General features: G+C 33.1%; 2 protein-coding genes across 2 annotated transcripts; one reads left to right on the top strand and one right to left on the bottom strand.

Moving 5' to 3' along the window:
* The first annotated feature begins 20609 nt into the window (after positions 1-20609).
* Positions 20610-44388, top strand: LOC133182498 (uncharacterized). The gene is made up of 6 exons (XM_061317374.1): positions 20610-20766; positions 26941-27133; positions 38357-38459; positions 38826-38971; positions 40876-41295; positions 43638-44388. The coding sequence occupies exons 2-6, from the start codon at positions 27016-27018 to the stop codon at positions 44072-44074; spliced, it is 1224 nt and encodes a 407-aa protein (XP_061173358.1). The 5' UTR covers positions 20610-20766; positions 26941-27015; the 3' UTR covers positions 44075-44388.
* A 6218-nt stretch (positions 44389-50606) lies between these two features.
* Positions 50607-61715, bottom strand: LOC133182406 (myosin light chain kinase, smooth muscle-like). Its single transcript, XM_061317280.1, has 11 exons — positions 61447-61715; positions 57474-57547; positions 54897-54990; positions 54214-54417; positions 53709-53850; positions 53237-53436; positions 52451-52603; positions 51928-51973; positions 51730-51816; positions 51432-51508; positions 50607-50756 (listed from the first exon to the last, which is right to left on the bottom strand). Exons 1-10 carry the CDS (start codon positions 61488-61490, stop codon positions 51455-51457), a joined length of 1098 nt encoding a protein of 365 aa, XP_061173264.1. The 5' UTR covers positions 61491-61715; the 3' UTR covers positions 50607-50756; positions 51432-51454.
* Between the last annotated feature and the right edge of the window lie 10374 nt (positions 61716-72089).

The raw sequence follows: 72089 nt of genomic DNA, 5'->3' as shown, positions 1-72089 counted from the left end.
TTTACATAAGTTTGGTATGTATCAGCACCGAAGGTCTGATTGCGACTGACTATAATTTTTAACAACAAAACATACATACTGAACAAAGATAAGACAAAATAAAAGGATTAACAAGAAAGTATAAAGAAATCAATTATCAAATAATTATTGAGCAAATGCTGATATTTTAGCGGCATGTATATAATAGAATTAAAGAAGATGAAAGATTAAGTGTCAAATAATATAAACAGAAGTCAATTAGGAGATTAGCTGAGGTTTTATGAAACTGGGTTCAACAATAAGAGGAAAACTCAGGGTTGTCACAGAATTAGAATTTGACAAACAAATTCATTCCGTAAAACAAGCAATAAACTCAGTATGCAATTTAAATTCATATTTTCTCTTTTCTAAAGAAATAAAGTGCCACTTACATTACTGCTTCCAGTAATCTGTAATTAATTTTTTTTCATAAAAATAATACATATGAACAAAATCACTATATAATCATTACAGCCCCGCCCTAATACCAGAACCCCTGACCCAGGGGCCATGAAATTCACAATTTTAGAAGAAGCACCCTCCTCATCATAACTATGTACTTAGTTTATCAGCTCATTACCCAGGAGCAGAAGAGAAGATTTTTCAAAGAATAAATGCATTTTCACTATATAATCATTAGAGCCCCGCCCTAACAACTGAACCCCTGATCCAGGGGCCATGAAATCCACAATTTTGGAAGAGGTACCTTTCCTCATCATAACAATGCATTTAATTTGTTTGCTTAATACCCAGGAGCAGAAGAGAAGATTTTGAAAGAAATAATGTATTTTCACAAAATATTCAACAGAGCCCCGCCCTAGCACCAGAACCCCTGACCCTTGGGCCATGAATTTCACAAATTTGGTAGAGGGCTCGATGCTTATTACAATCATGCCAACAGTTTGACTGCTTGATGTCCAGGAGTAGAGAAAAAGATTTTTAAAGATTACATTAATTTTAGTGGTTTTGGCCCAACCCCTCAGCCCCCCCCCGGGGGGGGCAGGGACCATGAAATTGACAATTTGTTCCCCTTCACCCATAGATGCTATATGCGAAAATTGGTTGAAATTTCAGAGAAGAAGCTGAAAATGTTCAAATGTTAACGCACAATGCACGACGACGGACGAAAACAGGTAGCAATAGGTCACATGAGTTTACTCAGGTGACCTAAAAATAGGAATCAAATGAACACAAAAATATTAAGTTAAATTCCCCTTCTCAATCCAGTTATAAATAAAATGACAATGCAGGGAGTGAGTTCACTGTGTGTTTAATTAAATACACGTCTTGTGAAATATCGATTTGACACTATGAATAGTGAAATACAACTCGTCTGCCTTTCTTTACTTTGAATTGTTTTGACCTCATTGTCAATGTAATCTAAGATCTAGAAGTTAAATCAAAATGACATTTAACTGAAACTAATCATGCTTATTTCATATAGAAAACCAGGGTTCTCCATCATTTGAAATTTTACTGTGTTGCACACTTAACATGAACCACTAATATTCGCGGCATTTTTGCGATCAAATTCACAACGGAACCACTATTCATTATAATTACAAAAGCATATACACAATTATATTTTGAATCACTTATTCCTTACACAAATAGTATGGACGTGAATATTAATAAAAAAATATAAAAATTAATGGATATTTAAAACAATCAGAATGTATTCATACAATAATGTACATACGATGTACTACATGTATAAGACAAACCAACTGTAAATCCCCCCTCCACTCACACACACACAAACTTAAAAAAAAGTAAGATTAAAAAAACTTATATAATATACTTGTATCACTATGTACAAGTTGTACATGTACGTACTAGTATATATTAAACCTTAATTTTTTTGTATATATAACTTCATGTTTTACACATGCTCTGAAGAGCGGAGGAAATCTATCTACAGTAAATGTGTCGTGATATTTTTCAGTTGATCGAATTACAGAATTTAAAAAAAGAAACTTTTATAATAGTAAAATACTTTTGTGGGGTGCCTTTAACAAATTCTTCAACAATACATTTACTTAAATGAAATGATTACGGTACGATGTTTGACTGACAGTGCCAGCATGATTCTAGAGACGTCGTTCTGAAGTATAAAGACATATATTTATAATAAATTTTTAAATAATGCACCTAGCAATTATGCGGTTTCATGGAAGAGTGAAAACAAATCATTTGTCTTTGTTCCTTCATGCGTAAAGTCCAGCGAGGATCTAGGAGATAATTCATTATGCAAGGAGAAGCAAGACAAAGTGCTCCAATTAAGTGATAATTAAGTGCTCTGCCTTAAAAATTGAAGGAGGGTAGATTTGTCTGATTAAAGTTTCAGTTAGAGAGCATTTATGTTCTGATTTTCTGATTATCACAGATCTTACTGTGTCGCAAAATTTTTACTGTGTGGCACACATAAAATTTTAATTGTTACCGTGTCGGGGGAAATTTTACTGTGTCGGGGCCGACACAGTAAAACAGCTCATGGGAAACCCTGGTGAACTTAAGATTTAATTTCAGATTTTCACGCAAAAAATTATAAATGTTGACACAAAAAAATCAAACATATTTTTCTTTTATTTATTAATCTTTTTTCCTTTGAAATAAATGCGTAGACTTTGCTTCAGCTCTACAGCTGTTTTTGTTTTTAATATAGATCGTATTTTGAAATAATTAAAAGAAAAACCTTGGCCAGTATGATGGACAAGGTGGATGTCTCCATTACTTTAACAAAATGTAATTAAAAGCAATATTCTTGCGTTTTGCGTGAAGATTAATGATCTAATGATCATGATGTTGAAAAAAAAGAATATACAAGAATGTACATCTATTCTACTTATATTATTAATTTTATTAGTGAAGGGACAAAGAACATTTAAAAAAACAACTCATTTTCTTCTGGTCAAATACCAACAGAACTTACCATGTTTAATTTTTGTTCATAATTATTTTCCTTCCTCCACGACTATCTAATGATAATTGGCAGAAAAATTAAGAAATCCCCTGACGTTTTTCAGAAGTACTGCAGAACAGTTTTTGAAAAGACTATATATAGCTTTGAGCTTGAACTGGTTTGTAGTTTCATTTTTTCGTAACGGCGGGAAGGGGGTAAAAAGATAGAGAAGACAAAAGCAATTTTATGCAACGCAAACACTTTAAATCTTTCTTGCTTTTAAAAAAAACTTATCAGTTTAAATCTATGCTATTTAATTCTACCGAATGTTTGATTAAAATGTAACTTTTGTTTCCATTTCATGCTCGAATATTCCTCTTTCTTTAAATGGGAAACTAAAAGACTTTTAAAGCCTCCAAAATTATTTGCTTATGACTCATTTGGATAAACATGTATCTTTGAAAAGTCCTTCAAAAAGTAAAAAAAAAAAACGCTGTTAAGACAAAAGATATCCCAGCCCAAACTATTTCTTGTATATGAGATATGGTTTTACGATTTCATATTTTTCAATGAGAGCACAGCTAAGGCTACAAAAAGGAGGCGGGGCCTAATTTATACGGGAAATGTTAACTTACTAGCATATAACACCACACAAATCTAACAATTCTTAAAATGTTTTTAGTTAGTTAAATCCCACATAGCAAGGTTTAACATTTTAATATTTTCACAACGAAAAAAATAACTTATAATAAATAAATATATATTATTATAACAGTAACTTGATCCGAAGAGCCAAATCACGTCAAGTTGACAGGCGCGGATCATCAGATCAAACGAGACGCGAAGCGTCGAGTTTGATCTTATGATCCGCGCCTGTCAACGAGACGTGATATGGCTCTTCGGATCAAGTTACTGTTATAATAATATATATTTATTATATACCCCTTTACAACTAGCAAAATGTAATAAAAAGAAAATTTTTGGTCAATTACATAACTTTTACACATTAAACAAACCATTTTGTCAAGGAACTTTTTGATGCGCGAGAATAAAAACGTCATTTATCTGTGTACTACGTCATCAGTTTCAGAGAGGGGTGATATGGATTCAGAAAACCACACTGTGGTGATCCGGAACGTCGGATCACACCGTCACGTGATTGCATAAATTCAACAGTAAAACTGAGTGACAAACAGTTGGGTATATGATAATGTCATATATTTGCATGCAGGTACATCGGAGGTTAATGTTAGGGTCCTATAATAAATCGTTCTAGTGCAAGGGCATACAATAAATAGATCATAGTAAGCCGACCTCGTAGGGAAACAGCTAAGTACATGCCTTTCCCAGAGGTCGACTAACCATTCAATTCAGCACATACATCAAAATGAGATTTAAAGTCTAGCCATGAGGTAGTGCCGTCAAACTTGTCTGGCTTTACATGATTACCCTTGTGTTGATCAATATTTGCCCTTACATTTGGTCGGCGTGTTGTGATGGTTGTAAACAGAGGGTCATCTTGCCTATTTCTAACATAAGATGTACTTGTAAAGAAAAAACCTATCTGGAGCCTTGTCATCTGACCTACCTATGTTAATGCTGCTATCAGGCCGTCTATTTTCAGATATAATAGTAGGTTGAGTGGTCGTCCTAACAGATTTAGTTCGCGCACCCATTGCCTCATAATATTTATCACCTAAGGTTGTCCGTCTACTTTCAGGTGAACCTGAATCTCTTGCGTTCTTTGTTTTACCTTCATCTAAGCTAGCCTGAATCTTACTTAACTCTCTTTCAATTTTAGTAAGGTCATCCATGCTATCCATACTAACAAACAATGGTTATTGGTAGCTACGAAATTTACCAAGCAAATTATAAAGAAAAAAAAATCAAGTACCTCGAATCCCGACGCTGCCACCAAATTTTATAACGTGTCGAGCTGAATATCAACTCCTATCGGGGGTCGTACCTTGTCGATTCAAGGTTAGGTTTTGGGGGATGATTTCAATACAACTTTCCTTAATTAATGATTCGGAAATGATTGAAAACAAAGGCCTGCAAATATATATATACAAATAATATGGCCTAACATTATCTAGGTTAATAATCACGACAATATGAAATAGTGAAATAATCAAACAGTTACAAATGATTGGGTCAATTGCAGTGGGTAGATTATCAGGCTAACACTAGCCAACCTCAGACTGACGCTTGTACTGCAGCCTTATTCAGGACACAGTCAGTACAAGTGACAACCCTTCTACTGCTGTGCACACTGCTAGCCTTACTCAGACAGACACACTGCATACAACAGCCTGGTCGCCAGACAGGTCAACAAGACGAATTACAGGTGGCTAACCTCCGCTGCTGGTTAGCCTCTGAGTGGCTTGCCACTCCACAACACGACAACCGTTTAATTATTTTCCTTGTAGACCTTACTTATTTCATAAGGTCAATCTCTTCCGTAAGCTGACTTTATTTCTTTATCGTCTCACTATGACTGTCTATACCGGGATTCCGCCTTTATATACCTCCTTTTTAACACGGAAGTTTACATTTGCAACATTATAGCTAAACCCGAATGGCCACAATATAAATTTCCGGAATATTACTGGCGTCGGAATTTCATAAATATTATGAATTCTGTAGAGGATTACGCCAGGCGATGGGCAAGACATGAAAAAGAAGACCTTGACACTTTGTCAGAATGGATTAAATGTATCAGATCTATGTTAAAATCGCGCATTAAAAGATTGAGGGGCAATATGAGAACCATCTATCCTTCTGTATTCAATAATCCAGAAGTGAAAAAAGAATTAGATAGATTACATGATCAGTACGTACTGGTCCCTGCTGACAAAGCAGGTAACAACATTGTCTTTGTTTGTAAGGCTCATTATATTAAATGTATTTTAGAGGAACTTGGATTTAATTCTACAAGTATTAATCCAACTGATACTCATAGTTCCCTTTCTAAAGAAGACATTCTTCAAAATAATGTCAGTTTTGAATATTTTTAATATTCCAAACAACCAAAATGAATTTGAATTACCATATCTATATTGGATTCCGAAACTTCATAAAAATCCTTACAAACAAAGATACATAGCGGGTTCCAGTAAATGTTCAACCAAGCCTCTTTCTTTACTCCTCACTAAGATATTAACAGTAGTGAAGGGGAAACTTCAAGAGTAATGTGCAACAATATATTCGAGAAGTGGTGTAATTCAGATGTGGATACTTAAAAATTCCAAGGAACTTTTGGAAAATTTGAAATCACAAGATTTTACCAAAATCAACAGCTTAAAATTTACGACTTTTCAACTTTATAAACAACCATTCCTCACGATAAATTAAACTCCAGGCTTTCTGATATCATTGACAGCTGCTTTTTCAATAAAAATGGAACTCGTAGATTTACTTACCTTGTCATTTGTCATTTGCAAAATTATTTTGTTAAAAAACATTCTGATTGTACACACAAGTACTCTGAAGTTGACATTAAAAAATATGCTTGAGTTTGTGATTGACAATATCTATGTGGTTTTTGGAGACCAGGTCTTCCAACAATCTAATGGAATTCCCATGGGTACCAATTGCGCCCCGTTATTAGCAGACCTTATTTTGTATTCATATGAAGCAGAATTTGTCCAAATCTTATACGTGATAAGAAGAAAACACTTTTCAATCGTCAACTTCCCTTACTTATGCAGCAATTTACCTTCATCACCTGCATAAAGTGTTTATATCTCTCAGTTGATTCGATACGCAAGAGCATGCTCTACGTATGTACAGTTTCTAAAACGAGGTAAATTATTGACAAACAAGTTGATGAAACAAGAATATCAGCAGTCTCGTTTAAAGTCATCACTTCGTAAGTTCTATGGTCGATACAATGACCTTGTCAGCAAATACAATTTATCATTGAGTCAAATGCTGACTGACGTTTTTCATACTAATTGTTAGGCCATTATTTACACATTGAATTGTCGACGGATTTTTCCATTATTTCCCGATCATGACAAGGAGCACACGACGGGTGTGACCCGTCAGCAGGGGATGCTCACTCCTCCATGGCACCTGATCCCACCTCTGATGATTTGGAGGTCCGTGTTTGCTCTGCAACTATTTTGTAATGTTTAATTGACTTTTGAGCTTGAATACTGTTCGTTATCTCCATATATTTCATTAGCAGTTCACTGTCCATCCTGAATAAGGTATTAATACAGTAACTGCTGCTTCTTGAGTTGGACTTCCTTTATTAGGCTAGGGTTTGCCTCTAAGATAGATGTTACTGCCTGATTAGGACAAGTTTCCATCTAGTGTAATATTGATTCATAAGTTAGTAAGAAAGGCCGACTAAGTGTGATTTTCCCCTAAGTAAGGGAATGGTCTTATATATATATATATATATATATATATATATATATATATATATATATATATATATATATATAATTGCAGACTAGTAGTTATAAAGTCGAATCATTTAAGAGAGGAAAACTGTATTTATACAATCATTTTGTTCTATCATTAAAAAGAGGAAAGTTGTCAATTTCTTGAATTAATTCAAATCCCTAGATCTTGGAATCAATTGGATACGAACCCCCTTAACATGTTACAATGGCCTTTCTTCTTTAGGGGGATGAATAACTTGACTGGATTAATATTAATACATGAAAATATGTCATACTTCTTCATATAATTGTCTAGTGACTGCAAAGTCTGTGTGATTTTCAAGGATTTTTGAGCCTTGAAGGTCCTAGTTTATGCTCCCGTAATCGAAGATTCGGGTGTATATAATTTTTGGTCTTTCCGTCCGTCTGTCTGTCTATTTGAGCAATTGGAGTTAGGGTTTTTGTATTTCACATATATATTTCATATAACCACACATTTCTTTGTTTATCTTTTCTTTCTTTTTTTACCTTTGGACATTTACCTAGGAGTTTGAACTTCTTTTGAAAAACTTTACCCTTGGCCATAAATTTTGAACGGTTGGTGCCGGGGTTTTATATATCACATGTATATTTCTTGTGATAAGACCTTCCTTTGAGTACCAACATTTTTGACCTCCTGACCTTGACCTTTGAGTTTGAAACCCATATGTAGAAACTTAAGCTTTGCTTATAACTTAAGAACGGTTAGTGCTGGGGATTTTTCGTAAGTATTTCTTGTGACAAGATCTTCTCTTTGGTACCAAAATTTTTTTTAACCTCTTGGCCTTGACCTTAGAGTACGACATACTTTTGAGAAACTTAATTTTTGAATGGGTGGTGATGTCGTATTACAGCTGATTTGGTGGTAATTAGTTTAGGCTCTCGGGGTTGAAAGATTAAGTTTAAAATTGTTGAAGTAATTGGTCAGTTTGTGAAGTGCTAGTTGCTGTTTAAACTCCAGGTCATGAACCAGTCTGTCCCGTATTTCTTTAATGATATTAAATCATTGTTAAGTATTGTTAACTGATAACAATGTATATCTTACCGCCTCTGTCCTTTGCAGTTATTTGACAAATTATATTTTTAAACAAACATTGAAAATTAAGTGATAATTCAGAATCAGTCTGTTTATGGTGACAATGCTGAATTACCTTGTGTAACATCTCATTTGAAAAGGAGAACAGTCAGAGCACATTTCAGGGACGTAGCAACGTTTTTGAAAGTGGAGGGGGGGGGGGTAGCCAGACGTTCAATGTATATTTATTTATATGAAAAAGGTGAAGATAACAAACAGTGATCTTACTCAAAAAATCTATAAACAATACAAATCTATAAACAATACAAATCTATAAACAATACAAATCTATAAACAATACAAATCTATAAACAATACAAATCTATAAACAATACAAATCTATAAACAATACAAATCTATAAACAATACAAATCTATAAACAATACAAATCTATAAACAATACAAATCTATAAACAATACAAATCTATAAACAATACAAATCTATAAACAATACAAATCTATAAACAATACAAATCTATAAACAATACAAATCTATAAACAATACAAATCTATAAACAATACAAATCTGTATACAGGGCATAAAACACAGACAACTGGAAATTCCAGATCTGAGACCAGGTGCCAAAAGGAGTAAGCACTCCCTGTTGGCAAGTCACACCCGCCGTGTGCCTTATGTATTGATCAGGTAGCTAGCTGTGGGCCACTGGGCCGCCAGAGAGACCCATAACCTATCACAAAGCGGTCATAAGAAATAAATTTCAACGCTGAAATATGGCTGAAATATTGCTGAATCAGCGTTAAGCAATATACATGTACAATCAATTTAAGAAAGACAACTCTTCCAGTAGGAAATTAGATGGTTTAACTTGCACATTGCTATTCAATTTCCTTTATACCTTTACCTTTTTTTCAAATACTTCAATAATTTGGGAAGGAGTTAAGTGTTTTTACATGTTCAAAGACAATTAAATGGAAGTTTCATATTTGTGTCTATTGTGTCAATCAAAAACATTTTTAAGTTTTAGATTAGTTTGTCTAGTAAGTGCACCTTTGAAGGAAATTGCAAATATTTTATGAATGTAATCAAGTATTTTTCCCCTTCTAAGATTGCTAAAAAGTGAAGATCCTGTATAATTTTAAAATCGGTATAAGAGTTTTAGTTGTCAGCATACCAAATCAATTAACTTTCAGCATTATAAATGAAATACGGGGAAAGAAATTTTGAGATTATGAAGGGTGCTTGTTTTTTCTCGATTATGTAAAATTAAAATGTAACTTGAAAAATTATCAGTAAAGATGCTGAAAACAAGATGTGCCAAAATAATATAGACAAAGAGATCAAAAAGTTTTACACCGTCACGGAAGCTCAGTCGGTAGAGCGCTCGCTCCGTGATCGGAAGGTCGTGTGTTCGAATCACGACCGCGACTGACCTAAGTCGATAAGAAATAGGTAGCAATTCTTCCTTCGCCAAGCGCTCGGCACTTTGAAGTGAAAGTTGCGAATCCTTCGGATGAGACCTTAAAAATCGAGGCCCCGTGTCACGGCGGGCGTTGACACGATAAAGAACCCTCACTGCTCAATGGCCCTAAGTGCTGAGTATAGGTCTAAATTTGAAGCCCTTCACCGGTATATGGTGATGTTTCTATACGGGTGGAAAATTCACGAATTGGACGTAAAACAGCACACATTTAATCAAGCGATCAAAAGGTTTTACAATGATCCCTCATTCAGTAGAGTGTACCTGTATTAACGCATTGAAGACATTAATCTTAAAATTAGTTGCTTCTTATTTTTGTTATTTATAAAATCTCCAGCCGGACAATAGTAACATTTATGTTATTTCTCTGGAAAACTTTAGCGTATGCTTGAACTGTAACTGGATTTTAAAAAAGTTGCTTTTAATGCATATACTTACTATACTACTATGAGATATATCCACACAACTACCAGAAAAATGATAAATCTTTTCATAAAGTGTTAGTATTCAAGTAACTCACATGTTAAAAATCCACAGCATTTGGGGGGGGGGGGGGGGCATTATCCATTGATCAGACATGATTCGCTATCGATACGATATCGTGACAAAAGGAAAAGGATAGTATTCTTATATGCACATAAGTCTAAAGAAATAATGTAGGAAACTATGAAAAAGTAATCTGTCGATATTGTAACTACATCGTGTTTTAAATATAACTCCATAATTTGGATATTTTACTAAAAAAAAGACGTTAATGGTAACCTATCAACAAAACTATATGATAAAAGTGATGACTTCACTTTTCTATCGTCAAATTCTCTTCCCGTATAATCTTATCACCTGCATATGGAGTTTATGTCTCCCAGTTGATTTGATATGCAAAAGCAGGCGAACAATTTCAAAAACGAGGTAAATTATTGATAAACAAGTTGATGAAACAAGAATATCAACAATCTCGTTAAAAGTCATCATTTAGCAAGTTCTTTGGTCGATACAATGACCTTGTCAGCAAATACAATCTATCAAGTCGAATGCTGACTAACTTTTTTCATACTAATTGTTAGGTCATTATTTACACATTGAATTGTCTTCGAACTTTTTCGTTTTCCTGATACTGACAAGGAGCACACCGCGGGTGTGACCGGTCGGCAGGAGATGTCTACTCATATTACTAATATTTCAACATTGATTTAAATATAGGCAATATTCAAAATATGTATCAAGCCTTAAGAAAAGAAAATATCATTGAAAAGTTAATCTTTGCTTCGTTTTTTGTAAAAAATAATTCGCCTTATACTAGTATTAAAACAAGATTTGTTTGTTAAACACTGATGCCCCCGTATGGCAACTTATAGCGAAGGTTAAACTTTCTCAAATGCAAATCAAATATGTTGGTACCCAAAGTAAGGTCTTGTACCGAGGAATATACTTGTAAAATATGAAAGCCCTAGCAGCAACCATTGGAAAGATATGGAAAAGGTAAAAAAAAATTTCAAAAGTAAGTCAAACATCAAGGTCAAGGTCAAAATTAATGGTGCCCAAGGAAAGGCCTCCTCACAAGAAATACACATGTGAAATGTGAAAGCCCTAGCACCCACCATTTAAAAGATATGGCCAATGTTAAAGTTTTTCAAAAGAAGGTCAAACTCCAAGGTCAAAGTCAAAGGGTCAAAGTTGTTGGTATCCAAAGGAAGGTCTTTTCACAAGGATTACATATGTGAAATATGTGAGCCCTAGCGTCAACCGTTCAAAAGATATGGCCAATGTTTTAAAGTTTTTTAAAAGTAGGTCAAACTCCAAGGTCAAGGTCAAAGGGTCAAAGCTGTTGATATCCACAGGAAGGTCTTGTCACAAGGATTACACATGTGAAGTTTTAAAGCCCTAGCATCAACCGTTCAAAAGTTATGGCCAATGTTAAAGTTGGGAAAAATTTTGTAAAACTGGGTCAAACTCCAAGGTCAAGGTCAAAAGGTCAAATATGATGGTGCCCAAGGAAAGGTCTTGTCACAAGGAATACACATGTAAAATATGAAAGCCATAGCTTCAACCAATCAAAAGTTATGAGCAATGTTAAAGTTTTTGCGGACAAACAGACAGACAGGCGGACGGACAGGGCAAAAACTATATACCCCTGAATCTTCGATACGGGGGCATAAAAATTAGTAAAGATTACTATCTGTGCTTGGGACTTGAATTGTATAATAACTAAAATAAAGACCGAAAAAATGATGAATTGACGTCTTTCGGAGAATGGGAGAAAGTACCTCCCTTGAGTGGGTGTGATTTGGATGAGCAATAGGTTGAAAGCTAATGTGTTCTGATTCTTACATTATCGGAGAACCAATATAGCATAATTCCTACTGGTTATCCTCGATTTAATATATATATCTTCCTTCTCAAAATTTCAACATGTTTAAGCAAGTCCATTTTTTTAAAATTTGAACTTTTAAAGAAAGACTATAATAGTTAGACTTTTCGGAATTAAAAATGTTAGCATTTTTGCCATTTCAGCATTTTATATTTTAATGTTATGTCTGTTTCATTTCATTAATTTAAGGAATAATCAAGCTACTGTGAGTGTCAATAGTTCTGTTCTGTAAAATGATACTTATCGAAAAACATTTTTTTATATTCCATTATAAGTTTCTAAATTTTTAAATGCTGGAAAAAGAGAAAGTCTATGATGTGAAAAAAACAATGGGTGTAAATGAAACAAAGAATCGAATACCATATTGTGGCTTTTGTTTTCTTGAATCAGTTATCGTTACTACAACATTCTTTAGCTGCGTAAAAATGGCAATCACCTACAAGCACAACAAAAAGAAAAATCCAGAAAACTGTGAATGTTTAAAAAAATTTCAAGGTTAAGGAGCAATAACTTAGGTCAAATATTGTCAATCAACATGAAATTCGAACTTGAAAATGACCTGTATTTCATCAATGTAAGAGGCATACCAAAAAAAATTTCATCATCAAGAAGCACAGCAGGAAAAAGGCCAGAAGGAAAACTGTTATAACAGAATGAAATTTCTGACGTTTATAACGGCAAAAATTCTCTTGAAATGGTTCATACAAAACAAAACTCAAACTAGATGTGTATAGCATCAATTTCAAAGACATACGAAAAATCAGCTTATTATCGGAAAAAATAGACCAGGAAAACAGGAATCATTAGAAATATCCAAAGTCGAAGGGCAAAAGTTTACGAAAATAGGTAAATCAACTTGAAACTTGATCTGTAATTTCATATTCGTCAATATAAGGAGACATAGCTGATATCAGCTCCCTATTTAGAAGCACAGCAAGAAAAAAATCAGGAAAACTAACTTTGACGGAAAAACGGAATGACAGAATGAAATCTGATGAAGTCCAGGGGCAATGCCTTTCGTGAGAAAGGGTCAAACAAAATGAAACACAGACTTGATATGTATGTACCATCAATTCATTTATCTACAAGCACAGCAAAATAGGTCACGCAACAGTGAGTTTATTAGAAATTTATATTCTATGGGCAATAACGTTACATAAAATTGGTAAATCGGTGTGACACTTGAACTTCATCTGCATTTGACAAATATACAGAGACATACCAAAGACCACCTCATTATCTACAAGGTCATACAACAAAGAAAAAAAATTAGGGAAAAAAACTCAAAAGTCAAAGTCTAACGGCAGAGTTTTTGTGAAAACGATTCAATCAACGTGAAACTCAGTCTTGATATATATTTCATCAATATAATAATAATGAATAACAAATTCAGTTTCTATCTATAAATAAAGCTAAACGAAGTCTGGAAAACAATGGGAAATTTTCAAAGTCCAAGAGCAATAACTTTCGTTAAAATTTGGTCAGTCTACACGAAACAATTAGATCTGTAAGTCTTAAATGTAAAGTTGCATACCAAAAATCAGATAATTATCGAAATGCATAGTAAACTAGTAAATAGAATTGTAAATTATTAGGATTTACTATTATTTGGACAATAACATTTGGTAAAATGTGTAAATCGATGTGAACCTAGAATTTGATAAATATGTCATCGATATAAAAAGAACTTAATAGTAATCAGCTCATTAACTACAATCACAGCAAAAAAGTCAGGAAAACTACGACAGAAAAATGGAATGTCAGTCGGAAAAGGATTATATTTTATGCCTCCGGCCATTTCATTGTGGGAGCATGAAATCACCTGAATATATTTTCTGTTCTTCACATTCGAAAAATAATGTTGAGTGTTCAAAAGCCCAAAAGCCATGAGCATTGGAACAAAACGTAAGGAATTAACTTCATCTTCTCTATTTGATAGTCTTTGCTAATAGATTATGGTAAAAAAAAAAACATAAAGCATCTAACCACAAAAACTCAAATCTGCAAATATATGCAGCATTTGCTGGTGTATGTTTTTTATACTTGCAATAAAATCCTTTTCATCAAAATGAGACATTAATCTAACCATTCTAAAAGTCATTCTTTTTAAGACATTCTTTTTTGAGTATGAAGATGTTTTCTATTTTCGGTATATCTTTTTATAGAGATGTATTTTTTAGAAAAGGTATCTTGATTCTCGATTGAAAACAGAGATATAAATTAGATATGAGATTTTTTCTTTAAAAGATTATAATGTATTTCACGTGTTTAAGTCGTTTTCTATTTAGATATCTCTTTTCGTTATAGAGATAGTTCTCCAAAGTATTGTTCAAAAAGTTTTAAAAAGAGATATCACAACTTCAACAATATAACAATAAAACAGGATCAAGAGATGCATTGCTATCATACAAACATTTTATTCACAATTCTTTTTATTCATGGCACCTGATCCCACCTCTGATGTTTTAGAGGTCCGTGTTTGCTCTGCTCCTGATCTGTATTGTTTGAAGGACTTTTGAGCTTGAATACATATATCTCCATATCTTTCATTCTTATATATAAAATCAATATCCTTTTCATCAAAATGAGACATTAAATCAGCTGAATATGTTCAGGCCAAAATAAAAAATACCTTTGTTTCCCCTAACGCGACCGACCCAATTAAAACGCGCCGACTGGAAAGTTTTTTTCGTAAGATTATTCCAAAATTTTTTTTTTTATGTTTATCGATTTTTATAAAATAGAATTTCATCAAAATCCGTTTTTATCAGAACGACTGATTTTGTTCTGTGATTTTCAAGCGTTTGTTGGAAACAAAATGGCACCCACGACATGTCTCGGTCACGGTTGGTTAGTTCATGTTTTAAAAGAAAGACAACCTTATGCCTTTAGCATATAAGAATCCTACACTCTTGAAACAATTTGTTGATAAATTAAAATAAACAATGACCCATTAAGCATGTTTCGGTTGTATTTACCAACCTGTCTTAAAATTAAGTACGTAGAGAGCATCCTTAGGCCCGTAGACCCTCCTCATGATACCCCTCATGAGCAGACAAAGGGCCCACTTTGTGAACAAAGCAATCAATTTTATTTCATTTTATTTAATTTGAGTTTTGTTCTTATAAACAGTTCATCAATATTCCTTTTTACTACATATATGGGACCATAAGAGTAAATAAGTCTGTATATTTCATCCTAATGAATAGAATTCAAACGTCCTTTCTTCATGCTTTTTATTCATGGGTATTCATGGGTTGTATGGTATTCTAGATGTTTACAAATCGCTTTGTTTTGTACTTAACTTATTTATAAAGGTATTATTCCATTTAATTTTACCTACCTACCCAACTTGAGATTTTTGGGTAGGGTTAGGGGAAAGAAAGATATTTTTAATGATGGCCTCATAGACTGTTTTTATCATGAACCCTTTTAATTACTTCTGCTGGTGATTCTGAGACTGTAGAAAAGATTTTTACACATGTCATGATGACCATTGGTCGACTTTTTGTCCGCACAACAGTTACATATCGATCCTATCACAGGGTTGCCGCCGCATGAAGCGACTTTTGGTATTGCTTTATGACGAACGGTCAACTATGAGGTGTAAAATGTTGCATTATTATACAAATCTTGTGCTACATTTAATAAATCTTGTGATTCATATTCAAAATTTTGCTATCGATATTCGTAAACTTGTGATTTGTATTCTATATCTTGTGATTTATATTCAATAATCGTTATTCATATTTGTAAGCTTGTGATTTATATGCGAAAGCTTAAGATTTAAATTTTCATAATTTATATGCTTAAAGAGGATATTCATATTAAGAAACGTGAATTATATGCAAAAAATTGTGATTTGTTTTCCATGATCTTGTGATATACTGTTTATTTGTTTGTTTGTTGTTTAACGACCCTCTCGAGAATTTTTCACTCATGTGAAGGGCTGCAAATTTTGACCTATACTCAGGGCCATTGAGCCATGAGGGATCTTTTTCGAGCCAGCACCTACTGCGATACGGGACTTTGGTTTATACGGTCTCATCTGAAGGACCTGACTCCACGTCCCGAAGTGCATGGATTTGAACTCGCGACGTAAGGATCAACTCCTTACACCGCGACTCTTGAGCAATTGATATATACTTGCTAATTAATACAGTGTATATGCCAAGTGGATATTCTTATTCGAAAACTTGTAATGAGTACATGTATATGCAAAACTTGTGATTCGTATTTGATAATCTTGTGATTTATATGCGATAATCTTGATTTATATCCGAAAAGTTGATATTCATATTTGAAAACTTGTAATATACATACTAGATGAAATCCCGCGCAAGCGCGGGAATTGAATTTATACCACTACCGACAGAAAATATATTGTAGATCTCTATCGACAGCCTACAGGCTTATAGCAGGAACAAATACTTTGTTCAAAATCCCACATGAAGTAGATTTACCTATCCAACCCCCCAACCCCCGTTTTTTTGTGTTTGTTTGTTTGTTTTTGTTTTTGTGTTGTTTTTTTTTGTTGTTTTTTTTGTTTAAACTTGAAAAATAGCAATTTCATTAATTGACGTTTATTGTGAAACCTGTTATATTATGTTATGGATATTGTACTTCAAATGCTCTTATTTTATTTCCGTCAAGGATAAAAGCAACGTATATGCACATTTTACTAATAAATTGATTGGGAGGGGGTAAAAATTCTCAGATACTTGGGTCTTGGTTTATAAATATGTTTGTACCTTATTGATATGTAAAAATGTACTTTACATTTTTACCTATCAATAAGGTACATACATATTTATAAACCAAGAACCAAGTACCTGTGTAAAAATTAGCTTTTAACGCTCTATGAATAGGCTGAGTATTTGATACAAAAGACTAAGCTGCAATAATGTAGCTCTCTCCGATTTTTTTTTTTTTTTTTTTTTTTTTTTTGTTTTTTTGTTTTTTTTTTTTTTTTTTTTTTTTTTTTTTTTTTTTTTTTGATCTGATATGTTCTGGCTTGTTTCTCTCTGCGCCCCCCCCCCCCCCTCAAAAAGGAGAGGGCTACATTATTGCAGCTATTAGAGATTGTATTCAGAAATTAACTGTGCATTGATTAATTGATTTGATTAAAGCGCAAAATTTTACATCTTTAACTGTATTTGAACAATACCTTATTCATTAATTTTCTCTTTTCATGTAAGCAAGTTTATTACGAAGTACAAATTGTACTTCGGGTTCGTTGCCACGATGCTCTCAGTAAGGAATATATACAAATTTCATCGATAAATTTATTAGGAAAACCTACTACATACATGTATATGTAATAGTCTTTCGATATATAATTATATTCACAACTTATAGTGTTATCAGTGATTTACCATTATTTCAATTATGACCATTTACTCAAAAGTTTTTTTATGGTCATGTAGCTATAATCGCCTCGTTTTTTCTTAACATCGGGCTCGATGCTATATGATGTTCAGAAGCTTCCGTCAATATAAAGATCGGTGAATGACGAAAATATTTTGCACATTTCCCTTTTTAATCGGTCATCTCGACTTTTTTTCTTTTATATCATTTAAATCGAGCTTTGATTGAATAATTCAGTGATGACGTTTTATGTAATAAATAAACGATTGCTTGTTGTCAGTTTCATTAAAAATTGTCTGTAACTTAGATCCGCCAACCGGAAACGCCACCGTACTCACGGTTTAGCTATTTCATGGCTGTTTATAGAAACTGAAAGTAGACTTTTAATTTAATGTACGATACTTACTATGCGAGTGAAATCTAAATATAGTTTACGGACATCAGCTTGTATCTAGTGTATTGTTAGAGGAGTAAGTAAGAATTCTGGTGCACCCGTTTCGGAGTTTATTTGCAAAATTTGTTAATTTATAAGTATAGATATATATATATATGCAAGAATTTATGATTTTGATAATCTTACGATTTATAACGCATATAAATAGCTAGATTTCGCAAACAAATGTTAAGCTCAATATTATTGCAAATAAATTACAAGATTATACGTTAATGGTAACCTAACAACCAAGTTTTATAATAATTGTGACTTCAACTTTTCAATTGTCAATTTCCCTTACTTATGTAACAATATACCCTTATCACCTGCATATGGGGTTTATGTCTACCAGTTGATGCGATATGCAAGAGCATGCTCTACGTATGAACAATTTTTAGAAAGAGGCAAGCTACTAACAACAAGTTGATGAAACAAGGATATCAACAGTATCGTTTGAAGTCATCATTTTGCAAGTCTTATGGTCGATACAATGACCATGTCAGCAAATACAACCTTAATTAAGTCAAATGCTGACTGAAGTTTTTCATACTAATTGTTAGGCAATTATTCACACACTGAATTGTCTACGGATTTTTCCGTTTTTCCCGATCATGACAAGGATCAAACGGCGGGTATGACTGGTCGGCAGGGGATGCTAACTCCTCCATGGCACCTGACCCCAACTCTGATGTTTTCTCGAGGTCCGTGTTTGCTCTGCTCTCGATTTGTTTTGTTTAAATGGACTTTGAGCTTGAATACTGTTCGTTAACTCCATATTTCATCATCGAAATGTGAAGTTTTGCATATAAATAACGAGATTCAAATATGAATTACATTTTTTAATAAAATATAAATAAGAAGATTGCGCATATAAATCATAACATGATGAACATTAGTAATAGGTTTTCGAATATAAATATCCACTTTTTTGCATATAAATCACAAGACTATCGAATATAAATTACAAGATTATCGCATATACCAGGTACTTCACAAGATTATTGAAAATGAATCGCAATGCAAGAGTTTGCATATAAATTAGAAATTTTTGGATATGCATATGAATATGACCTTTTTGCATATAAAATCACAAGATTTCGCCTAAAAATCACAAGTTTGCGAGTACGATTAACAATTTTATAAATTTGAGTAAATAAGATTTTGAAAAGAAGTCAAGTTTTATTAAATATACAACAAGATTTGCATAAGAATACAATGTTTTACACGCCATAGTCAACCGATGTACATTAACTCTTGTCTGATACAGCGGTAGCACTGTTACATGTAATATAATTGCAGAGAAATGAACGTGAAAGGCCGATTGAAAACACATTGACACGCTATATCTTTACCAAAAATAAATTGTTTGATTTTGCTTTCAATGAACATTTGCAGATATTCTTGCAACTATGAGGGCAAGTCGAGTCAATCTATGCTGACAAAACAGGTGTTTTAAACAGTAATAGATTTTTAACAAAGTGTCAAGAATTTTGTACAATGCATTGCACATTGTGTAGGATAAAAAGTGGCTTTTTAGAACATGTAGAAGTTATCAAGGTTCATGATGAATTGCATTCGTAACAATGCTGTGTTCTTAAAGACCTCAGTATATAATAGTAAAAGTATTTGACTTTTTGTATGTCTGTGGAAATGTCGTCATATGAAGGGAACCCAAGGCTAGAATCCACGTGACACTTTATAGAGCTAGACATAATTTATACTGAAGAGTTCTAGGCACGTTTTTCTTCTGCCGAACTCGACTTTAAAATTATTGCATGCACATAAAAATATTCATCGAAAAATAAAGATTAAACTTGGAGACCGCAGGAGATAGCAATGGTGAGCATCTCAATCTCCTTTACTAAAGCTCTGTGAAACCTAATCCTCTATAATTGGAAACTTGTGAAGACGTATAGGAGATAGCTATAGGCCTAACAACGAGATGTATTTCCTCTTGCATAATTAGTGTTCACTTCTTTATCAGCTGGGGTAACATATATGTAAAGAATATCTTACAGCCCATATTTTTCATCCTAAGCTTCTTAGAATTAAATCTTTCTTTTTTTCAATTCTAAGCTGGGATTTCGGTGTGAACAATGCGATTGCCTTATTTCACTCCTTCTTTGTGAACTGTTTCTTCAGTTTATGAAATATTTTCATCTTTTTTCAGCACTTTTGAATATGTATTTAAATACATCATTTCATAATGATCCTGCCCTATGCATGAAGTTAGCATATGAAGTTAACCGCCAGGAAAAAAGAACATTTAGATATATATAGTATTTGAACTTTTGGTACAAATTCTAAAAATAAGTATGTAATAAATCAACTTGAAATGAATGTACCAGAGAAAAAATTGTCTTCCAATATAAATACAATTTGAGCGAACTAAATAGCGGTATAAACGAGAAGACGATTGGTCAAATCCCTGGAGTAGTTTTTCGACGTTTCATCCTTCTACTTGTAAACCCGATGTATATTACATTCTGGGGAAACCTAATTCAACTTCCTGCGACGGACGGAGGGAAAGTCCAATATAATCGATAAATTATATCATACCATTCCTCCACATCATCACTAAATCCATTCAACGGAGCCAGGCGTGAGAGTCATGGTCATTGGATTAAATTATTTCTCGCTTTGCGTTCATTTGCGATAACATGAAGGTGTTTTCCCACTATATGAAGTGAAAAATCAATTCATTTTCAGGATGAAGGAACTGACTAATAAGGTAAGGATTTCATGAAATTTTCATTTCAAATGATATTAATAACATCGTTTGGAAATTATTTTATGCTCTTTCTCTTTCTCTCTTTCTTGTTAATTAAATGCGGTTAAGGTAATGTACTCCAAAAACCATTAAGAATTATTAGGTTTTATAATAAAATATATCACCATTTTTCAATAATTTGATACGCATAGTACCATTATCACCCGAAATTTCAATGTATACTTAAGCTTAAATAAAATATCAGTAAAATTGAGTTACATGATGTGCTTTTCGCATACATAAAGCAAAATGAAATTCGAAAAATAAACACTTCCCATCCAGAGGCTAAACAAAGAATGAAAAATATGACTGTTGCCTATAAGTACTCAAATAAATGGCGTTTTACTTTTAGTGCTGAAAAATCAAAAAAAAAAAAGTATTTAGTAACTATGCATGGCATGTTGGTGACAAGGTCATACCAATTTCGACAAATTACGTTCATGTTGGGGTACAACAGATATTAAACCTTCAATCTTTAGCGAACACTACCCATTCCTGCGAAAAAGGAAGGAAATCCTACTTAGGAATAAAAGCAAATATATTTAAAAAAAAAAGCAAATATGTTCAAAAAGCCTACCCCAAAACTTTACTTAATATTTATAAGAAAGTTGTATCACCTTCAGTGTTATTCGGTTGTGAGTTATGGAACAATTTGAAAACAAAAGACTGGAACATTTTGAATAGGTTTCAACATTTTATTGTAAAAGACATAGAAAATTTCAGATCAGCTATTTGTGAAAGGATGTTAGGATTACAACCAATACAAGCCGAAATTGACAAAAAAAAACATAATTCTTTGGAAAGCTTTGCTGCATGGGTAGTAATCTCCTTCCGAAACAAGTTTTTACAATACGAATGTTTGAGTCTCTCAACCACAACTAAACATCAAAATTCGGTTTTGTTATAGATCATGTCTTTATTATCCAGATATATTCTCTAGAAGGATTCCTTCAGACATATGCACAGGCAATACCTGTTTTCCACCCAAAAATATTTGGAAGAACGTTGTAAAACAGGCCATTAATTCTTTCAATTTTTCATGGAGAGATATAATTCACTCCGATCCAGATTTTGCTGACTTCAAGTTTCTTCATACAACTGTACATTCGGCTTCACTTTGGACATATTCACTTTCAACAAAAGAAATTCAAGTAGTTAGGTACATTGCAAATTTGTGGACTCTTGTACCGAAGAAGGATGCATATCAATGCATTATCTGCTCGAAACCCTTTACAAACAGTTTTCAACATGCCGTAGCTTCTTGTTCTATAATATCTAATGAAAGAACTTAATTTATGTTTGAATTATCAACTGAATACAATGATGTTTACAAAGATTTTGTCACTTTAAACGAATACAATTTTTATTTATCCGTTCTCAGAGGTACCCATGACCAAGTTTCAGACAAAAAGAAATTCATGTTAAAATGTTTTTCATTTTTCTAGTTTAGCTTCTAGTATAGCCACTTACCGCAATAAAGTGTATGATAAACACACATGAGATGTTTTTATTTTTTCATACAGAGCATATAAGCAAATTGTACATACCGCAAATTTTCACTGATATAGATATGTTGTAATTATTAATCTCCAAATGGGGGGGGGGGGGTGTTAGATTGAATGTACTCCACAAACCACCAAGATATATTAGGTTATATAATAAAATATATCACCATATTTTATTAATTTGATACGCATAGTACCATTATCACCCGAAATTTTAGTGTATACTTAAGAATTAATGAAATATCAGTAAAATTGAGTTACATAATGTGCCTTTCGCACAAATAAATCAAAATGAAATTCGAAAAAATGAACACTCTTCCCATCCAGAAATTAAACAAAGTAAGAAAAATATGACGAAAATGATCAGTTAAAAAAAATAAATACTGTTATTATTTCTCAAAGAAAATGGTGAAAATGACGAATAGTGACCAACCTCATAAATTAAGTTTTCTATATAATCTTACTAAATATATTGATTGTTTATTAATACGTTAAAATATGCGTGGGTTCTACTGAAGAATTTCTGTTTCTTTGTTTGTGGTGAGACCTAGTACAAGACTACTAGCACATGGAATTTTTCAATATTGAGAATCTTTATCAGTCGTGAAAAAAGCTGTGGGGCCTCATTAATTTTATATCACGCTCATTCTATAAAAAGAAACCCAAATAATGAGAATACTTTTATGATTTTAGACCTTCATTAAGGGGAACAAAATATGTTTGCCAGGTAGTAGAGTCCCACTGAACTACACGCTGAAAAAATCTCTCAAGCATACGACACAAAAACCATAACATGAATTTATTCCTAATTTAAGAAAGTCTTGAACACTCGAAGACTAGAGAGTTCTAATTGTAAGGCTGTTCTATGCAGAAAGATTGATCTGCCCTTATGAGATGTAAGATATACACTGGAATGATACAAATTGTAACTCTGACTGTTACTCTACTAATACATTAAAACATTAATATGACATCATGTTTTGTTCTTTTAATACGTTCTATTTCTTGAAAGGCCCAAGACAGTCCAATAAGTTACCTGTAACCGTCAAATAAGTTTAAAAATAATCTGTCCATAATTTTAAAAAATGGACAGTATTTAATAACTTATTGGACGGCTACAAGTAAGTTATTGGATTAAGAAAACACAACAAAGACACAAATAAATATTTAAAGTAATGAATCCAACATGTATTACAATGTAATGAAATATATATTCCAAATCACGGAAACGAAACCTGAGACTTTGTAATTGTTCCAATAAAGATGAAATGTTTATTCCAAATCACAATGAATGTCAAAACTTAACTTGGAAGGAAATATCTCCGAATTCTATTGGAACGTAACTTACACCAACAACCCGCTTGGGGATATCACTTCTCCTTTTTAATGTCTTCCTAACAAGAATCAATCGCTCCTTCTTTCTCACTAGAACTCTGAATAATTTTGCTCAATTTCTGCAAGAGCACATCGTTTCTTCTATTATAGGAATGCAAGGGTGTTTGGTCAAAATTCTTTGCCCGATTTGTTTCTGACTTCAGAACAAGAGGCCCCTGGGCCACAACGCTCTCCAGAGTAACTTTGGCCCTGCTGTTCTTCACCAGATTTCCCCTTTGTAATACTCATTGTGCCCCCACACTACACCAGGGGGTTGATTTGAACAATTTAGAATCTACACTACCCAAGGAAACTTGTGCATAAGTTTCAGTTTTTCTGTCCCAGTCGTTCTTGAGAAGAAGATTTACCAAAAAAATTCCTGTATATTTCAATGTAAAACTTGGATTCCCTATTGTGGCCCCATCCTACCCGGGGGCCATGGTTTGAACAATTTAAAATTTACACTACCCCAGAATGCTTCCACATACTGTAAACCAACATTAATTCGCGTGCGATAGATATTCGCGAGTTTTGCGACCTACTTTAACTTGCGAATATTAATCGCCCAAGGATGTTTGTACCTTCTTTGGTTAAAACTGGCCCAGTGGTTTTTGAGAAGAAGATGGAAATGTGAAAAGTTTACAGACCGACGGACGGACAGACGGATGGACGGACGGACGACGGACAACAGGTGATCAAAAAGCTCACTTGAGCTTTCAGCTCAGGTGAGCTAAAAAGCTAATAATTTTATTGATTTCTTTTACACCCAACATCGCGATGTCCTTAATTAAGCATGAAAACATCTACGTTGGGCACTGTGTAGCATTCTCTCAGTTCAAGAATACATTCACTGTCCATTCAATTTCTCTAATTTTAAAAAGCTTCTTTTAAATCATCTCAATATTGTTGATTTAATTATGGAAATCTTTCTACGTTTCCTCTGTTTTTCTGCATCCTTGAATAGCTAGCCTTGGCTAAAAGTTGAAAAATATTTGAAAAAACGTCAACTTTGCGTTCAAAGTTCATTATCCTACGTCCGTCCAATAGTTCTTTTTTCTCATAGAATGGACAGTTTTCGACCTACTATCTTTACTTAGACCACAAAAGTAACTGAATACATTATTCACATGTATTTTCCCCATGTCAGTCAACAACAATGATTTCTGCTCACTAATACTTTCTGCATTATTGTCTTTAAAGATTTTTCTTGGGGAAATATGGCGGATACCCTATATTGAAAAAATAACTAGATAAACTCAAAATGATATAATTTCTCAAACAAGATGGGCGAAATAGGTGTGCTAGATGCCTATAGCTTCAAATGTTTCAAAATTAAATTCAATCTGTGATCTTTTAGCATTTAGAGCAAGAGTGCAAAGTTTTAATTAATAAAAGGTATAAAATGAAGTAAAAATAAATTTCTGCGGAAAAATTCTCTCGCCAAAAACTATTTTATGTTATAAAAAAAAATTAAGAACTTCCTGTGATTTGAACCCAAGCGATAAAAATCCTGAATATCATTTTTCTTTCTCAGACACTGACATGCTTATCACTACACCATTTTACTCATGACAAGAAGCGGCATTTAAATCTTGTTTGTGATATGACTCTTGAACAACGGTTCGGACTTAAAATTTCTTGGAAAGATTCGAATTTTGTGTCGTAAAAGTGTATTTTAAGGTAGAGTGAGTCCTTGCCCCATGTTTTGTGAAGCAAAAATACATATTTTTTAAACATACTTTGAAGATATACTGTGGAATCATCATTGTTAGTGGATACCAGAGTTCGTGGAATTTATTGGTTACCCTTACCCATGAATCTACATCCGACGAACTTTTATTTTGTAAACATATTGATTCATGAAATCTACGGTATAAACGAGTAACCCACTAAATAACGTCAGCACGAACAAGTAAAATTTTCCTTGCTCCCGAACATTGACTCCCACGAATTAATTAAAATGATTTCACAATACTTTCAAATAACATTGAGCGAAGACCCAAATATATAGAACAATTGTGTTATTGACTTCAATAGTCTCGTTTGAAATCATCATTTCGCAAGTTTTATGGTCGATACAATGATATCATGAAGTCAAATGTTAGTTGTTAGGCCATTATTTACACACTGAATTGTCCATGGATTTTTCCCTTTTCCCCGATCATGACAAGGGGTACACGGCGAGTGTAACAGATCAGCAGGGGATGCTCACTCCTCCATGGCACCTGATCCCACCTTGATATTTTTGTAGGTCCGTGTTTGCTCTGCACCCGATTTGTATCGTTTCAATGGACTTTCAACATGAATAGTGTTTTTTATCTCCATATTTCATGTTATAGCAGTCGTCCGCGTGGCTCAGTGGTTAGAGCGTTCGCTCTAGAATCGCGGAGTAAGGAGTTGATCCTTAGGTCGCGGGTTCGAATCCCACTGTGGGACGTGGAGACCTGTTCTTCGCAGGAAACCGGATAAACCGAGGTCCCGTGTCGCAGTAGGTGCTGGCACGAAAAAAATCCCTCACTGCTCAATGGCCCTGAGTGCCGAGTATAGGTCAGAATTTGCAGCTCTCCACCGGCAAGTGTTGGCATCTCCATATGAGTGAAAGATTCTCGACAGGGACGTGAAACAAAAAAACAAACAAAAAAAAATGTTATAGCATAAAAAATAATCATTTTTTCCTCTTTGGTGTGTACATGCTATTTCATAGACGAATGATTTTAACACTTGTGAGATCGTTACAAACACACATACATCATTGTTAACTGAAATACCAACGAATGTTGTGTTATAATTGAGATTCAATTTTTATTTTTTTATTTGTCGATGCATATATAGGCATTTTTCTCGGCTTGTTTGTCCATCTTAATTTTTCAATAAAGAACATTTTCATTAGGTTTAGAGCTTCCTTCACTAATGACTTTCCCGTGACCAATATCTGATTCAGTATTATGACACCATGCGTGTTTGATTGGTGGAAACAGAAACCTTTCATCAGGGAATTGCTTTCTTTAAGATGCCATTTCGAATTATTTGATTAGGAAAGCAAGAATCTTAATAGAACTCTCAAAGAGATGAACGATTTATCAATCAACGAATATTAAAGTGTTTGTTTAATATACAAGTGTATTAAAAAAAGTTCTTTTGACGTCAAATCATCAATAACCTAAAAGTGTCTGTCTACCTGTGATAAATAACGAATTGCGTGTAGCAAAAATTGTGTGTAACAAATATCTTGTTATTTATAACTCATTTGTTTCAGATACCAGTTATGAGGCACGACATTTTCTTCCATGAAGATCTTTTTAAATTACCTTGAAGGACTCCTTTGCCAGAAATGACGAGGAGGAGAAAAAGGACTAAAGCTATTTTTCAGATTATGAATTTCGTCATACTGACGTCAATTCTCACTTTCGCCATGAACAATGTCGTCCTCGGAATGTCCGCTTATCGAGGTAAGTATATTTACATTTCCAAATATTTTTCCTTAAGATTCTTTGCACATTAGAAAAAATTCATGTTCTCATGAACTATCGGGATGAGTAAGAATATTTCCATTGTCATGTGATTAAAGTCAAAAATAGTGCAAACTTTGTTTTTCAAAAATGATCAAAAATATGTGGCAAGTCATCAGAAAAATAATGTAAATATAAGATATGAATTTAATTTTTGAGAATTCATGAGGTACATGAACTACAACGCTTCACGCCTGCATATTTATCATGAAGCGCTAACGAGCTTCATGAAATATGCCGGTGTGAAGCGTCGTAGTTCATGTCCTCATGAATTCTCAAAAATTAAATTCATCTCTTAAATATTTATATATATTTGAGTGAAAAGAAGAAAGTACACTAGGTTCACATATAGCTTGCATAAATAATTGATCTCCATATTTTCTACAATTCTTAATATTGCATCAGCCAAACTTTCAAAATTTCAAATAAGACAGCGAAATTGATAGATGTTTGGGAAAATAGATTTCCAAATAAAAATAATATCAGCAGATTGAAATAGATGCAAATAATAAAAATATGGCATATTAACCTAAGTAAACCAGAAACTTTGCTATTGCTCGCAATAGCAATGTCAATATGAGCTGATCCTTGCAGTGCGTTATGGGATTTGAAGACAGAGTAAGCAATTCCTTTTAAATAGTATGCAAGCTTTCAAAATTTACCAATTTTTGTTTCCCGGGCAGTTTTTGAAAACAATTTTGTACAGTCGATACCAATTTTTTCTTTCCCGTTTTTTGATATCAGTTTGACTTGATGCTAGCAATATTTCTTTGAAGTTTGAAGAACATTTTGTAGACAGTTTTTGAGATACATATATATGAAATTAAATTTTTTCACGTCTGTTTACATATCCACAATCAATATTTTGAACATTTTAAACGTTGAATGCAAAACTGAACTGTAGAAATTATCAAGAGGGAATGTGTTTGTCACTTTACAGGGAAACAATATTAAAACTAAAAAATAAAATTGTAAGCCCAATCACTATCTTCTCCTCAATTAGTGCAAGTATAAACCAGTAGAGCTTAAGACTCATCAGAGACGTTTGGTTTCTTCTTTGACGATTTATCTATTTTTCATTATATGAGAATGAAATGAAAATAACATTTGCCTAATGCATTTATTTCAATAAACATCTCACTAATATTCTTGACAGCTGCTGGTTTATCAAGCCCATCATTACGAGGTTTACATTTGATACGCCAACAATAAACTTTATCTGCTTTTATTTTATCTTGTTTTCAAGAAACGTTTCTTTCAGTAGTGTTTAAACATGCGTCAGACTGAAACCAAAGGAATAAGAACTGTGTTGAAAATTGGGTGATTTACAATCAATGTCTGGATCAAATTGCCAAAATAATTCAGATGCGGCTCAATTTTTTTTTTATCGGTTTGTAATACAGGAGTAAAATAAATAAATTTGCAGCTTAAGAACGAAAAAAGCTGATTTTATGAAACATGGTGTTTCCAGAAATTATTGAGAATTTTTTGTGGTAAAAATATTTTTAAAATAAAATATTTATAGTTTGAAATCAATTTTTATCTAAGGACAATACTCGATACTTTTTCATGTTATGCGCAGTTTTTAAGCATAAAACACCATTTACTTTGTATATTTCCTTTCGGTTACTTATGTTCAAAATGATTACTTTTGATAACAGGAAGTTTATTTGTAGATGTGTTTTATCAAAGAATGGCAAAGCTAATGATACTTCTGAAACACTGAGTATTCCAATGTTTAGTTTTGTTTCTCTTGACAAAAATATTGAAATATGGACAAGAATTTAGCATAGAGAAAGAGCTGGTAGGGTTAGGAAAGTAACCCCATTTTTCTACACTTAATATGTTATTCTAAGTAAGCCTTCTTTGATCTGTAAATGTTAGTTTACTAGGCCTACCGACTCTTTTCCTTAACTGAAATTCTCTACTTTGTCAATATTTTGTAACACGCAATACAAAGTGGACAATAAAATGTTCAGTGTTTCAGAAATATTACTAGGCTTAACAATCATCAACAAATAAATATCTAAAATAGGATATTTTATTTTCAAGAGCAGTAATTTTTAACAACAGCAGAAAACAAGAAGAACATAAATAGGTAGGGGAGTTTTCCATGCAAACTGCATGCATCATAAGAAAGTAGAGGTTATTATCATTTGTGACCGGTCAACAGGGAATGCTTACTCCTCCATGGCACCTGATCCCACCTATGTATTTAGAGGTCTGTGTTTGTTCTGTTCCCTATTTGTATTGTTTCAATGGACTTTTGATTACTGTTCGTTATCTCTCTCCATATTTCATCATTAAATAAAATAGTGACATTAAATTATATTAAATGTTATTAATCCAATATTTTAAGATTAATGTTTTACAAAAATTCTCAGTAATTTATGGGAACACCATTTATCAATTTTTTTAATTTTCGAATATAATAATAAAAGATCTGATTCTTCAAGCTTGGTAAAGCATTGAGATAATCATGAAATAATGTTAAGAACCATTTATGTATAACAGCAATTATGGTCAGTGAGTTTTCCCTCAATGATAGGAATGTCAATTGTATTTCTAATCAAAGATAATGTCACGCTCACTGATGTCCTTTTATTATTTGTAGTTGGACTGGAAACCCCTAAAGAAAACAAAAAATCAATAATACTTATAAGGCATTTATTAGTAAAGAGGGATAATGAAACAAAAATTTTCATAAAAATTGTGGTCAACAAGATTTTCTATAAAAAATGTAATTATGAAAAAAAAAATGGAGATTAGGTACCTTTTTTGACGGCATTTAGTTTCATCAACAGTCTACAAAATCTTGTCTATACAATAAGGCAAGTCTTTTTATAGCTTGTTTATCAAATATGGAGATAACAAACAGTAATAAAGCTCAAACTCCAAAGACAAAATACAAATCGGAATCAGACCAAACACAGACCTCTAAAAACATCAATGATGGGATCAGGTGTCATGGAGGAATACGCATCCCCTGCAGACCGGTCACACCCGCCATGTGCTCCTTGTCATGGTCGGGAAAACGGAAAAATTCGTAGACAATTCAATGTGTAAATAATGGCCTAAAAATTAGTATGGAAAACATCAGTCAACATAAGTAAGAAAAGTCTACTTATAGCTTGTCTTTAAAATAAGGCATACAACCTGCAAATAGTTTTTATTGTATAAAAATTCAGTACTTAGTATAAAGGGCATACATGTATAAAGAAAGTCTTACCACATTGAAAAAATACTAGAGTACTCTGTGGTAAAAAATGAAGGCATAAGCAGTGTCAGTGGGGATTGGAAAACCTTGCCATCAGTCTTGTCAGTGAGTTCTAGGCTAACACATTAACAGAAAGCACAGCAACTCAAAATATTTTTCAGATTTAAAACTTCTTTGTGATATGGCACTTGAATAAATTGTAGCAATCAGAAGATACTTAAAGAATCAGGTAGTGCTATTAAAGTGCATTTTTTAAAGTATATAGTTGGTCCTTGCTTCATGTTTAAAAATTTTTATAATACTTTGAAGTCGTACTTTAATATTATGGAGCAAGATCCAATCATAGGGAAAAATGTCTTAATACACAAAAGAGGCCAATATTGGTCTTTTTGGTGTGAGCTTTACAGATGAAGATGAATTATTTCAATACTTATAAGATTGTTGCAATTTGTACAGAGTTTGCAGCAAGCTGATGTTTACTGAGGGTTTTTTAATGCATATATATTCCATTTTATTTGTACAATCATGGGAATTTTAGCTCTCTATCTTTGTTTCCTCGGAAAAAAGTGTATTAGTTTTCGGTATTTAAAGGGAAATTACATTCTTTTATTAGGCAAACCAACTTTAACATATCGATTTGTTTATCGACATGAATGCACAGAAGGGCATTCGTTAAATGAACCCACGCAAATTAAGTCGAGCTTTTCTTTAATTTGCTGCCAACAAGTCTTAAATTGTTAACTTTTGCTTCCCTCTTCAAGCCACATTCTAGGCATTCATGATTCTTATTATTAACACATTATTTTATACTGCCAATAAAATATTTGCTTCCTTTAATTTTTTTCTTTAATATTCACATCATATAACAACCACGATAAAGTTGAATTATTTGATCAGTTGAGTCATCGACCTTTTATAGACTATATATGTTCTTTTCTGACATGTGCTGTCTATTAACATTTGTAAATTTTTCTAAAACCGAGAACATCTTGGACGAGAAAAACTTTCGAATTATTTGGCTTTGCAATTTTGTAAATATCTCTACATAATACAATTGTTCCTTTTAAAAAAAATGAAGAACTCTAGCTGCAGAACTGTAGATCTCCGAAAAAATATATTGACAGAACGGAGAGCTACAGTGCCACCCATTGAAAAAAAATGTATATTTATTGCTCACAAAAAAGTGCGCTGTTTCTCGATTTATTTCTCCATGCTTTTAAAACTGCCATCTCAAAATATTAATAACCGTGTGTTCCTAACATGTTCTTTTACCGTTTCCACAACAAAACATTCCTTATAATTCTCCTGGCCCTGAAATTGAAGCCATCGAAAATTTCGCCTATTTATACTTCGATTTTGGTTTGCAAGATAATTCGGTCCAACGACCTTCGTGCAGATGTCAACTACGAGAGGATTTGATAGAGGAGTAAGGATTTTTTTTTTTTTTTTTTTTTTTTTTTTTTTTTTTTTGAATCTAGCCTTATTGTAATTGAGGTAAGAATTTGGATAAATTAAACTCCTGTACCGAGCGCAACTTTTTGTGCGCAATAAATATACATTTTTTTCTATGGGTGGCACTGTAGATCTCTGGTCGTCCATCCCAATTTTTTTCAGACCAGCAAGCTACAGATCTGCAGCTAGAAGAACTCTTGTATGTGAAATTGAAAGTTTGATTAACGAGGTTCGCTCCTGAGCTTTTGAGCAGATTTTTATTTTAACCTATATTTAAAAAAATCTGCGTAATGTTTTAATTCTTAAAATAAATTTGGATTCTACAATGCCAAATAAACTTTATTTAGTTAAAACTCCATGATGAAATTCCATACCAAAAGCATTAAGTGAGGAACTATATTTTGTGGCGGAAGGTTTTTTAGAAGAAAATGATCATTTTTCTATTTCGAAGTACTTAAAGTATGTTAAGTTTGGATTCCTATTTTTACAAGCAGTCTGCACACAGAATTATTTTGTGCTGTGAACTGTTTTATACTGGTCCTAAATTATATATTTAATAAACTGTCATGAATTCAATCATCATATTTGATAAATAAATCAAATATATTGTGAAAATCAAGAAAAAAATAGCCCTAATTTAAGCTCAAAATTAGCACTATTTTAGTAATATCTAAAAATTAACACCACAGACCCCCACTTTTAACTTTCTTTTCTGAATATACAAGATACTTTTAACAATTCTTCTTAAATTCAGTAAAATGTCATTACTTTTAAATGAGCTTTTTGCTCGTTAAATTTGTAATGCTAGCAAAATGAATTTTTTTTAGTGCAAAAAGGTCAAATAATTGAACGTGCGGAGTAATTAAAAAAAAATTTTTCGTTGTCAAAAATTTTAATGGGTCTATTCAAGATGACATAACACTGTGTTTGTTCCCATAAGTTATTTGAATAAAAAATATCGGGGGAAAAACTTTAAAAAATTGATTTATGTAAAGACGTTTTTACAGTGCAAAAAGGTCAAACTAAATGCTCTGTAGCGCCAAAAGAAGCGCATTGATCCCAGTTTTTTGTTTTGATTTTTAATTACGCTATGTGTATAAATTCTAAAAATATACTTGATAAAAACATCTCATTACTTTTGATGTCAGGATCCAACCTCCTTAAATGGGCTTCATATCTTTAAAGATCTTCTAGGTTAGTCTTCTTGCAGAAAAGTTGAAATCATGATTAAAGTAAATAATGGCTGTTGTGCAGATTTCGAAAAAAGTAAAGGTCATGTTAAGAAGATATAAGATTTATCTTCCAAAGTTATTTGTTATAAATCTAAGATTTAATTCTACGTGGTATCATTGAAAAGTAAATCAATGAACCCTAGTTATATTTTCAATTTGACCTACGCATGGCGTATATATATATATAGAAAGAGAGAGTCATTGGTTCAATTCCCGTTCTCAAGCCGAGTCAATACTAAGAAACGCCTGGCATGAAATGTAAAAGTCACGGTTCTTTCGGATGAGACCTTGAAAACCGAGCTCCCGTATCACGGTAGGCGTTGGTCGTTAAAGATCCTTCACTGCTACGGTCATATGCGCCATGCGAAGGTCAAAATTTGTGCAACTTCACCTAAAGCAGTAGATGTCTCTGTATGAGTGAAAATTCTCGAATGGGACGTTAAACAACATATAAAAGAGAGAGGGGGAGGGGGTCTTTTACAAAAATTATGTAAAATTGAAAATTACTATTGCAAGAAGAGAAAAAATTTAGGTTTCTGCCATTCATTGGAAATTTTTTTAGAAGACTTGATTGAAGCCAAATTATATTTCTGTTGTCTTGTACAAAAACGATTTCTCATATACGGAGGTTGTCCATATATTTCGTGGACAATAATGTTCTTGTCGAAGTAAATGGTCCTATAGATATACTTATTGCATACCAAATATTTATTATGAAAATCCAAGTCAGAATAGTTTGGTTTTGGTTATTTGAACTCTTTTTTTTTTGGTAAAAATCGCGGTCTGTAAAGGTCGCAGATAGTGCGCACGGTCCAGGGTTAAAATGTTATAAGCTTTGAATTTAAGTTTTCTTGTTAAAATGATTATTTTCTTTTAAAAAAAACAAAACGTAGTAAAAATTAAATGCGTTTTAAATAAAGCGGTTATAGTCATTTTTTTTCATATCTTTAGTATAGCTTATTGGAAAGTTAGTTAAAAATTTAGAAAATAAAACGCAAAAAAATGACAGAAAAAGCGATTTCGGCCATCCGAATTGAACAACGGCCAATTTTAAAATCATGTTTTATTATTGTTGAAACGACTTCATAGAAAAACTAATTATTCAAACAACTGGAAATTATTGGAAACATTTTGGTTTATTTTTCACATGTGTATTTCTTGTGAGAAGGCCTTTCCTTTGGCACCATTAAAATTGACCTTTTGACCTTGACCTTGATGTTTGACTTACTTTTGAAAAACTTTAACCTTTTCCATATCTATTCAATGGTTGCTGCTGGGGCTTTCATATTTCACAGGTATATTCCTCGAGACAAGACCTTACTTTGGGTTCCAACATATTTGATTTGCATTTGAGAAAGTTTAACCTTTGCTATAAGTTGCCATACGGGGGCATCAGTGTTTCACAAACACATCTTGTGGGTTTTTTATTAAATTTAAACGCTTAGTTTGAGTCTTATTCATCATAAAGCTTTAAGTTAAATGCAAAATTATCATAATGGCACATTTCTTCAGTAAAGTTCTCAACAAAAAAGCACATATAGCTTTAAAAATTTTCTGCATAACTTAAATTTTGCCAAATATTTGGTAAGGTGTAGGTCTAAAAATCTTACCTTCACAAAACTGTATTCCATCCAATCAGTTGAAAATTTCATAGTATAAATGTGTAATATCTATATATTAACAAACAGTACAAATCGTAACATGATAAGCAATATACAATGCAAACGAAAATTATACAATACTAATATACATGTATATTAGATATTAAGAAATCAATAAGAGACCCAAAAAGGGGCTTGTCTCAGTGAATATACCTATGAATAATGAAAGCTCAAACACTAACCATTCAAAAGTTATGGCCAAGGTTGAAGTTTTTTTAGGTGATGAAATTCCAAGGTCAAGGCCAAAGGGTCAAAATTAATGGTACTCAGAGGAAAGCCTTGTCATAAGAAATACACATGGGAAATATAAAAGCCCTGGCACCAACTGTTCAAAAGTTGGCCTAAGTAAAATGTTTTTCAGAGTAGGTCAAACTCCATGGTCAAGGTTTAAAGTTCAAAGTTCTTGGTATCCAAAGAAAGGTTGTGTCACAAGGAATGCACCTACGAAATATGAAAGCCCAAGTACTAACAGTTCAAAAGTTATTTCCAAGGTTAAAGTTTTTTAAAAGCTGGTCAAACTCTTTGGTCGAAAGGTCAAAAATATCTATACCCATGGAAAGGTCTTGTCTCAATGAATATTTATGAGGTATGAAAGCCCTAGCATCAACTATTCAAAAGTAATGGTCAAGGTTAAAGTTTGATAATTTATTTTTGCAATAGTGGGTCAAACTTGAAAGTCAAGGTCTAGAGGTCAAACATGTTGCTTTCCAAAGAAAGGTCTTGTCACAAGGAATACACACGTGAAATATGAAAGTCAAAGCTTTATCCAATCAAAAGTAATGGGCAAGGTTAAAGGTTTTGCGGACAAACAGACAAACACATTCGCCGTTAACACTATGTATTGAGAAGGTCTGCGGAACATGTTGTAATCAAATTTTGTATAAAAGCAAAGGCCTAATAATTGATATGAAACACGTCAGCCATGATACGACTCAATGATACGCTAGCCAAAGTTTTAAACATGCAAACAGATGTGATGAGTTATATACATAAAAAATTATTAATGCTGTTTGAACAAGAAAATTGTCGTAAATAGAGAAAATGGTAACTTATTTAGGGCCATAATTTAGTAAGATGAAATAATTAGAAGCAAACCAGCAACTTTTCGCAAGTATTTAAAGCAATATTCCTCCAATTACGGAACTTTTGCACTCGCAATGTAGTTTATTATCTAAAATCCATGCATAATTCATACAGCAAAAATCGAAAAATAACTCCCCTGCGCAATTCTGTACTAAATTATCTATATAAATCTTTCCCAATACTCGTTTAGGTCAGTTAATGAGATCAATACACAGTGAATGTATTTAGAAGAATTTCTGAGAAATATTTGGTTTTCTTCGTCTGAGATTAACAATCTCAATGAAACATTTATCTTTTCAATATTTATTATGGAGAAATCTTGACCAAGAATAAAAAGGTCATAATTTGTCAAACTAATGTGCGGTGTACGTAGTTTTTGCTTGTAGTATAAGAAGAGAATTGTTCAAATAATGGTCCCTGGAGCTAGGAAAGGGCCATAATAGATGGTGAAAGTTTTACATAGCATGATATAATTAAAATTATACTAAGCCTCTTCTAATGAAACTAGAGGCCATAAATCATCACGTAAGTAGTAGAGCATCTTTTTGTAATGTCGAAATACCGGTATATTTGTTATATTCTCCCTTACCAAAGCTATTGCCTTCCTGCAAACATTTGCTGCAAGTCTGCAGCGAACTTGCTGCAGACATTGCTGCAAGCTTACTGCAACGAAGCTAAAGACACCATGACAGCCTATACAAAGCCTTTGTGATTGCAGCAAGTTTGCGGCAAGTATGCAGCAAGCTTGCAGCAAACATTTTGCCATGCAAATGAGGTTTGCTGCAAGTTAGCACCAAACACTGGATTTTCCAAATATGGAAACCTTGCTGCAAGCCTGCGGCAAACATTGCTGCTAACTTGTGGCAAGCAATATAATTATTGTTTTTAGCACGTTCCTGCGTACAAGCAGCAAATTCGCAGAAAGCCTTTGTCCTTAATCTGTTAATTATAGAGAAAATCCACCACATGTGTCTGAAATGATGCAAGCTAGTTTCTGAAGTGTCGATAGTCTCTCTTTATGTTCCTAGACAATGTTCACATATTATTCTTAATAAAATTAAAAAAAAATTTTTGGACATGTACACAAAATTAAAAACCTTTGCACATTACTTAACAATAAAATTTTACAGTTAATAGCAATTTATTTGAAAGCATATAACATTTATTATAATTGATTTGGAACCTTTAACACATTTAAAGAAACATACAAATGTGATATCAAAATAAAGATTAAAATTCATAAATAGATTAAGATTTGACCTAGCAAGTATATCAGTCACTTAAGCATGCTTTAAGAGATAATTGTTTCATATCAAAATAAAACAAATCAGATCTTACTAAATATATGTTGTGTATGCCAATGTACATCTACATCCAGAATTATGCTTTTGTAATCATTCAAAAAGGTATATATTCCTAGCAAAATACTGAAACATCTATAACTTCAATTCAAACATTTCAAAATGGCGAATTCTGTGTTGACCCCGGTACAATCTGCATTTCATTGGCTGATTTGACTTGTTTACTGTTCATGCGAACTTCCTGCAAACATTCAATTTGTTAAATGTTTGCTTCGAACTTGCTGCAACAACAGACTGGTGTGTATGTTTCTTGCAATGTTCCTGCAAACATGTTGAGTTCCTGCGAATTTGCTGCAAGCTTACAGCAATTGCTGCAATGTTTGCCGCAAGATCGCAGCTAGCGGCAATCATCTGCGAACAAGAAAATGTTCTTCCTGCTAACAATTTTGTTTGCTGCAAACTTGCGGCAGACTTGCTGCAGGTCTGCAGCAAACATAACAGTTCGGTAAGCGCTTGGTTGCTGGGGCAAAGACGAGTTCGCAACATGAGTTTAACATAAGGGATATATAGGAATGACCTTTAAAAACATCTTTTCAAGAGAGCATGGGCACAACTGGTCAAATGATAATTCAAGAACTTAAGAATTTACATATCATATAGATTCAAGTTTGTTCAAAGCATGGCGTGAGAGACTGGGTGAGGGCACAGTTGGGAGTACAAGTTCTATAGAAATCAAACATCTGGAAGAATCAGAAGGCTATATACAGTTTGTTAAGTTTTTATTTAATTTGGAGACAACAATACGAGATTTCATTCATCTACATTTTCATATTCATTTGTAAGGGAGAGAATAGTGATTTAGGGGAAACTGTGGCCAAAGTGCCACTTGTATTGCACCTTTTATGAAAATCGTACGTTAAAAGAATTTAGAAGTCCTTTTTATTTACGATTCTGTTTATACATTTTTGTCTGCACACTCTTCATAAACCGTTACTTTGGTACATTGCTGCATATCATTAATTAGTGAGTACTTGGATACAACTTTTAGGGAGTGGGGATTAGTGAGTGTTACTTGACTACACCTTTTAGGGAGTGGGAAACCTAAGAAAACTGAAATAAGATTTACTGAATTCTCTTATAAATAAATATAGAAACAAAATGAAAATAATTTCTATTTTTATATTCATATTTTATCCTAATTAATATATATTTAATAGGTGCATGGATAGGAGGAGATGTTTTCTGCCAGTTATTTGCCTACTTCAGCAATTCTCTGATCTCTTTCGTTATTTTGGGGGCAACTCTGGCGACATTTGAAAGGTGCAGTAGCATTATTGAATTAGATGTACATGCATGGAAATTATTTGTGCTCTGTATTACTCAAACAATATTAGGGACTGTAATGTAGAATGCTGTTGACTCGTCTAGACAATTAACAAAAAGAGCAAGAGTTTCTTTTCTGAACACATTATGATGGATTTATGGAATGCTTTCGTTAATTTTTTTTTTAAAAATATCCATTCTTACATTTTTCCTATTTGCATTCATACATGAAATTAGATATACAATGTATGCATAATAATCATCTTTTTTAAGAACACAGACCACAAACTCCTTGTCTTTGAGAATTGATAATAAAGTAATTTATCATTTTATGGAGAAAATAATTCATATTTTAATCTACAGGAAGTATGCTGTGATTGACCCGGACAAACATCTACAAGTATTTACACCAATCAACACCAAGCTTCTGGTGGCGGGATTTTGGATGTTGTCCGTCTTGCTTTGTGCTGGTCCCCTTTACGGCTGGGGAGAATATTCAAATTTTAAAGGTAACAGCATTCTCTATGTAATTTAAAGAGTAATTTTAAATACTCTAAACAGTTTTTTCTTTGTTGAACAAATGTTTTTACAGCGCTTCTTTAAGATCAACCTGATATATGTTTAACCACATTGTTTGATTTAATTTTGTCTCCTAATAAAACATACGTAATCAAAGATTACAAAGCTCACCTCGACGAATGTTATTTATAAATAAGGTAACTCTCACATCATATATTTTTTTCATAGTTAGTGTGCATCCAAAGATCAATATCAATGCAAGTTTCGTTTAAGTAGAACTTACAACTTGGAAAGTTACTTGGAAATGGACCTACTCTAAAAACATGTTCACTAATCAAAAAAATGTCGGTCAGTTCCAGCATCCGAAGCAAGTCTTGAAGTGTTCATCCTGAGATGCATTATCCATGCAAGTTTAATCATAACAAGCCATATAATTAAAGAGCTACTCCAAAAACATTACCCTGGTCACTCATCTGGAAAATGTTTCCAGATTCAACATCCGAAGCAAGTCTGGAAGTGTCCACCCCTAGATACATCATCTATGCTAATTTGGATAAAAGAATGGCTTAAATTCAGTTATCTGGAAAATATGGGTCAGATCCAGCATCCGAAGTAGGTTGGGTAGTGTCCATCCCTAGAAGCATCATACATGCAAGTTTGGTCAAGGAAGGGCTTATTGTTACTAGGAAATGGACTTGCTCTAAAAACTTTAACTTGGTTACCCATCTGAAAAATGTTGGTCAGATCCAGCATCCGAAGCAAGTCTGCTAGTGCCCATCCCTAGATGCATTATTCAGGTACATGTAAGTTTGGTCCAGGAAGGGCCTATAGTTATTTTGGAATAGACCTGCTCCAAAAACCTTAACCTGGTGAGTCATCTGGAAATCTTTGGTCAGATCCAGCATCGGAACCAAGTCAAGTATGTTCAACCATTGATGCATCATCCATTCATGTTTGGTCCTGGTAGGGCTTAAAGTTACTTGGGAATGGACCTTCTCCAAAAACTTACCCTGGTCACTCATCTTGAAAATATAGGTCAGATCTAGCATGCGAAGTCTGGTAGTGTCCATCCCTAGTTGCATTATCCGTGCAAGTTTGGTCCAGGTAGGGCTTATAGTTACTTGGAAATGGACTTGCTCCTAAAACTTTAACCGGGACCCGCCACAAACGCCGACGCCGAGGGTATAGCATAAGCTCATCTCGACTTCGTCGAGGTGAGCTAAAATCAATAGAAAATATGCTGATGATAACGAAGAAACAGTTCTTACTGTTTGTTTAATGCCAAGGAATTTAGCTACATGTACATAAATATTAATAAATTTTCTTATATCATTATTACTTATAATGATATATATAGATATTACTTAATTTGGCATGTAATTAAACTATCCCTTACAAAGAAAATATTTATAGTAAACTTTTGATATCTAAAGTAAGTTATAGATTCTAAAGTTAATCAAAGTACCAAAGTATATTGAAAATGAAGTTATCATAGTTTTTAATATAGTAAATCAAAGCTTGTATTTTATTGTAAATCAGAGTTTCTACTACAGTAAATTTAAGTATTTAAATATGAAAAAATATTTCGTTTCATTTATGAGATTTTTTTTATAAATAAAGGAAAGATTTCTGGTATATTGAAATAGTATTTCTAAATTCATCCTCATTGGTATGGAATTTCGAAGTATTACTGTGTTACTTTTAATAATTAAATAAAGTTAACGCTAGTGAACCATAGCAAATTCAATGGCTGAAGTTTTGACATTGTGCATGTTAATTACATCGGATCTATAGCAAGTGCGCTATAAATAAAAAACAGACAACACAATAAAATGAAAGACATTTGAAGTAGAGCGATTTCGTTAAGTTTACAAGCTCTTTTCAAAATTTTCAGGTGTAATGAAGATTTTGATTTCTGTAACATTGGATAGGAATGATTCAGAGAGCTTTACAGACTCTCCTCAGAATACAACGCTTGGCAGCATTTTGTGTCAACCGAACAACGGAACGCACTACAACAGAATGCAAGAAATTGCAGATAGGACAATGTCCACTGTCCTGCAAGAATGGCCTGGCACATTTCGTCGCTCATTAATAAGTAACTGTGAAAACGGACAAATTATTCTTCTACTCAGAGCACAAAAAACCGCAGTAGCCGATTTTATCTTCCGCGATATTTCAGTAATGCGTTTTGATGACGTCATTATGGAGAAAAACAATGAATCTGTCGGTCATGAGACAGGATTGTTATTGAAATCTACGGTGGATAGAAATGATTTTCAGCTGTACAGAGACACGTATATTTCTTTCCAAAGTAAGTTCACTATATATATTTACAATCTAATTTAATGAATTTGATTTTATATAAATCCCTGAATTTAAGTAATAGATCCTTTTCTTTAAAAAAAAAAAAGCACTTTCGTCATCATCTCATTATTTATTGATTCAACTTACCTGTAATGATTTTGATATGCTTTGTAAGATAACAGATGAGAAAACACAAAAAAAAAATTGTTACAATTGGGCAAAATTGTATTCAACCATATTTCAAGTGGAAGTCCTCACTACATAACTATCTCTACAAATATTTATCGACTATTGGTTCCAACTTTTTAATTACAAGAAAACTCTACAGTGCCTAGAATTCGAACACCCGAAATGTAACGTCTTCATTATCTTCTTCTTCCTACAACTATAATCCTATTAAAGGTGTCAATCCTGATGCCGAGAATAAGTTAACAACGAGAACCTTAACTCACATATTTTAAAAGGTTCAAAATTTAGGGAACCTGGATCTTTTATCTGGCGACAAAATTTCACAAATACTATGAATTCTATGGAATTTGAAAGAGAGGACCTTGACATTTTGTCAGAATGGATTAAAAGTATAAGATGTGTGTTGAATTCTCGTGTTAAACGGTTGAGGGACAATATGAAAACCATCTATCCTTCTGTCTTCAATAATTCACAAGTGAAAAAAGAATTAGATAGATTTCACGATTAATTTGCACTGGTTCCATCTGACAAAGCAGGTACCAACATAGGTTTTGTTTGTAAAGTTTATTATTACAATTGCAATTTTAAAAGAAATTGGATTTAATTGTATAAGTAGTAATCCAACTTTTACTTTAGTTCCCTTTCTAAAATGGAAATTATTTTTAAAAAAAAATCATATATCAGTTTTGAATAGTTTTAAAATTCCCAACGACCAAATTGAATTTGAATTAACATACAGCTGTACCTATATTTGATTCCTAAACTTCATAAACTTAAAAAATAACTTACAAAGATACATAGCGGATTGTAGTAAATGTTCCACCAAGCCCCTTTCTTTACGCCTCGCGAAAATATTAACAGCAGTGAAGGGAGACCTTCAAGAGTACTGTACATTTTTAGGTATCTACATATTATATCCACAGTTGCATACCTTGTCGTTGATCATGTGCAAACTTATTTTGTTTAAAAAATTCTAGTTCTTTGCACAATGAAATATGGAGATAACGAGCAGTATTCAAGCTCAAAGTCCATTAAAACAATACAAATCTGGAGAAGAGGAAACACGGATCTCCAAAAACATCAGAGCCATGGAGGAGTGAGCATCCCCTGACGACCGGTCACACCCGCCGTGTGCTCCTTGTCATGATCGGTAAATAACAAAAAAAGTCGACAATTCAGTGTGTAAATAATGGCCTAACTATTAGTATGAAAAACATCAGTCAGCATATGACTTAATGATAGATTGTATTTGCTGATTCCATAGTACATATTCTAAAGATGCTTGAGTTCCTCAGTTAATGCAATATCTATGATATCTTTGTAGACCAGCTCTTCCCACAAACTGTTGGAATTCCCATAGGCACTTATTATGTCCCATTATTAGCAGACATGTTTTTGTATTCGTATGAAGCAGAATTTATTCAAAAACTTCGAATTCTACATGAGAAAAGAAGTCTGTTGCTTTGGCCTTCATTTCCACATTAAGATATATCGACGTCTTTTTTACATTTAAAGTCCTACGTTGATTCTATATGAAAAATCTAGTGTAAAGCCAACATATCAAAAATCAAAAATTTTATGGTCAATAAAATGAAACAAACTGTTGTTAAGTCGAATGTTGACTGGTATCTTTCATTCAAATTGATATTTTATTTCTGTTTACCTATTCATGGAAGAGTACACGGAGGTTGTGACCGGTCTACCAGGAATGCTAACTTTTCCATGGCTCCTGATCCCAATCTGTGTTCAGAGGTCCTTGTTGGTTCTGCTCATTAATAGACTTTAAAGAATGATCACTGTTCATTATCTTACATTTCATGATAAATAAAAATCTCCCATGCTTTTTGATTGGGTATGATTTTTATATTGCTCGTTGTGTGTTTCTTTTTTACAACAAAAATGGTAGAGCTAATTAGAAAAAAATCATATCCGGTCATCAACCATCAATGTCAGATTAATACTAGTACATATGACCGCTACTCATATCACCATCAATGATTTTGAATTTCTCTTATATTTAATTTTTGAATTTCTGTGATGTAGATTGACATACATTTCCATTTAAAACTGATATTGAAGACTTTCACTTTAATTGATTGTAATATACAATGTTCAAAGTACATTTGTAAATTTAAATAGAAATATATCATTTATTTTCAGGCATTGGTGTATGCTCTTTGGATTTCTCACCTACAAACGCTTATGTGTTGTCCTCGACAATTTATGTGTTGTGCACTACTGTTATTGCACCCCTACTGCTAATGATATTAAATGTATTGGTTATTTACAAACACATTAAGTGCCCCTACTATTCACTTAATGGTGACGTTCCTTACCTCAGATGCGTCAACGTTGGAGGAATTGCGTCAGCTATGTGCTGTATACCGTATTATATTATTAACTTTTTGAATATGCATGGAGTAGTGATTAACAGAATAGTGAATATATTGTGTACAGCAATGTTTTACAATGCTCCACTTTGCATATCCTTGCCATTTCTAATTAAGTACATTTCAAAATTGCTCAAAAGGAGACCAACAAGGCCCATAGTGGAAGCAACGGAACTACAAAGCATTGTAGACTCAACAGTTGAGTGAGATTTTATGCAAGGGCACTGAAGTCTGTACAATGTTCATCTCAGGCAGCGATTGATTTTTTGTTCAAAGAATGTTTTTGACGTTTTATTAATTTCATTGCCTTCATTTACATCTCAGCCGTTGTTTAAATCAATACTTGATAGAATTATACGGTTTTTTTCACGGAACATAATAAAGATTTCTATACGAAGTCAATCTGGATTTCACATTAAGTATTTTTATCAATCAATGGTGGTTTTGCTATATCTTGATACTAGAGTTTTTTTATATCTTACTTTTTTTCCTGCCGTTATAAAGACGTTCTATTAAACTTAATCGATGAATTATAAATTTTGACTTGTTTTGAAAGAAACACATTATATATTTTATCCTTTCAGAACCATTTTACTTAGATTGGATACATTTAACTTGAAACAAACCAGTAAGTCAAAATTTAGAAGCGTATGAAAAATAACAATGTTAATTGTCATTCGGGAATAATTTTTATTGCCTAAATTTTTAACTACACTTATGCAAATCAGATAAAACTGATACAAAATTATGCTAGACAAAGCGTTTTATTGACAGTTTAATATTTTGCTTTTATTTTCATTCACATTTATGATATTAGTCTGGCGACACTTCATGACTCGCAGACATTTAAAATGTAAAGAATACTGAAAATAATACAATGTATATTGACTTTGTATAAAGCTACAGATCTAACCAAAAATGCAATTAATTTTTCGATCTTCCTTTTAAAAGATTATTATCAACCCGATTTTCAGGCTAATTGAGTTACCCGAGTGACTCAAATCTTGGGTCGTTTGAGTAAATCAAATGATTCGATTAAAATATGTCATCAGCTCATTTTATCATTTTACTATATTTTTATGCAAAAGAGATTTGAATAATGTACATGTAAAGAATGCTAAATATTGTATAAAAACAGATCCAATAAAAATTTCGAAACTTTTTATTAAATCTTCATTTTAGAAAGATTCTCATTGACTTAATTTTCGGGACATTTAAGTCGCTCAGATGAATCGAGTTTTAAGTCATTTGAGTCGTTTAAGTGACTCAAGTTTTAGGCCACCTCAAGTCACTCGAGATTTAGACCATTTGAGTTTCTTAAGTGGCCCATTGCTCTCCTTTCTCATCCAACCTTGTACACTGTGATTCATGCATCATGAGATGTAGGTAAACTTTTGAACATGCATAGATTTTACTTCCCCCAAATCTATTTAAATGAAATGAGCGGCAAGTTTAGAGGTAAATTTGTCTGTCCGCCTGACACAACTTTGCGGGAAAATATACTAGTAACTAGTAAACAGGGAAAGATTTATTTAATTATGCTTATAACGGGTTGCTAATGACCTGTTACAACATTTTGACCGTCATTGCTAAAGAATTAATCCATTGCCTGTCAATAATTTAGTGTAATTAGAGAAACCAAGGAATTATATTTGACAAGATTATCAAATATGTCCTATTTTGGTATTCATATGAAGCGGAATTTATTCCAAATCTTATACATGAGAAAAAGAAATCCCTTACTGTGTCCTTCAACTCGACATTTAGATATATCATTGACGTACGTATTATCAATTAACAATAGTTATTTCCATTCATATGTCGACACCATATACCCCAGTGAACTTGAAATAAAATACATGTATACTATAGAGTCTGATACATCTGTTTCATATCTGGATATTTTACTAGAAAAAGACGTTAATTGTAATCTACATGTAACAACAAAGCTTTATGATAAACGTGATGACTTTAACTTTTCAATCGTCAACTTCCCTTACTTATGCAGCAATATACCTTCATCACCTGCATATGGGGTGTATATCTTTCAGTTGATTCGATACGCAAGAGCATGCTCTACGTATGAACAATTTATAAAACGAGGTAAGTTATTGACAAATAAGTTGATGAAACAAGAATATCAACAGTCTCGTTTAAAGTAATCAATTCGTCAGTTCTATGGTCGATACAATGACCTTGTCAGCAAATACAATCTATCATTGAGTCATATGCTGACTGACGTTTTTCACACTAATTGTTAGGCCATTTTTACACACTGTATTGTCGACGGATTTTTTCCATTATTTCCCGATCATGACAAGGAGCTACGGCGGGTGTGACCAGTCGGCAGGGGATGCTCATTCATCCATGACACCTAATCCCACCTTTGATGTTTTTGGAGGTCCGTATTTGCTCTGCTTCCGATTTGTATTGTTTTAATAGACTTTGAGCTTGAATACTGTTCGTTATCTCCATATTTCATTCAAACTTTCCTCAAGGTTCTTTCATTTTTTTAGATTAGCTTTTTTTCAAGACTGGCCGACTGAAAATTTTAACAATTTTAAAAAAATGGAAACACTTTAATTATGATATTATTAGATTTTTGTTTTGCAAAAGTACAGAGAAATATAAAAATATCCTTTGATATAAGCTTACGTAATGATGACGTCCAGGTACCTATGCTGCTTTTTTTTTTCAATGCAATCCATCCAACTAATTTTGCGATATAACTGCAAGACTATGTATGGTCATTTTTTTTTATGTTTTAAGTTTTATTTTATGATAAATCAGTATGAAATTTACAGATAAGCTTAAAAGGCATTAAGTCCCTCTCCCTACAAATCTGCATATCAAAGGAATGGAACAAGATCATAGAGGGCCTAACCCTTGAATGTGAAATATCCATTCAATTCAGGCCCATGTATAATTTTGAACTCACACGTACAGAAGCGCTAAGCAAAGTCTATAACAAAGGGAAATTGTCTAATGAATGGAGCACTTCACTATCCACTGTCTACCAAAGAAGCAAGGAACAAAACGACGTATGCAGCAGCATACAATCAACCTCGTCATTAATGCAAGTGGCCACTACTGGTGGAAATCATTAAACTGAGGTAGAAAGCAAGAACAAGCGAGAAATAGAAGGAGAAGTGTATATATATTTTGTTGAAAGAAAAGGCGCAACCATAACCATATACAAATTTAGAACACTTGAAGAAAGACACAGGCATTCAAGGAAAGAAGTGTACCTATTTACTGATAACACCTACATGTAAGCTTCAGATACCATGATGCACAAAAATCACATCAATATACTAAAAGCACCAGATTGCATGAAGAAAGAGACCTCACAGTAATTATGAATTAATACGGGGAGCAAACTAAATCTATTCCAGGTTACTCTACAGTTCTATTTTGCTATATATATTTGCTATAATCTGGAGAGAAGATTCAGGAATTATATTGCCTCGGTATTTTTTCACCTAAACCTCAAACGAATTACTGTTATGACACCTGCAAACTACGATGCATAAGGAAGATGCAATTTTTGTCCAGTTCAAAAGATAGTAAAAGAAGTTTCATTGGAATTATTCTTGCTCAACATTGATACATGATGTTGGAGATTCAAGATCTTCCAGGCATATCTAACGTATAAAACACTATCAACAACCCCTAAATTGTTGCTTAAATTGTCCATATTACATTGGAATGGACCTACAACATCTTTAAAACACCATAAACAAAGGTCCCAAGGGCTACAATATTCTCCGGAGTCATTTTTGCCCTACTCTCCAAAATTCTTCTCTCCAAATTACCATTTTGACCTCATATTGCGGCTCCATCCTAGCCCAGATCCAAAGGGTCATGACTTAAATGTCATCTAAAAATCTTCAAAAGAACGGCTTGGCCAGAAAAGATGAAAATTTTATTAAAGCTTTCCGACATACCATGAGTTACAAAATGTTCAATTCATGCCCCGCCCCAACCTGATATAAAGTCTGACCACAATAGGGGAGCAATGTTATTAATAAGAACATACAGGAAAACAATCTTTAAAATATTCTTCTTAAGAACAGCAAGGCCATGATTATTATTCATTTTTACGTGTAGACATATTCAAGTCTGTTTTAATCATGGCCACCAGGGGTAAGGTGGGGCCACAATAGGGATCAAATATTTAGATGGAATGTACATATAAAAGAATCTGACAAAATCTCCTACTCAAAAGCAAGGGACCAAAATTAGTCATAATACTGTGAAATCACTATGGAGTTTTAATTTTCGTTGTTTTTATGGTACTCTCAGACTCATGGATTCATGTCCTCCACAAAATGTAAAGCTTCAAATAAACATCAACTTAGCACTTCTTCATGAAAACTGAAGATAACGAACAATAATCAACTCAAAATTCCATTGAAACAATGCAAATTTGGATCAGAGCAAACAAGGACCTCTAAAAACATCCACGAAATCAAATCCCCATGAATCAATATTTTTCCTCAAACCACGAAAAATTGTCAACACGAAAACGTCTGATTTTACAGTAATGTGCAAGCATTCTTCGATTTTATAGATTCAAGTTAGTGTGGATTATTACCTTATCAAAGCTTTGAAAATCTTCTCGAGAACCACTATTTATCATATCTTAATGTCATAAATAGTGGCTCTCGAGAATATTTTCTTAAAGCTTTGATCTTAATGATTGCAGATTTATATTTGTGCAATATAATGGGTTTGGTGGAGCTAAACTAGGAAGTTTTACATGAGAATATGCAGGAAATGATAAGAAATTTTGTTAAAATTTGCAGGGCCACACTTAATTATATTAATCTTGATTATATAAATATGCAAATATTTTTTATGCAAAAATTTAGGATTTAAGTTTTCCAAATTATGGGATTATAGTGGGGATAAAAATCGGAGATCAAATATAACATGTATAATACCATGTTTTTTTTCCTTTCATGTTAATTTGTATGTATATTATGTGAATTCTTTTCATCGTAATTAATGATAGTTAATTAATTGTTCGACTATCATTTAGAAATTTCACTCTCTATTTTGTTACTTGTACCTTTGTATGTCTTCTGGGTCCAAAATTGGAAAAAAAAAATACATTACTTACTTACTAATGAATGTATAAAGGGGGGAAAATCCACTCCAGAACAGAAAGGTCATGTTAGTACAGTTATTTTGATATGGAAACATCCCCATGTGTGGATTCAAGTTCTGTCATGATAACTTGAGGCGAGGATGGGGTCACAAAAATGACCCTGGGGTAAAAAAAAAATCATTGGATAGAGAAGAAAAACAATCTTTCAGAATCTTCTTAAAAGTGACTCAGGTGAGCTGTATAGCCCATGGGCTTCTTTTTGTATCGTAAAAAATTTGACCCTCCGATTGTAACATTACTCTCAACAACATTGTCCATTATTTGTACAAACATGAATCCACACGACATGGAATTTAGTGTCGCCCTGCTACTCTGAAAATTCAAAATTCCAAAATAAGTCATTCAATATCTTCGCTGGTTAATGGTAAGGTTGCATAGAAAGAATATGGAATTAATACATAGTCTGAAAACTCAAAGAAGTACCAAAAAATAACTGCCAAATCCACGCAATAAGGCTACTAAGAGAAACGAGAGAAAGAATACACACACTTTATGAAAACACCCGACTTGTACTTCACTATTGGGACGCTTAACATACTCGAAAACCTAACAATTACATTTAGCTTACCCGAACCAAGTTTTCATTAGTTAATAAAATTGCAGTCATTATTTGTTCGTTTGTGAAATTGCAGTGAAAATTGATTTCTTAAAAAACATGAACATTTAAAGTTTTATTTCTATAAACTCTGTACTACAAGATTATATCATATTTATAATCCACTTGTTTCAATGTTGAAGGAGTTCAATGAAACAATGGAATATCGTCTAAATGTATTCATAACATTCACTGTATCAACTTTATCAAATTATATATATATATATATATATATATATATATATATATATATATATATATATATATATATATATATATATATATATATATATATATCCATGGACAAGTTTAATAGATTAATATACTAAGTATTTTGCACATTTAATCATGATCATTAAAGGCTAAAATAAACAACATTCTACGTAAATTCATTATTCATGCATTAATCAAAATACATTAAATCAATCAAGGAAAATATTATAATAAAATGTTTTGACTAGATTCGTAAGTTCGTGTTAACAACCTCCAATATTTTCTGGGATAAAGAAAAAAACCTCAACATAATTATCATAGAGCCGTTAATCACCAGAGTTCTTTAACCTTCCGACGACCATGACAACCGCCGGGAAGATGATAAAGTATGCTTGGATCTTTTTGAGAATATTCGCGTTACTCAGATATGAATTCTGTGATTTTCCAATAAATGACTGCTGACAAACCCACGTAAATCAAGAACCAAAAATGGCGATGAGACTTTAAAATAATACAATTTGAATCCTCGTGTACGATAACTATTAAAATAAACATAGCACATGGCAATATTAATGTGTTATTAATCGATCAAAATATATGTTTATGACAACTATCTTCTATATACTTCATCTGTTAATCATGAATTTCTCAATTTCATAATTAATCAGATGAGTTTTCTCTATTTATGTACATGATCTTGTCTTTAGCACACATTTCATTATTCTGGTTTAGTAAGAAGCATTATTTGGAATCATATGTGTAGGAATGCATATTAACACATTTTAATTATCAAACACTTATTTTCAGCATAAACGTGAATCTGTGTAATTCCACTCCATGTTTGGTCAGAATGCATTTGTGATTCCAGAAATGTCTTGTAATCAACCCACAATCTGTTTACTTTAAACCTGCAAAATATTTGAACAAAAGAACATGATTTTAGCAGGGGTCATTCTGAATTTACATTTGTTTTTCATATTCACTTTGTAGTTTGTAATTATATAAAGGTATATTGAATTATTTTCAGTACTTGATTAATAATTATCTAGTACATTTATGAAAAATGTTTTCTGGACTTCAAGAAAATTATATTTTATAAAGGTCAAATGTTTCACTTTCAGCATAGAGTACCTGCCATTCTCCTTCAGGAAAAATGTTCAAAGACAACAAAGTATTGATTAACCGATATCATGTTTGCTAATTCAAATGGGAAAACATGCAAATAAAGTATTCAATTACTTCTTTTTGGTCTAATATTGAGAATACTTGATTGCAAACGGTGCAATAGATTTCAGCTTATTGAATTTTAAAACAAAAGGGCAGATCTGTTTAAATTACCAAAAAATTCAGTGAGATTTATATTGTATAAGGAGCCCTTAAATGATAACCTCAGAAGCATGCAGGTATTGCTCATTAAAAATTAGTAACTTTGACTTTTTTACTTTTGTTAAAAATATTTTTAATAAGAGTATGCCAAAAATGGCATATAAACTCTCTCTCTCTCTCTCTCCTCTCTCTCTCTCTCTCTCTCTCTCTCTCTCTCTCTCTCTCCTGACACCCCATTAAGCATGAAGACAACAAACCTATTGCAGTTAGCTGTGAGGTATCACGTCAAATTAACACCCATTCTCTTCAAAGCCAACATGGCATTTACAGCTTTCTGTAAGTAAAATTATGAACCTCTTCCTTAGGAATCATGTATTTAATTTCTCTATATACATGCATGTCGAGTTAATGAGAAAAGAAAAACTGATCTATAAGCATAAACCAAACCAGTGCACAGTACTTCTTGTGAGCCCAAAAGTATGAACTCCAATTCACAACTGATAACTTTTTTAAAAAACTTTTTGGCATGCATAAAGAAACTTAAGGTTGTGCTACCTGCCACTTTCTCCTAAATACAAATTTCTTCAGCCTCTTCTTAGAGAGAGATCGTTCTGGTAAGCGTGCTTCTCTTTTCTGTGAACGCTGAAGTAGACATCAATGTTTTATAAAGAAGAAATCTTCTCTCTATATTCCTATTTTTATTTACGAAAAAAAAAACAATGCAGATTTGCATGCGTTTGACTTTATACTTACTCTGAGCCATATGTGATCCAGACACTCACGTGCAGTCATTCTTTTCCTTGGAACAAAATGAAAATTTATAATAAAAAAAAATACATAATTGTTATATAGCTTAGATTTCGCTCTTGATTATTTTTCTGAGCAAAGGACAAGGAACCATAAGTGTCAAAGTTGTCCCTTTATTTGATATAACAATCAAGACAGTAAATTTATGATAGTTTGTAATTATCCAAATATAGTCAAACAAAACAATTTAAAAAATGAATTGGTGACTAAATGCTTTCCTAATGTTGCTCTGTTCTGAGACCCCCCCCCCCCCCACCTCCACCACCACACCAAAAAAAACAAAAAAGTTTTGTTCCATTTTAAATGCACAGATTCGATTTCTTTTTCTTGTACTGTTTCTGCAGTATTTATCTATAACAACAGTTTCACAGTTTTTTTCTACAATAAAACAGGGAAAATAGTTGAACAAACATTGCTGTTTACAGTAGCAAGAAAAAAAATCGCATTTTACAGTGTAATAGTTATGTACCTTGGATCTTTCACCAATAATTTCGATATAAAATCTTTGGCCTCCTTGGATATACTTTCGAATTCTTCTGCACTAAAGTCCCATTTAGCTGACGTCACATTGACAAGAGTGTCTGCTTCGGTGTCACCAACAAAGGGGGATAACCCTGATAATCTGTTAAATATAGTATTTGGTTTTAAAGTAATAAGTAAAATTAGTTCCAACAAACTTATTAAAAAACTAAATGAATGACTGATAAAATACTATAATGATGCATATACACATCTATGGTATCTACATTTATGCAGCTGCATTTTTTGCATCATAATTTAAAGTGGGTTTTTTTTCCTTCTATTTGAAGAAATCACATCTAAAAGCTTTAGCATGTTTCAAACTTTAATATATTTTAAGATCACAAGTGAAAATACAGTGCATGCACGTTGCGTATTGGAGCAGAATTATAATCAACATAAGAGGTGAATTTCTCTTACTTTTTTATGCATGCCCTTGATCTGACAAAAATTAATAATCAGTCTCTTATGAGACTTAAGAGACATCTGTTGATGTTGTGCCTTCTCAATATCAATATGATGTAACACTTTTAAACTGGGTCTTTATGCTCCATCATTAAATTAAGTACAAATGAAATGCCAAAATCAATATTATGCAATTGTTGATCCCAAAGACATACTATTAAACTATAAATCCATATGAAAATTATTCTACTTTATATAAAGTTATATTTACAAAACATGTAAATAGACTTATGAATATGAACTTTATGCAAATTAATTGGGAAAAACTTACAAAACATAACATATAACACCTATACTCCACATATCTGTTGCTGGTGAAGCAGGATCAAAGTTCACGACCTCTGGCGCCATGAACTCGGGAGTTCCGAATAGGATTCGGAGATCACCGGAAGGATCATATTTTCTTGCTAATCCAAAATCAATAATTTTTATGATGTTGCCTTCTCGTGTCAAACATAAAATATTTTCGGGCTGTAAAATAAATAAAGAATGCGGTTTTTATCTAATCTCTAAAGCATAAACCAAAAAATATACAAGGTCAGCATGATAATTATCGATGTACTTGATTAGGACTGTCAGATGTGTACCTATCAGCTGCCAATCCAAATTATCAGACATAAAACAGAGAGTCAGAACTCATATATATTTACAGAATACAAGTGTTTTCCAATTGCACAGGCTAACGCCATAGTGCCGATACAAACAGTAATTCAACTGAAATATCGCCGAATTAATGAAGATACCTTCAGATCTAAATGCAGAACTTCTCTACAATGCATAAAGGCGATGCCTTCACATATCTGTCGCATAAACATATTGCAGGCTTTCTCCGTCAAGATAAAATCATCATTGATTACTCGTTCAAAAAGCTCTCCGCCCGAAATCCTGTTCAAGAAATATGGCGTATTAATTAAGGAATTTACAGTCAACAAAAGAATTGCACTAAGACCAGATGTGGTTACGTAAATAATATAAAAGTTTGTCAATTCATTTTTTTTTTAATTTGAGACCCCTGAGTGACGTTTTTAAGCAGACATGCAATTTATATACATGTATAGTGCACTGTTGAATGCTAGTTGTAAAGAAAAAAAAGCTAGTATAGTGTTGATGTTTGCCAGTGTTGTTTTGCTATAAGTAGCGTAACACTTGAATAAATAGAATCAGATGTTTTTACAAGATTAACTAAGATTACTGAAATTCGGTAAGAGTTTCTACAGGTACGCATAATTGGTATGAAAATCTACTCACAATTCTGTTACAATGCAAAATGTATTCTTTTTCTCAAAAGCGTCATACAACTGCAACAGGCGAGGGTGCTGAAGGGTTTTCATGATGGCAACTTCGTTTATGACGTCATCTCTTTCTTGGTGACCATTTACTGCGATAAATTTCGCAGCCAAGAATCTCCCGGTTTTCTTCTCTTTACACTTTTTAACTTCTCCAAATTTTCCTCTAAAGAAATTCAAAATCAAAGGTATTGCTTTGTTGTTTTTTCGAACCGGGTGATTCGAATTTTCATTACGGTACTTCAATTCATCAATCTATAAAGTTATTTCTGATTTTGAATACCTGTACTTCTAAAACAATGCCAACAGAAAATGATAATATTAACAGATGTTAAAGAGATGATTCTTTTTGCACATATACAACTACAAGAACAAATTGTCATTTCATGGTCTTTATTCAACAATATTGCATTTACTTGTAAAAGTATACACCTTTAGAAAGCATTGAATATAAAATTTGCTAAATATTTCAGTCCTTTTTAAACTACACAATGTAGAATTTATACATATTTCAATAAACTTTTTAAAAATATGAAAAGTAAATAATTTATTGCTGTAAGGCAGTATAAAATTGTTCAGTTTATCATCAATGATAATATTTTTGGGATTTTGTAGATAAAAGTTATCTATATACACTTGATTTACCTGCCCAGCAGTAAATCTGTGACGTCATATTCTTCTGTAACCCACTTTGATTTCTTTATACTAACGTTTCTGTGTTCAAAGGTCAATTCATCTACTGCAAGAGAAATTCACAAATTTGTCCAAGAACAACATAGGATGGGAGTGCAATTTACGAAACTCTTCTAAATCGTACTAATTTACTTAAAGCTACAAATAAAACTCGTAATCTACAGATAATGAAAAATACATTTTTCCGGAAATGTTTGACTACAGAACCCTTTCAAAAAGTTGTATAATGTTACAAATGACGAATGAAAACTATCAAAAAGTAATTTACCACCAAAGTGCACATTAATTTCAATATCTTATAATGTAGTGTTTGCACCAAGAGACATCTTGGCAATTTGAAATCTAACCAACTTCATCCTTTAAAAGTCAAAAGTCAAGTATTACTGAAGATAATATTTAAAAGCGTTCTTAAATTCTGACAATTTTGTGTTTATTTTCTGTTTCTCGTTCACGTATATTTCCAGACATAAAGTACCCAGCATTCCATCTGCTCTCAAAGATTATGTATCTGCTTGTATTTTTTTTTTAAACAAAACCTTGCTGTCATGGTTATTGGAGACCTGTTGTATTATGAACGATATTTTCGTGACATAGAGCATATCAACCAAAACAGAATGTTAAAAAAACATTCAAAACAAAAGATACAAGCAAAAACTGGTTTTCTGATTTGTTCGATTTTTTGAAAGTACATAAAAGTTTTGACTGGTGTCTGCAGTTCAATATGTCAGAAAGGGTATCGTGTGGTGTTGATACAACTGCTGTTTGTCGGAAAAACACCAGATGGTGCATGAAAAAATACTAATATATTCTCTTAAAGAATTCCGACACAGTGAGCATTCAAATTTTCAACATCAATACGAAATAAGCCAGTCTTGAAAAACGTAAAGGCAAAAACAATGCTGCTGTGTACCCTCTCCGTAAAAAAGACTAAAAAGGTAACATTTAAAGAATTGTGCATTCCTCATCAAGAAACATGTACTGGTATTTTGCAAAATACAGTTTATTAAAAAAAAAGTTCCAAAACTTGGTATCAGTTGAAGACGAAAGTACCTGCTCTATTGGTCATTTATATAGTATTACAAAAACAAGTCTGCGTCGATCGACGTTTTAGCAGAAACTGTTGTTGAATGGTTTATGGTACAACTCAATTGTCGTTCTAAGTCTGGAATTCAAAAACAAAACTCTCTCAAACTCATTCTCTCTCTCTCTCTCTCTCTCTCTCTCTCTCTCTCTCTCTCTCTCGCCAAATATTGCAACATGCAACTCACATTCCACCAAGCCATTTATTTTTGACGGATCATTAAAAGTGACAGGTAAAGTGCAATTAATCGGTCTGTGAAGTTTAATAACCAACCTTGCCAAAATATATCTACAAGAGAGACTTCTAAAACGTGATGTACTTTCAGAACTGTTAATTAAAAATAGATTTTTAAATTCGTTCAGGGCACATAAGCGGTGTTGATAACTTCTATTTTTATTTAAATTGTTCTTAAGAGCGTAAAATATTTTTCTCCTTTCCCATTTATCATTTTTTAAAAAAAAAATGAAGTTAAATGCATTGGCCTATACATTCGGTGTTCTTTTCTCGTCAATTTCGCGTTGTTGAGAGGCGTTTAGACATAAGATTTAATGAATTTTTTAACTTCAGATATGCAAACGCCGTCTGGGAAATTTTACTTTTGATATAGTACCTTTTTCTGTAGAGCAACTCTCAAAATAAACAACTTGAATTTAATTTTAACAATTAAATGCAAAATTGCGCTCAATACACTGACAATTTCAGAAAAGGGGAAGGTTGCGTAATTAACAACATCCGCATTACACTTTTTTCCGAACTCATGTCATTGCTTTTAAATTCTCTCCATAATGAAATTTTTTTGTCTTGTCAGTGAATATCAAAACACTTTCATTATTTCATTGATTAGATATATTGATAAAACACAAATCAGAATGACTGTCTTTTCCCAAAGCCCCATTACTTTAGAATGATGAAAGAACACAGCGTCTCTTTGTGTTTATGATGAAAGAAGACACCCTCTCTTTGATTCATTCGTGACACTTTGATTAATAAGATCTATAATCATTCTTCATGGAAATTCAGACTTAAATAAGAAAACCACTAGTCTTCTTATTTCAGTAGTTTCAATCAATAAAGTTTAATTTATCAAGAGATATTACAACAGATTATCCATTGTCTCAATCGTACGTCCATTACCTGGACAATGCGTGCAACTTCTTTATTATAAATATAAGGGGCGGATCCGGGATTTTCTGAATCGCGAAGAACGTGTACTGTGATAATAAATAAGAAAAGGGATGTCGAGACACCCCCCCCCCCCGATCATGTTTACTCTAACTTTTTAATAATAAACCAAATCTGAAAATTTTTTCAGCATGTTCAGAGGTAGTGAGTTTCTACAAGTGAATCTTTCGGAAATAAGTCGTATATGTAACAATTTTCCTGACTTCTTGGGGCTCCCATTAATTCACTATTTAGTATACCACTTTTTGGCGTCAATATAACCTTACCTCCAGAGGGTTCACTTTCGTCTACGTGCACTTTGCTACTTTTCTTCATTTTTGCGTTTTCTATAACCATACATCTGAAAATAAAAATAAACACCATCAATGTCTCCAAGTCAATAGGAAGTTTTAACGGAATCATCAAGCCATACCGAATTTTACATACAGAAGATATTACTTAACATCAAAGCATATTGCAATTTATTATTGCTGGATAAGTGGAGATTGCATAATAGAGAATTAGAATTATCTGATTGACAGTCGTAAAAACAAAATATTTTGTATATCACATCTAATAGACAAAATCATCAGCATATGGCAGAAAGTGCGGGAGTTGTCGGTTACACAGCGGTTTTATGATGATAAGTTTATTAAGCATTGCTCTCTTTTTTCTGCAAGGATACATGGTAAACAAATCAAATCTGTCTAAAATATAGGTGAGGTCAATCGAAAGGACTAAAAGTTGTAAAAAATAGCACAAGTTAATCTTATCTGAGTTCGCTAAACATATAACCAAAATGATATTTTTACAGTAAGGAATACACGGAAATTAGATTTGCAAAAGAAAAAAATGAAAAGATAATTCGAAGTTGAAGTGTGTTTTATTGCCTTATAATTATGCCATTGCTGTTGAAACAAAAAATGCTAAAATACTGCACAGTGTGTAGATAATAAAAGTGTATAAAAATCACAAGGGGAGTAGCGAAAAAAATCCCAGGTGTATTGCTATGAAAAATAATCATCTGAAATGAAAACAAAAGGGGGCAGACTTCATTCGACCACACATCATATCCAAAAGACGAAACCAATCTGGTTTATATCATTTTGGTTCAAGTTATTACTCCGGAATTTTTTGCTTATTATCAAAATCGAGACCACACAGACTTCTGACAGGTAAATTTAATTTTAATGTTTGTAAAAAAAAATGTGTTGTAAAAACAATACATGATAGGAACTTAACCATTGAATTGTTGATCTGCATTAAAACAAAGACAGTGAAACGAAAATTTTCTTTCTTCAAAAGAGTGTTTCCCAGTTGAGAATGTATATTTTAAAAAAAATTTTGCTTTCTACAAACTTATCAGGACCATATGAAGAAACCACAACTGAGAGTTACCAAGTCATTAATGGAGTTGCTCGTCAAACCGCAGACATGTAGGCAAAGATAGCGAGACAGATGAAGAAAATAGGAATACAGAATGACTAAATGAAATGCAGATATAAAAAGACATCTGATGGAAATTTATAATGAGTCTGTTAAGAAGATCAAACACACTTGAAAACTCTGACAGAATTGTACAAATGTATACTAGTAGGTAAAGAAACTGCTGTGCTTTTCAGATTTACATGAACCCTCGATTAACCTTTAAAGAAATATGATGTTGCGCAGATCACTTCGAAAGCCTTGTAGGAATACTCCATGCAGTTAATGACTTGTAAATAAAATGCCACATCAAACGCATTTTTTTGCGAAGAACAAAGTATAGTGCAGGAAGGTGCAGGTAAACTGTGATCTTAGCACCAACGTGAACCAGCTCCTTAGTTTCATCCCTTGCTGATCTTTACTTAATTTTTCAGGATTACTTGTGTTGGTGTAGCTTGCCGTTCTCCATTCCTCTTATATTGTCAATAGCTTGCTTCTTACTGCTCGATAAACAGGCATTTAGCTCACGCTGAGTTTGACGGTGTTCTTTCTAGACGAGAAGCATGCCAGCAGTGTTTAAGTTAATCAACGTCAGTTAGATTGTTAAAAAAATAACACGGTCCTAAATATTTTCAGATATAGGTGACCTTGAATCATGTAAAGTTTACGTCGGCATGGCAAATGATGCGTTTGACATGGTTTACATGTGGATATACGGATTAAAGCTTAAATTCCGTAGAATTTTTAAAGTTATAAAGCGAAATTGCGTTTCATGTAGCTAACAATATGATGAATCAACATGCAAGTATAATTGACTGATCTTAAGGTCGCGTCAGGACATAAGAGTCTAACAATTGTTTCATTCTTCAAATCAATGCGTAGGCAGGTACATACAGTATATTTAGTTTTTTCAATTGGATTCATTCTTGCTAGAAATTATTTTCAGCATGAGAATCGAGATCGAGACGCTCCTTCAATGAAATGATGGAGTTGAAATCAGTGCCAAATTTTTGTTCCTTGGCCATTTTGGTCGAATACTTAAAGTTATCTACCTTCAAGCAAAATGCAACCAAACCGACAAAAGGATCTTGGCAATGAACAATCGACAGCTGTCGATCGGGTGACCTGACGTGATAGAATACGATGTTTTTTCCTTTTTGAAAAGAAAGAATAGATTTCTGTGTAATTAGGCGAAAAGGTGGAGCAATGTATTACCGATATTCTGACATATAAACATTATCGGATATTGACATCATTACATTGCAAGAAACCTACATCTCTCAGCAACTGATTAGGGAAACATACGTCAGTGGTTTAAAAAAAATCTGTCTTATCGCTTAATCCATTTCATCGAATACTTGTTTCCCATTCAAAGATACTTATTTGTCCTTATCGACATTTCATTAACAAAAATGCAAAAGAATTCGGGAAATCTGATATAATCAGGTGTTTGTTACAGCAAAAAACTTTAAATATTATGTACAATTTAAAAAAAAAATTCCAAAACAATGTATTTTGATAAATAATGTTCGAAGTTTTTATTATGGTTCTTTTAGAATTACTTGTTGTTTGGCAAAATCTATAAATGCAATATCATGATTACTATATAAAAATTGCGCGGAGCACATGGCATTGAGATAAATAAAATTATGCTTTATATCTTATTATTTGCTTATCTTTCTATTGGGTGTGCTTACTATTTTACGGTAATTATGAGAGAAAGAACGCCTAGCCCCCAGTTCGATAAACGTAGTTCGTTATCAGATAGTAAACACATTAACATAGAAAATACATTATAAAAGTCCCTTTTCCTTCTAAAAATTTCTTTTAATGTTTATGACAATTAGTAAAATTAAAATCCGTTCTCTGTGTTATGCCTTATTGAAAGCATCCTCATTTCTACCTTTCCTACATTCAAATTAAAGATTTGAACTACTTTTATATACAGGAAAAAAATTCTGCAATAAACGAAGTTTACATTAAAAACATTGGTTTATGCTAGCAGCTCTTTTGATTTCAACTACCACGGGAAAACATCATACAGCTAATTTCTCTTTGTAAGAAAACCGGATATGCTCGTCAGAGTCCGCAATGATGTGTTCTGGTATCTGTTTCGTATATCTGTCGTCTTCAAAGATTTTTTTAAGTAAATATTCCACTCTTTCAAATAAAAAAAAAAATATATTACTTTCTGTTCAAATGGAGACTAAGTCATTTTCCCTTAATAAAATAAAATTTACCACTGAGCTCAGACTCGATGTTTATCTGGTTTAGGATTTTACAGTAACTGCAAGCGAAGCAGCCAAAAGTTTTCATTCACTGCTTTATCAGAGGGTACATCTGAGAACGCACACTTTTCGCACTAGATAAACAAGATAGAATTTGGTTAAGTGAACGGAGATAATACTGAGATTAAGCAGTGATGTTGGATTTAAAGGAACTAATGCTAAAATTCATTTACATTATTACGTTCACTTCCGCTCAAATGCGAGTTAATCTCTTTTTTTTAAAGTTACATCACAATTGATAATCTCGTGGAAGTGTTCCAAATTTGAAATTTATTTTACTCCATGCTAAGACTGTTATGCACTAGTAGGTGCAAATCAAATAAAATGTCTGATTTGCAAATTAAATTTGTCGTTCAGATGTCTAGGGGTACGATTCATCTAAATAAGCAATGACAAAATTGAATGAAACAGGAGAGGAAAACTAGTTGTAGAAACGCTTTTTCTACGGAACATAAGACTGCTAAAATAAAGTTTCTTACATTAATTTTGATAAGTGATCTGTTTCGAAGATTTTGCATCTACAAAAATACATCAATGAAATACTCACTTAAGTTTGTAATAGCATATATGCTCGGTATGGAATGGACCCATTCCACCCTTGTTCACTTCATAATAGCACTCCAGTTTTGCACGGTTCAAATTCTTGTAGTAGACAATGCATTCCTCCACAGCTCCACTTCTGGTCTCTAGGTACTGTAGATAGAGCAGACGGTCCTGTAAATTTCATTTCCTACAAAATTTTGTCTCTCACTTGTTCCTGCCCATCCTTACACAAAGAGGAATCCAAAGCGGAAGAGAAGTTGTGACGTCATCGCGATCATTCTGAAAATCACGTGAGTTTCTTTTCTTCTTGTTTGAAGCTCGATAGACATTTTCTAATTGGTCGTATATATGTTTATTCTATGATTATAGATATGTTTTCATCAGAATATGATAAGAAATTTTAAAAGGACTTATTTTAGTACACGTATATATTACGAATAGTTTTCAAAATGTATATAAGCATAATTTTTTTGCATTCTTTAAAATACTTAATTTAAAATAAAGTATCTAAGGATTGAATAGGAACTAGACTGCATAGGATTCGCAAATATTTTTCTTAATCAGTAATTAGAGTTCGCATATATGTGTAAGATGCCGGCTAGATTCCACAAGAGAGCTAGTGTACGCAAGAAAGCAACACATTTTTTTGTTATCACGGATCATTAGACGACGGTATTTACTATCAGTGGAGCGTTTGGAACTTGTTTACTACTATCTAAAAGGTCATGACCCAGGGATAAGTGGTCACGCATCTGGTTGTTCGATTACCACGATTACTAAGTATAATATAACACTCTATAATAATTACATCGCTTTCCTCAAGAATATAGAGAAGAGCAATTCCTGAAGTTTGGCGTATAGGAATCAATCTGTAGATGCATCCCTCATAAGAAATAGCAAACTTGTCTTCTATGAATAACTTCCATTCTCTAGTATCTTGGCATCTTAGCAATGTTATTTTTTCCTTGTTATTTCTTATACAATACGACAGAGAATACATCGAAATAGTTAACTTGACTAGATTCTACGAGTTGCTGAATCTGCAAAACATGAAATATGAAGACTATGTCGGTTCAACCAATTCTTAAAAGAGACAGTGGGTCAAGACCATTCCAGTATAATATTGTAATTGGCGAATAAAACACTACATATCAATTTCATCTTCAAAATGCATTTTGTTACATGTGCAATATATATGAAAGCAATGAATTAGGCAAAGGTTCGACCGAAAGTGTCCGAGTTATGTCCTTTACATGCGGATAGTTCAAGGAAACCAGTGGCGGCAATTGTCCATCTAACATTATATGATTCTACTAATTATACCCTTATCTTTGCTCAATATTTTTCTCTTAACTTTAGCTGAAATACACAAATTTCCCTTTTGTTTCATTCAAATCTTTTGAAAGGAAAGAAAATATATTCTGTGATATTTTGTTGAATATTTAAATTTGCATTTGTATATAATATGATTATTCAAAGGTTGATATACATGTATGAAGAAAAACGCCACTTTCTATCACCGAAAAAGTGACCAAAAAGTTACAATATAAATGAGATAGAATCATGGAATTTGATTGACTCTTTATTATTCCCTGGCAACAATGTTGCGAGAAGGTTAATAACTCACTAGGAGTCGGTAAGAAATCAAGCTATTAACAGTGGACACGATGTATATCTAGAGTAAAATTTGGACATTGCTGAAGACGTTGGGTTTACCAAAGAAAACGAGTATCAAGTCACTATGAGTTTGAAACAATGGTTCGGTCAGAATATGCATATAGAGTACCAATTTACCTTATATTTTAAAACTTGCCTTAGGTAATCGACAAGAGAAACGGGCCTATACTCTTATAGATCAAAGGTCAAAGTCAAAGATTGTGATAGGAGTAAATTAGGTTGTGGATACCATTTAAGGATATCCGATCCTCAGCCATGAAGGATAACTCTTAAATTTATTATTTTATTTAAAAAATCTCAAAATGAAGCTTGAAATTGAGATCTTTTTCATTTTATGCATCTCAGTATGATTCAAGGTTCTCTGAAGTCTTACAAACGGTTTTGTAAAAAGTTGACATTTGTACCCCATAAAAAAATTAATTCATTTTTATGGAAATCGAATTTCTTTTAATCTAGCATTAGATACCAATGATTATTAGTATGATATGAAATTAAACTTGATATATAATGTCTAGCAATGATAGCACAAGCTTTTACACTATATATTATATAACAATTGAAGTAAAGATAAGAATCAAAATATTGTGTAAGCATAAAAAAGATGCTATTTTCTCCAATTGCCTGGATACCTATATTTTTGTCTTAAATTATATTTGTTGATCAATTTTCAATTAGAAAATGCATAGTTGGTGTTCTTATTCGCATTTCCTGAAAATATATTTGAGATTTGATAACATTCCCTATATAATATGATTAACTTTAATAATGAACTTTGAGGAAATACCATGGGTAAATTCACGTTACTATGAGAAATCAGAGACATTTTTGTGAGTATTTTCAATTACTTAAAAGCTGAGTTTTAAAACCTGAGGATCGGACAACATGTACCTTTAATAATATCTTTTGACGTTTCAGTCTCATAATTACTCAGGAGATACTTTCTGGCTAGAGGAAGACTTACACTTTTTGATTCTAGAGCCAAACGGTAAGATCGAATTTGAAGACAGTGAAATGGTCGGTTAAACAAAGTTTATTAAAAGAAAATACAATCTCCTAAGCAGAGTTGGCTTTCGTCCCTCTCTCAGAATCCTCTGTAATGGGTTCGAGTCAAGATTTTTGACAGAAAGTAAAAACTATGATATTCCAAATAAACTATTAATTATTCAAATTAAACTATTAGTTCTATATTTACATGTACTTAGTAAACATCTACCTTCTTTCAAATTAAACTAGTAGTTCTATATCTACTTAGTAAATATCTACCTTAAAAGACAAAAATTAAAGCAAGCATTCAATTATAATGAATTTTAAAAAAATACATTTTATCGTGCTAGTCACTGAGAATACGCGATCAACCACAGAGGTAAATGTATGAGCCAATGGTAGAGAGTAGTCCTGATATAATCCAAGACAGTGATTAATGTGGTAATTCTACCTGGATAGAGGTGGTGTTATTTAAACACCCTGGTGATGATGGAACCGTAAGTTTCCAATAGAAAAGATACATCGAGTACTGATGGGATGTTTTGCCATGGGACACATGGGGGGGGGGGGGCAAACTTGAATTTTACACTACCTGAGGATGCTTCCATATCAATATAACTAATGACTTTGTTGTTCTTGAACGGGAGATTTTTGAAGATTTTTTACTATATATTCCTTTGTAAAAATTTGATCCCCTATTTTGGCCTTCTCTTAAGGAAGGAGCTTTAGACCCCCTCCTACTTTTTTAATGTCCCCTGCTATTTCGATTCCTGCTAAAACTGTTGGAGGAGTAGCCTTTTGAAAGAATTTTACAGAAATGTCTATCTTTAGTAACCAGTGCAACATATATAAATAAATGGTCCCTATTCAGACGTGGAGATAAGCCAGTCTTAATTGTCAGTTTGTAATACACGCACACACACACACACACACACATTATATTAACGTACTGGCCCCTCCCTATTCCTGGGTGGTCATGACTTAAACAAATTTGAATCTATACTACCTCAGGATGATTCCATATTGATATGACTAAACATGGCTTTTCTGTTCTTGAGAAGAAGATTTTTGATTTTCCCCCTATATATTACTATGTAAAACTTTGATCCACCATTGTGGCCCCACCTTACCTCCTAGGGGTTAATATTTGAACAAACTTGAAACTACACTACCTGTGGATGCTTCCTTATCAGTATGACTACTCATGGCTCTGCTGTTCTTAAGAAGAATATTTTTAAAAAAAATTTCCTATATATTCTTATGTAAAACTTTGATCCCCCATTGTGAACCCATTCTACCCCCCAAAAGTCATTATTTGAACAAATTTGAATCTATTCTACCCGGGGAATTTTCCATATCAATATAACTAATCTTGACTTTGCTGTTCTTGAGAAGATTTTTAAAGATGTTTTCCTGTATTGCCCTCTGTAAAACTTCGATCCCCCATTGTTGCCCTAACCTACCCCCGGAGGTCATCATTTAAACAAAATATTGAATCTTCAGTACTTTGGGATGCTTCCATATCAGCATGACTACTCATGGCTTTGCTGTTCTTGAACAGAAGATATTTTCCTATATACTCCCATGTAAAACTTTTATCCCCCATTGTGGCCTCACCCTACCCTCGGGGGTTATCATTTGAACAAATTCAAGTCTACACTAGCTGAAAATGCTTCCATATCAATATGACTACTCATGACTTTGCTGTTCTTGAACAGAAGATTTTTATAGATTTCTTCCTATTTATTCCTTTGTATAACTTTGATGCCCCATTGAGGCCCCGCCCTACCCCGGGGGGCCTTTATTTGAATAAACTTGAATCTATACTATGTAAAGAATGTTTCCTATAGGTTTGAAATTTTTTTTGGCCCAGTGGTTCTTCAAAAGATGCCACCAAACTTTCACTATTCCTGAAATATCTCCCTTGAAAGAGGGCCTGGCCTCATTTTAATAAACTTGAATCCCTTTCAAAATTGTGGTTCCAGTCTGGGGTTAAGTATCGGGTTGAAGATAATCTCTCTCTCCTCACTGCCTATGTCGCACTCTCCCTCCCTATAGGTTTGAAATTTTTTTGGCCCAGTGGTTCTTCAAAAGATGCCACCAAACTTTCACTATTCCTGAAATATCTCCCTTGAAAGAGGGCCTGGCCTCATTTTAATAAAATTGAATCCCTTTCAAAATTGTGGTTCCAGTCTGGGGTTAAGTATCGGGTTGAAGACAATCTCCCCTCTCCGCCACCTCTCCACCCACTAATCTCTCTCCCTCACTCTCTCAGCCCCGTTCTTTCTCCATCTCTCTCTCCCTCACTCCTCTCTCTCCCTCTCCACTCCTCCCGCCCTCTCTCTCCCCACACACTATCTTTCCCCCTCCCTTTCTCCTCTCTCTCTCCGCCTTTCTCTCTACCTCTCTCCCCACTCTCTCTCTCCCCACACACTCTCTCTCTCCCTTTCTCCACACTATCTCCCACTCTCTTTCTCCTCCTCACTCCCCCAACTCTATCTTCCCCTCTCTCTCTCCTACTCTGTCCATACTCTCTTGTCTCTCTCCCCTCCTCACTTTCCCTCCCCACTCTCTCTCACTCCTTCTCTCCCCACTTTCTTTCACTCTCTTTCTTTTTTCTTAATTTATTTATTGCCTGTCTTGTAACAATGTAAATAAACTATATATATGCATAATAAATAGATGTTTCATAATTTGTTTACAATAAATTTAATGGAAAAAATACTTATTCTACAACAAAGAGAAAATTATTATTGTTATTCTAAAAGAAATTATAAAATGTTTTTTCTTGATCTTTTTACTTTAGGTTAGATTTAGCAGAATTGTTTATATTTGTGAAATATGAATGTAATTTATAATTATAAGGGCGATAACTTCACCCAACAGAAAATACTGCTTCCCAGTACAATTGTTCACAATTTGATCATTGCGTTATTTGCGCATTTAATTTTAAATGCTTGATGACCAGTAGTTATATGCTTACTAACATGCAAGGGACATGATTTGTCAGCTTTAATCCCAGTTGGATATTATTTGTTGTGCCGTTATGAAAAGTAAATATGCAGCTGATGCCCTAAATTATCCACATGCATAAAGGAGGTCTATAAAATATTCTTTATTTGACGAAGTATGTAGTTAGGGTTTGAGGCACCAGGTAATGGGGATCGGTGTATGGGGATATGGTCATTCTGAAAGATGTCATCCCTTTCCCTTGTATGCATTCAGTTTACTTAAATTCTATATTTATATAATTTTTGTCCTATTCAGACATCGTTGCGATGAATGTTAGCCAAAATGCACTTGCATCATGACTCCCTCGTTGATCTACACATTACCCGGTATGTCATATTAAGTGTTCGTTTAGTGTTTTTGTCAAATGCGCACTGTTAATAAACCTACATGTAACCTTTACGTGTTGCATGATTCTACTCTACTAACTACAGATTTACACTTAACGTTTTTGAATGGATAATTTTAAATGATTAACCGTTGGGCCATCAGTGTAATTTGAGTAAATGTTCACCCTATTACAGGCCCTAGTCATGCTTCTGGGAAAATTAAAATCACACAATTAAGCAATAGAGCCATTCAGTCAAAAAAGAGAGCCATGCAAAATGTGTGCTTAAAATGTTACAAGGTTGGTTGCTTCTGTCGCACATAGCGCCTTCCTCCAGTTATGTAATATTATAAAGTTTGTAAATCGTATTTAAAATACTTAAAATAAGCACTCAATTCTAAGTCTGAAGGGAGAATTAATTAAAGTTATGAAAAGGACAGGGGGTGGAGAGACATTCCTTGAAAAGCCAACAAAAAGTTAATGTCCACAGACTTTGTTTATATGACAAGAGCAAAAACAGGGAGAACTATACTGCAGTGCATGATTTGGAGACAAGCCAATCTTGTTTACAATAAATTATCAATCCTGCGCTCAATGTGTAAAATGTGATATATATATATATATATATATATATATATATATATATATATATATATATATATATATATATATATATATATATATATAGGAGTGGCGTTAAGGAGGGAGAAGGTAATTTGCTCCCTCAACAATAAATATTTCAAAGATTCAAAAAAAAAATAAGGAGACGCGGTCATCTCTAGCCCTTCGATGAACCTCCCCAACCTCGGGATTAACACGTATCATACATGTATCTCATTTCTAAAGGTTCTATTATATAATATAGTGAAAAAGTAGGGGGGCAGATTTCTATGGGGGTCATTTTTTCAACGTGAGTGGAGTCGTAGAATTACCGGCCTGGAAGGACTTTCTACGGTCGAAAAACAACCTTACTTGTAGCATATTGACCGGGTTTGTTTTTCGACCGTAGAAAATCCCTCAAATTAAAATAAACTATTAGAATCACAGATCAAAAAGAAAAAAAACGCAAAACATTAAAAATTCGACCATCATCTTATTACACAATATTTTAAAATTTATTTCTTCATCTCTGATGTTTAAAGACAATAAGCATCAGAAATGTTGTTCTACTGTTGTTCTACTGTTTAATTTTCAAAATGGTGTGCGCTACCTTATAACTGTTTCTTGCGATTTAAATGTTGTTTACGTCATACATGTATCACAACACAAGGGTGGAACTTGATATTGAAGAAATGTTACATTCAAATTTATAAATATGTAGATGTTTTAAGGTAAATTTATGCTATGATAATAAAACACAAAATTGCTCTGGAGGTTATAGTATGGAATTTTGAGGTTTCTCAATTTTAATATAATACTTTTGTAGTCTAGGTCTTCTAACAACCTGTTGGAAATCTGAAGGGCACAATTTGTTTTCCCGATTTTTATTATATTCTTATTAAGCAGAATTTACTCAAAACCTTCTACATGGGAATAAGAAAACTTTTTTTGTTTCCTTAAATTCGAACTAAAAGTCACCACATAGTCTAATACATCTTTATCATATTTGAATGTTTCACTGACTACAGACGTTAATGGCAAACTAACGACTAAATTATATGACAGCCAGGATGAAATCAGCTTTTCCATTATTTACATAGTACTGTAACATTTCACATTCACCTGCATTTGATGTTTGTGTCTCCCTCAAGAGCATGCTCTGAGGACGATCAATTTTCAAACCGAGGCAGCCTACTAAAAAAATAAGTACATGTATGTTATAGAGGGCCTTCAACAATCTCATTTTGCTTATTCTATGGTCTTATAATGACCTTTTGCAAATACAACCTATCATTGGGTCGTTGTGTTTCATATTACTAGTTAGGACATTGTTTTAATGCGATTTTGACAACGAATTACTCCACTTACCCAATTAATACAGAGGTCTCACAGCGAGTGTGACCGGTCGACAAGAGATTCTTACTCCTCCTAGGCACCTGATCCTGCCTCTGGTATGTCCAGGCCCCGCGGGACCATAAAACTTAGACAAGCTCACTTTTGATTCTCACTTTTTCACTATTAATTCCTTTGTTAAAAGTGAGACTGAGATCAAAGGTAGGCTCGTCTAAGTTTTATGGCCCCGAAGCCAGGGGTCCGTCTTTTTGCCCAGGTCACAATGTGTGTTATTTAAAAGTTATTTATGAGAACGTTTCACTGTCCGTTATCTTCACCTTTTTCGTTAAATTAAGACTTTTTTGAACATATGGGATTAGATTTATTATACTCTTTATTTCCTATACCCTTGACATCAGAATACGCTGTCAACGGTTTAGATCCTGAAAGGCCCATTTCCCAAGTATTTTTAAAGTTTGATCTGAATCAAATGCTTGAGTTATGCGTCTTTGCATGCACATTACTATACTTGCATTGGATGCTGTATAGACTTTGATTTTCCAATCTAATAAAAAGGGTTTAATGATGGAGCAGGTCCATTCCCTAAAGCCATTCATCTTAGCTGGACAAAATTCACACGAATAGTGTATCAAAGAAAGACATTATCAGTCCATCTGACCTTTATAGTAAGGTCATTGTTTCTGGTGGAGAACTATAAACGTCATATGCAACATTTTCATGAATGATGCATCCAGAGGTGCACAAAATGAAATTGTCATGATTCAGATTTTAAGTTTTATAAATGTATACATAAAGCCACTTAACAAAGAATTTATTTAATCCGATTCCTTTTAATATTAATATTTTCCTCAGTTGGAAAATGACTTTCGCTGAGGAAAGATTTGTTACGAAATCTGCAACCACTTCTAAATCTGCCTTTTAATGATAAGTAGTCGAGCCTTTCTATTGTTACAGTTCTACCGTTTATTTATTCTTAATCTCATCAAAACACAAAACTTAGAGGGAAGAGAATTTAGAAATAAAAAGTATTGAAAGTATCGAAAATAAATGTTACTAGTACATAAATGCATGACAAGTTAAACAGTTTCTATGTAGAGAAAAAATTAGAGGTATGTATAACCCGAATTATTTTCATTATCGTTGCCCTCTCCCCTCTTTTTGGTGGACTGTGAGAGGAAAGGCTCCTGAAGTGTGGATCGATAGTCCCCCCCCCTTTCCCCTCCCACTTTAGTTTTAATACACGTGTATTTTTATTATACCGTACAAGGCCGTTCTCTAAACGTACATGTAAGAAAAAGTAAAATCTGCTTGCATAGAACGACAAATAGATGTGATTGACGGGGAAATTTTTATATATTTGAGAAATTAGAAGCTCTCATTTTTTTTAATTAAAAAAAAGGGGGGGCTATCGATCCACACTTCAGGCGCCTGTGGTCAACCATAGGGTTAGAGTTTAGAGTACAAGTGGTCTCGTAAAATATATACCCCGGTAGGTCTTCCCCATACGAGCAAGACAGAGAAGGTACAAAGAGGTAACCTACATTGCTATGATGACATCAAAGTGTTATACAGTAATTTGTGTCATGTATTTTTATGCACACGTATCGAAGATTCGGGGGCATATGCCGACAGTTTTTGCCCTGTCCGCCCCTCTGTCTGTCTGTCTGTTTGTCCGCAAAAACTTTAACATTGCCCATAACTTATGATTGGTTGGAGCTACGGCTTTCATATTTCACATGTGTATTCCTTGTGACAAGACCTTTCTTTGGATATAATCATATTTGACCTTTTGATCTTGACCTTGGAGTTTGACCCAGTTTTGCAAAATTTTACCGAACTTTAACCTTACCCATAACTTTTGAGCAATTGGTTATAGGGCTTTCATGCTTCAAATGCGTATTCCTTGTGACAAGACCTTCCTTAGGATACCAACAACTTTGACCTTGACCTTGGAGTTTGACCTAATTTTGGAAAACTTTAACGTTGGCCATAACTTTTGAACAGTTGATGCTAGGGCTTTCATATTTAAAATGTCCATTCCTTGTGACAAGACTTTACTTTCCTTTTGACACCAACAATTGTAATCCATTGACATTGACCTTGGAGTTTGACCTACTTTTGAAAAGTGTGAACATTGGCCATAACCTTTGAACGATTGATGCTACGACTTTCATATTTCACATGTGTATTTCTTGTGAGAAGACCTTTCCTTGGGCACCATAAATTTTGACCATTTGACCTTGACCTTGATGTTTGACTAACTTTTGAAAAACTTTAACCTTTTCCATATCTATTCAATGGTTGCTGCTAGGGCTTTCATATTTCACAGGTGTATTCTTCGAGACAAGACCTTACTTTGGATTCCAACATATTTGATTTGCATTTGAGAAAGTTTAACTTTTGCTATAAATTGCCATACGGGGGCATCAGTATTTCACAAACACATCTTGTTCTTTTAAAATTTAATATGATGACAATTTAATGCATTCTCAAACATTACTGAGATTTATGTACACGCTCTTCTATCTTAAAATTTCTCGTACTTAAAAATGTTGGATTAATGCACACGGGTATATGAGGGTTTATTTTTCCTTATTTATAATTCATGTATTTTTCACAAAAGTATGAAAGAATTGTTTTAGACATTTGATAGTATGACAAAGTGAGTTCGCTGATGTTTAGCAGTTACTAAAATG

This window comes from Saccostrea echinata, unplaced genomic scaffold (assembly GCF_033153115.1).
Source record: "Saccostrea echinata isolate AGI-Se365-2 ecotype Australia unplaced genomic scaffold, CSIRO_AGI_Sech_v1 ptg000001l, whole genome shotgun sequence".
NCBI classification, from domain to species: domain Eukaryota; kingdom Metazoa; phylum Mollusca; class Bivalvia; order Ostreida; family Ostreidae; genus Saccostrea; species Saccostrea echinata.
The sequence above is the reverse complement of the archived record's forward strand: the minus strand, read 5'-3'. Positions and strand labels throughout refer to the sequence as shown.

Excerpts from the sequence above, each read along its gene's own strand:
- LOC133182498 (XM_061317374.1), top strand. The coding sequence starts at position 27,016 with ATGACGAGGAGGAGAAAAAGGACTAAAGCTATTTTTCAGATTATGAAT. Across the intron at positions 27,134-38,356 it reads CGGAATGTCCGCTTATCGAG|GTGCATGGATAGGAGGAGAT; the intron begins GTAAGTATATTT and ends TATATTTAATAG. Across the intron at positions 38,972-40,875 it reads AGAATATTCAAATTTTAAAG|GTGTAATGAAGATTTTGATT; the intron begins GTAACAGCATTC and ends CAAAATTTTCAG.
- LOC133182406 (XM_061317280.1), bottom strand. The coding sequence starts at position 61,490 with ATGGGTCCATTCCATACCGAGCATATATGCTATTACAAACTTAA. Across the intron at positions 54,991-57,473 it reads CGAAAGTGAACCCTCTGGAG|TAGATGAATTGACCTTTGAA; the intron begins GTAAGGTTATAT and ends TTTCTCTTGCAG. Across the intron at positions 53,437-53,708 it reads TTCTGCATTTAGATCTGAAG|CCCGAAAATATTTTATGTTT; the intron begins GTATCTTCATTA and ends TTTATTTTACAG.